Below are 72,089 nucleotides of genomic sequence, written 5' to 3'. Positions count from 1 at the left end.
GGTGAGAATATCAGCAACTTGTTCCTTAGAAGGAACATACTCCAACTTAACCTTCTGTTCAAGCACTTGTTCCAGGAGAAAATGGTACTTGATTGGTATGGGCTTGGTTTTTGAATGCATAACAGGATTCTTTGAGATGCTGATTGCACTTGTGTTATCACATAAGATGGGGATTGGTGGTGTACAAGTGATTTGAAAATCCTACAAAGTCTGCATCATCCAAAGGAGTTGGGTGCAACAAGATGCAGCAGCAACATATTCCGCTTCAGCTGTAGACAAGGCAATTGAACTATGTTTCTTGCTGAACCAAGATACGAGTCTGGAACCCATAAAGAACGCACCATCACTTGTGCTTTTCCTGTCATCCACGCTTCCGGCCCAATCTGCATCTGTATAAGCATGAAGTGTAAGATCTGTATCTCTAGGATACCATAAGCCATAATTTTTAGTCCCTTGAAGATATTTGAAAATTCTCTTCACTGCCTTAAGATGAGTCTCCTTCGGATTTGCCTGAAATCTTCCAACTATTCCAACTGCATGCATGATGTCCGGTCGGGTACCTGTCAAATAAAGTAAACTTCCAATCATATATCTGTAGGTTGGTTGATGTACTGCTGTAGATTCATCATTTGCACTGAGGCTACATCCTGTGACCATGGGTGTACATACTAGTTTTGCATCTTCCATACCATATTTCTTCAAAATCTGTTTGAGATACTTGGTTTGAGATAAAAAGATTCCTCCTTCTTTTTGTTGGATTTGCAAACCAATGAAATATGTCAGTTCTCCTAGCAAGGACATTTCAAATTCTTTCTGCATGACCAAGGCAAAACTTTGACTCATAGCTTCTTCATTGCTCCCAAAAATAATGTCATCTACATACACAACAAGTATTAGCAATTTGTCATTTTCAACTTTTATATAAAGATTGCTATCTGTTGATCCTTTTGAAAAACCTTGTTGATGAAGATATTTGTCCAAACGGTAGTACCAAGCCCTTGGAGCTTGTCTGAGACCATAGAGAGCCTTTTTCAATATGCATACAAGATTTGGATAATTTCCAAGAATGAACCCATCTGGCTGTTCAATGTATACTTCTTCTTCCAAGTCTCCATTCAGAAAGGATGATTTCACGTCCATTTGAAATACTTTGAAGTTTTGAAAACTTGAGAGAGCAAGGAACATTCGGATGGCCTCAAGTCTTGCAACAGGAGCAAAGGTTTCTTCAAAGTGTATTCCTTCTTGCTGCGCATACCCTTTACAAACAAGTCTGGCTTTGTTTCTAATTACTTCTCCATTTTCATTCAATTTATTTTTTAAGACCCATTTTGTTCCGATAACATTCTTATCCTTTGGTCTAGGAACCAGCTCCCAAGTGTTGTTCTTTTCGATCTGCTCAAGTTCTTCATCGATTGCTTTCACCCAACATTCATCTTTGCATGCCTCTTTCACATTTTGTAGTTCAGTAGAGGAGAGTAATGCCAAATAGCTTGAAGCTTCCACAACTGTTCTTCTTGTTTGTACACCTACTTCTTTCTGCCCCATAATCTGAGATTCTGGATGATTCTTCTGAAAATATCTGGATGGAGTCTTTTCTTCTATTCTTGTTTGCTCCTCTAGTTCTTCTTGAGGTTCTTCTTCTTCATCATTCTGTCATTGGGGGTAGCCTTCATCTTCTTCGATGTCTTCATGATGTACTTGCCTAGGAATGTATCCCTTCTCATCAACCACTACATCAATGCTGTCAACAATTCTGCCTAGTCTTTTATTGTAGCATTTGTATGCTTTGCTATGTGGAGAGTAACCAAGAAGAATGCCTTCATCTGCTCTAGGTTCAAATTTGCCAAGCTGCTCATCAGTATTCTTGATATAGCATTTGCTCCCAAAGATTTTGAAGTGCTTTACCGAAGGAGTCCTACCACTCCAGAGCTCATGAGGAGTTTGAGTGCTGTTCACCCGGACATTTGTTTTGTTGAGAATAACAACCGCAGCATGTGCAGCTTCACCCCAGAAAGTTGCGGGAGTTCCTGACTCATCAAGCATAGCACGAGCCATTTGTTGGACTGTTCTGTTCATTCTTTCCACAACTCCATTTTGCTGAGGGGTTCTTGCTGTAGAGAATTCTCTTCTTATCCCATGTTCTTCACAGAAATCGAAAAATTCATTTGAAGTAAATTCCCCACCTCTGTCGGATCTGAGGCACTTAATTTTGTGACCCGATTCATTTTCAACCAAGGCTTTGAAGGATTTGAATTTTTCGAATGCTTCATCTTTGTGCTTCATAAGTCCTAACTAGAAAAACCTGGAGAAATCGTCAATGAATAATATCAAGTATTCTTCTCCTCGAGGTGTTCTTTTCCTGAAAGGACCGCATGTATCTGTATGTACTAGCTCAAGAGGCATGCTAGCTGAACCTTCTTTCTCTGGAAAGTTAGTTCTGGTTTGTTTTCCAAACTGACATGATTTGCATATGGTGTTGTCAGGAATTTTGATATCTGGAAGATCGCGAACTGCCTGATATTTGCATGCTTTCCTTATTTGTGAAAAGCTTAGATGTCCCAACCTCCGATGCCATAACCAGTGCTCATCATCCTTGCTCAGATAGCATTGTTGTTGTCCTTCTTCAAATATGTACAGATTATTTGGAGTTCTTTTGCCTTTGATCACTGTTTTACCTGTATCAAGATCACGAACAAGACATCCATTTGATCTGAATATAACCTCGGTTCTTTGATCACACATCTGGCTGACACTTAGAAGATTATGCTTCAATCCATCAACATACAAAACATTTCCAGCCTTGACCTTTTCTTTTAACTGAGCAATGCCTTTTCCTTTTATAGTTGCAGGAGTATCATTTCCAAAAGAGACTTTCTTTCCTTTTTCTAGAGCAGAATATGACTCAAGTTTTTCTTTATCACCTGTCATATGCTTCGAACATCCACTGTCAATGTACCATAGATTTTCCTGTCCCTCTGCATAAAATGCTATCCCACATCTTTCTGTTTGTGGTTCCTTTATTCTCCATGTTTTGGTGCTTGAGGCTTGTTCCTTTTTCTGCTGAAACCTGCTCCTGCATTCAGAGTCTTCATGACCAAAGTTATTGCAAATAGAACATTCAACTTCATTTTCAAGAACCGAAAAGTTGTTATAGGTCCTTTTTGTAATCCCGGTCATACTTCTTTGTTTTTGAGCTTCCCTAGTCATGATTGTTTTATATGCAACACATTGAGCTGCTTTGTGACCAAAGTTATGGCAAGAAAAGCATTGTCCATTGAAGAAACTTCTGCGGTTATCGAATCTACCAGCCAATTGATTGTAATTTCTATTGTCATCTATTCTTGAACCAAATTGAGAAGATTTTACCTGTGGCTAGTTGTAGCTTTTGTTCACCCTTAAGATGGATTGCCCCTGATAGTTTTTGTTTGTAATTCGTCCCTGCTTTACCTGATGATCTTCATTGTGCTTTTGCTCATTTCTTCTTGCTGCATCAAGATAACTTTTTGAGGTGGATGCTTGAGAAGTTTCTCCATTATAGCACAGACCTTTCTTGTTTAGTGGAGACCGCTGCACATTGATAATCTCATCCAAAGTTTCAGATCCTTTGACAAACTTGAGATTAATAGCTTTTTTTTTCTCAATCTCTTTTCTAAGACCAACAATTTCACCTTCTAATTTTTCAAGATGTTTTTCCTTTTCATCAATTTAAAATTGTAGAGTATCAATGATCATGTTCTTTTCTTCTATACATCTCTTGAGTGTAGTAATTTCATCATAAAGGTTATCCACATCTATAGCATCCATATAATCATCATCTTCAAATGCCATTAACAACTTATATTCATTACCTTGTTCATCTTCATCACTGTTTGATAGACCATCACTATCTTCATGAGTGTAGTAGCTTTTCTTATTTGCGTTCTGTTTCTTGTTCCATCTAGCAGGTTCCTTTCCTTTATCCTTATAAGGACATTTTGCAGCATAATGACCTACTCTTCCACAAGCAAAGCATTTAAAAGGTAACTTACCTCTGAACCTTCCAGAACCCCTTTGAAGATTTCTGACAAAATTTGATTCTTCTTCCTCTTCTTCTGGGACGTGGCTTGCTTCATAATAATCTCCTTTGCCTAAAGCCTTGAAAGCAGCTTCTCTTCTGTCTGATGGACCTCCCTTTCTCATTTCATAAGCAGTTAGAATTCCATGTAGCTGAGACATAGTAAGAATTCGTAGATTTCCCTTTTCTTCTATTGCAGATACTTTAGATTCAAACTTGGGGGACAATGATCTTAGAACCTTTTCAACCACAATAGCCTCTTTTATTTCTTCACCCAAATTTTTCATACAATTAACAACCTCATCTACCCGAAGAAAATAGTTAGCCACACTTTCATCATTATACATTTTGAGAGTCTCATACTGAATTCTGAGAGTTTGAAGTTTAGCACGCTTTACCTGTTCATCTCCTTCATAGCTCGTGACAATTTTGTCCCATATCTCTTTTGCGGATTTATAGTGCATTACCTTCATGAATTCTGATTGAGATATACATCCTAATAGAGTACTGACTACTTTCGCATTTGTTTCATACTTCTTTTTCTCGGTTGCATCTGTAGGAGTAGCTGAAGGAAAAGCGTAGCCTGTCTCTACGATGTCCCAAACATCTGTACCAAGAGATTGAAGATAGGCAGTAACTCTTACCTTCCAATAATTAAAGTTTGTCCCATCAAAAACTGGTGGCCTGATTGATGCTTCTCTCTCGTAGTTGCTCATGATGAACGACCTACCCTCAAGCGATCAAGCTTCTCTGAAGGACCTGCTCTGATACCAATTGTTGGAAATAATACTCAGAGGGGGGGTGAATCAATATTATCTAATTCTTTTAATAAATCTTCCTTATTTGTTCTTTGAATTAGTTTTGCATGTCAGTACCATAAAATAATGAGCATGAACAAAGAAAACAGATAGTCACACCAAAGAACACAAGATGTAAGGTGGAAACCCAATGTCGGTGAAAACCACCTGCTGCAATATGTCTCTATCTTCTTTCAAATTAGAAACTCCTTTTACAATGGTTTTGTACTGGTGCAGTCCTTTACCAGTGCGCAGGCTGCAACCTGCAGAGAGCTACAACTCTCTCTCGTTTTCCAGTCTCTCCTGGAAGGGAGCTACAACCCCCTACTTCTTTTCTTACAAGGACCACTTTTCATAAATTTTCAAACTGGATCCATAAGCATCAAATGATCATCAAGTATAAGAGAATCACCCAGTCAACTGTAGTAACCAGATCAACAATAATAGAACCAAACACAGAACACAGCGATGATAAACAGAGATTTTAAGAGAAGTAAGCAGCTTCACTCATGTACTGCCTGCTTACAGTAAGCACCCTGCTCAACTGCTCGCCTGCTTACGTACGCACCCTGCTCAACTGTTCGCCTACTTACGTACGCACCTTGCTCAACTGCTCGCCTGCTTACATACGCACTGTATCCATTGAACTTCCTGCGGACCTCCGCACCTGCAACCCTTCTGTGCCTGCGTACCGGCGCACCTGAAACGCTTCGTTCCCGCGTATGTACGCACTTTTCTTTCATTGTACCTGCGTACCTTTGGGCATAGATGATTTCAAGACTTCAGAAATAACCCAGACAGTCAGATCTACAGATCTGAACATGCGCCGATGAGATCTCAATCCATCAGTAGATTCGCCTTATTTAGATCTAGACATTACTCCAAGAGATCGTAATATTTCAGATCTATCCCTCATAAGATATTCAACACAAAACATGCACAAGCCAAATGCTCTCCTTTGCTTTATATAGGAAAGCTCTTCCTTAAATCATGGATCAATACCACGGGCCAACACCATAATAACGCAAAACCGTCGGCTAAATACCAAAGGTTAAACATAAGAAACCCCACGTGTGCTTTTCTCTGCCTTGAAATGTGTGCACTGGGGGTATGCACCTCCTGAACGGGATAACTGTGGGTATGTACACACTTTAGGTAACACCGACCTGCGTGTACGCACCTTATGTAAGGTGTACCTGCGTACCCCTTATTTTCTTCAATATTTGATAGCTGATCATCAATCTCTGCTGCTGACTTGAAGTACTGTGATCTATCACCTGAATGGGTTGCCATCAAGGACAACACTTTAGCCATAATGCCAACAAGATTTTCTTTCTAGACTGCAAAATCCAGGTGAGGTTGTTCCGGTTGAAGATTCTTTTCCAGATGAAAATTTATTTGCAATTTCCATAGTGAATCCTTGGTATGCTGATTTGGCCAATTATTTGTCTACAGGAAGGACGCCTCCACACTTTACTGCAAAGGAAAATAAGAGAATAGTCAAACAAAGTGCTAGATATTCATGGCTTAATGGCGATTTATTTTACACTAGTTATGATATGATTATTAGAAGATGTGTAAGAAATGATGAGATAATTTATATTTTAAAATCTTGCCATGATGAACCATGTGGTGGGCATTTTGCAGCTAAGAGAACAACATTCAAAGTTCTTAGTCTTGGATACTAATGGCCATCCATTTTTAAGGATTCCAAGAAGTATGTCAAGAGTTGTGACAGCTGCCAAAGAATGGGCGGGCCAACAGCTACAGACGAGATGCCACTTCAACCCCAAGTTCACCTAGAGCCATTTGAAAAATGGGCTCTAGACATTATAGGACCCATTAACCCAACCTCCAATGGTAAGAAGTACATCTTAGTATGTACTGATTACGTAACAAAATGGGCTGAAGCAAAAGCACTGGTTAGAGCCACCGAACAAACAGTGGTAAATTTCCTTTTTGAAGAGATTTTTGTAAGGTATGGAGTACCAAGGGAGATAGTGACTGATCAAGGTACTCAATTCACTTCAAAGTTAGTGAAGGACATCACAGACAAATACCAAATCAAGCACAGAAGAAGTACACCTTACCATCCACAGGCCAATGGGCAGGTGGAATCCACAAACAAAACATTGGAAGGGATCATTACTAAAATTGTGGCAATGAACAGGAAGAATTGGGAAGAGAAGCTCAAAGATGCACTCTGGGCTTACAAAATTACATGGAAGAATACTACAGGATTTACACCATATCAGTTGGTGTATGGCAAAGAGGTAATGCTTCCTATTGAGTTTCAAATACATACTTTTAAACTGGCTACAGATTTGCAAATTGACCTGGACCAAGCACAACAAGAAAGAATTCAGCAGTTGAAACAGCTGGATGAAATGAGGCAGCAACTAGAGGAAACCACAATCCTCATGCAAAAACAAAGGAAGCAGTGGCATGATGCACATATCAAGAAGAAGCAGTTCAAGGAAGGTGACTGGGCTTTACTTTTTGACTCTACATTCCGAGATCATAAAGCCAAGTTTACCACCCATTGGATGGGCCCATACCAAATTATTCAGGCTTACGACAATGGTTCAGTCAAGCTCAAAACTATTGATGGAGAAGGTCATTCCTTTATTGTCAACGGTCATCGCCTGAAACTATACACTAAGCCCATCAGCAAGCAAAATTTTCTCCAAACAGTATCTCAACAAAGAGAGGTTGAGATACTGCAGCCTTCAGCTGCAGTATCCCTGCCTTAGTTCATTTCATTTCAATTTAGAAATTCAAAAAGAAATTTTAAAAAAAAAAAAAAAAAAAAAACAAAACAAAATCTAAAAAAAAAAAAACAAACACAACAAAAAAAATAATAATAACAATGGGTTAGATGTGAAAACCAGACTCTGGCACACTCTAACCCCGAATTCTTACTTGAAAACCAATTCGTTGGCGGGTAAGAATTCCTTTTCTTTTGTTCCCTGTTTGATTTATCAACTGAATAATGACTTGAGGACAAGTCAAAACTTTAGTGGGGGAGAGAAGCATCAGCTTTTTGTTCTTTTATCTCTCCATTGTAAATTATTAAAGATTTCTTATCTCATCTCCTCACTGTAAATTTCCAAAGCAGTTTGTTTCAGCATTCCAGATTTCAATAAAGAAGTTGTTTTGTCATTGTTTTATCTCAGAGGGACCTAGTTATAAACATTATGCAGGGGGGCCTGTTCTGTCCAGAAGACCTTGTTACCAACACCAGCAGTAATGGGACCTGTTTAAGAGACATCAAAGGGACCTGTTAAGAGATTGTTACTTCAGGATTACTTCAACAAAGCTTCATCAAGTTTCTACAAGGATCCACAGGTTGCTGGGCACCAAGACTTCATCAAATACCAAAGATCAAGGAACCTGTATACATATAATTCTTTCTCCGTATTTCAAAGGAGCTGCATGAACATCTTCAAGATCTCAGAGGGACCTGTTGCATTCGAATCTATCTCAGGGGACCTGTTATGAACAGCAAAGAATAGTCAAAAGAGACTAGTCCTACTTAGCATGCCAATGCAACGCTTGAACAACCAACAAAAGTGTAATGTATTCCTTATTCTTAACATTTAATTTCTTAGATTAATTTTTAATGTTGAATTTAATAACTGTGACTGTTATGATCAATTTCAAAGACACTACATTTTCCATCATCCCTTATCTTACTGTTAATTCTTATCATCTTTCATACTCCAACCTATTTCATACCTCTAAATTCGTTACCCCCTTTTCATATCAACTTTGTTATGTCAATCGGATCTTACAGCCATACCAACATCTTCCATTTGGCCGAGTACCAATAGAAGCAGGACACGTGGTGAATTGTTCTTTAAAAAAGAAAGAAACAAATGTTAAGCGGGCTTATTCATTGTATCCCACACGGCCGAATTATGATTCCACCACCCGACGTAGCCAAATGATACAGAGGACTCCCTGAAATCATACCCCAGTACTGCATATACGCTTCCAGCGCTTCTATGATGGCATCCATACAAGCAGTACAGCCATTCCTCTGTTCCAAAAGATGAATACGCTATGAAGTAAGTGTAGTTGGTTATTTCACCATCATTCTTAGTTATTTCACATTGGCATTCGACTCCAGTGACTTCCACAGTAAGGATTGAAAGCAGTGAGTGCCACAAAAGGGAAATATAGCCATTCGGGTTCGACTTCCACCATAATCACAAGACAGTCAACCGAGCATCATATGGGTTACTAAGGGAGCGACACCACCAGGTCATCAATGTTGGCACGGAAGACAAAAAGGTAACAAATTGAAACTTCTTTGTTGAAATTGCAAAACATAAACAGAGAAGAGTTAGAGCACAACTCTCTGCCAAAATGACCAATAGGGTCGAGCCGAGCATGTTCGACAGTTCCCAGTATCATGAAGATTGCATTTCAATTCTCAAAGAGATACAGTGGCTGCCCTTTTTAGAGAAATTTCATGGAAGTAATGAAGAGGTTACCAAACAATTCGCTTTCACATTCAACGGAGAGAAAGCCCTGATAGGTAATTTTTCATTCAGGTTTTCGGAAGACACCATAGCCCTGTCAATAGGGGTCAGCCCAGAAGGGGAGAAGTACTTCAAGACAAAGCAATTTAAAGAGAAGTCATGGAATCAATTTATGTCCAGATCCAGAGTCTCATCAGTTAATTGGAAGAAAGGCGTCCCAAGGAGTTGGCTGGTGCATCCCTGGGACAAGATGGTCTATATCCTCCAAAAATTCGTAACTTGTGAAGTCCGTTACAGTATTGTTTATATGTACCATATTAAACTACTGCTACACTTGAAAGGCAGTGTGTTATTAGTCTACCATACTTCCTATTGCAAAGCCTAACCAAGATGTCGAAGACCATCCAAAAGCAGAAGGGAAATGAAGACAAGAGCTTATATCACTTTGGGCTAGTTAAAATTCTTGTTGAGCATGAGTTACAGAGAAGAGGGAAAACGTGGAAGGAATTCTTGGCCGCCAACCAAATTAAAGATGAAGAAGACAAAGAAGAACTGCAGGAGAACTCAGGATTCATGAAGGATATCGATGAAGAGATCCCAGTACCCAAAGCAAGCAAGGTACCTCCACCTGTGAGCAGCATAAGGACTAGGAAAATGAGAAAAGAGGATGCTCAGAAAGCAGAGCAAGATAAAATTTTCACCACCTATTCAAGAAGAACGAGGAGAGCATCAAAAGCCCAGTTACAAGAAGACCAGCTTGAATCCAATGCACCTATACCGATGGATATTGAGAGTAGTGCCCACTCACAACCAAGACTAGGAGCTGATATAGAGGTTGAAAGCAATAACAGGCAAGAAAAAGGTTCACCACCTCCCATTAAGAAACAGAAGAAACTGGAGAAACAAATTGAGAAATTAAAGGAAGAACTCATGGAAGCCAATATGCTGGAAAAAGTTATCAAGAAAGAAAATGAAATGCTCTGAGCATAGAGTAAAGAGACTCAACAGAAGAATGAAAAGTTAAGGGAGCGAATCAATGAACTTGAGGCTGAGCAAACAGATATCTGTAAATGGGCCACTAAGTGGTACAACCAGAAGAAGACCCTCAAAGAAAAATACAAAAGATTAAAGCAGGAGCTCCATGGTCAGAAAGATGCCCAGGTGAAAAAGAATGTGGATACATTGCTGAAGGCAGCAGAGGTACAGGCAGGGACAGAGTTCAAGGGAAGCACTTCGGGGTTAGCATGAGGTCATGCTAATTCATTAAGTCGGGGAGAGATGTTGGTACCATCCCATGACCTCCTTTTTCCTCCTAAAACATATCATTTGCTTACCTCTTTCCGTCATACATCTCTTAGATCCCTTGAAATTGATTAGTTAATAGTACTATAGTTATTAAAATGCATTAAAATTGATTTAGGAGTTTTATGTTAAAGAATTAGGAATTTTTGATAAAATGACTACAGGAAGTTACAACATCCTGTAATTGGTTTATTGTTTGGCATATGGCATGACAGCTAGGCTAGATTGAAGGGTAGGGATGAAAAGTAGAATGTCCAAGCATGGACGAATACCTATCCTACAGCAGAACCGATCCTCCTGCATGCGCGGTCAACGATGGTCAAAGCACAACATGTTGGCGACAAAGGCAGCAACAGCATAGCATTCTAAACTGATTTAGTTTTGTTCCTTTTTGAAATCAGTTCAGAATAGAAACATTTTAAAAAGTCATGACATGATAAAAGCGGCAACAGCCGCTTAATGAATGTACATTCCAAATGTATGCGGTGTTAGTTTTTAGCAAGACATATGTAAACACAGTGGTTATTGTTTTTCTGGAAAAATGTATCGTTATCGAAACAGAGCTTTGGTTGAAACGTAATACGAAAAACCCAGTTGCAGTCACGATTTCATATTGATTCTATAATTGGTTGATCACAGTCCAGTATACCTTTGAAAACGCGGACGGGCCCTGCGTTGAACTGGTATACTGTCATTTCTTTTTATTCGCAACTTAGGGTATTAAATGATATGCACAACAATTAGAATTGGTTTTTGATTTCACTAGAATGCGTATGAGTGATGTTTATGATAGTGCTTGAACAGTTCATCACTGAGATCGTGAATCGTATCCTGTAAGGGATTCGATCCTTTGTTGTCTTTTAAAGCAATGTCATGAACTCTGTTATCATTTTAAAGTATGCTTATGATTTCAGTATGTCTTTATCTTTCATGAATATTAGTTGAATGCTGAGTATTTGCTGAACAGGGGTTTTATGCACAGTGTCTCCGTAAGGAGATTGAAATCTTGGTTTAAAGTGATACACAGTGTTTTAATTTGGTAGATGAATTGAATGACAGTGTTTTAATTAGGTAGATGAACTGAGTGACCTAAGTGTTTGGGTGATAGGTAACACACCTCAATCTTCCGTAAAGAAGTCCTGTAACCTACCATCATAACCACTTAGCTAATAATCCTTTATGTCTATATATTGTAGAGGCATGCCTCTAAGTCTACGCATCCTGGTCGATAATAATTATAGCTTAATCTAGCACCCTAGATAGGACACTACACCAATCGAAGCTAAAGGTCAGGTAAGCTAGATGGTTGGCCACCCTAAGTGAGGTCGACTTTAAGATCAGATACATCAAAGGTAAAGAGAACTGAGTTGTAGATGCTATGAGTAGGAAGGTACAGGTAAATCATATAGCAGCTATGAGCTCTTATGGGACCAAGTTATAAGATAGGATCTTGCAGGCAGGACAATGGGATGACAAGTACATGGAGATCATGCATAGGTTACAACAAAGTACAGGTGCAGGTACCATCACAGGTGTAGGTACAGGTATAGGTACATGTGCAGCCACAGGTACATGTGACAAGGATGTAGACTATCACCTCACGACGGATGGTTTGGTGAGATTTAGGGACATGATCTATGAACCGAATTGTAGTGAGCTCAAGAAGCTTACCCTGAGGGACTTTCACATGAAGCCATACTAATTTCAGCGAAGATATCATAAGACATTGATGATAGTGAAGAAGTTATACTGTTGGTCGAATTTGAAGAAGGAAGTGGTAGAGTTCATGGCTATATGTTTAGATTGTCAACAAGTAAAGGAAAAATGTAGCATCCAGGTGGTCTACTATAGCCTATAGTGATTCTGAAATGGAAATGGGAGGTCATTTCCATGTATTTCATTACAGGTCTTCCGAGGACAGTGAGACATCGTGATTCTATTATGGTCATGGTCGACAGGTTGAGCAAGGTAGCTCACTTCATTCTAGTGAAGACTACATATTATCCATTGAGGTAGAACATGTTTTCATTGTAGAGATAGTGAGATTAAATGGTGTTCCTAAGAAGATTGTGTTGGATAGGGATGCAAAGTTCACTTCCAAATTGTAAAAGCATCTATTTTTAGCTTTGGGTACAAATTTGGCCTTCAGTAAAGCTTATCATCCACATGTATATGGATAGACAGAGAGGGTCAACAGGATCTTGTAGGATATGCTAAGGATGTGTGTGATTCACAAGTAGAGGAGATGGGAGGACCATATTCCATTGGCTGAGTTCACATACAACAATGGTTATCAGGAGCCGTTGTGTATGAGTCCCTTCAAGGCATCGTATGGGCGGAGTTGTAATACTCCCATCAGCTGGAGTGATTCGGTGAACAAGGTACTTATTGGACCGGATATTTTTCCAGACATCGAGTAGGAAATGATGGTGATAAAGAAGAATATAAAGGAAGCACATGATAGACAAAAGAGTTATGTGGATAAGCACAGGGTGTTCAAGGATTTTTAGGTTGGGGAGCATGTGTATTTGCGCATCAAGCGCAAGAAGAGCTATCTTAGGATTGGTTCCTATGCCAAGTTGGCACCACAGTATTATGGGCCTTTTGAGATCCTTGAGAGGATTGGACCAGTGGCCTATCAACTTTCACATCCTCCAATAGTGAAATTGCTTGATTTTTTCCATATTTCATTGATGTTGATCATGTTATTGATTGGTTTGTATTACAGGTGGAGCAAGAAGGAGAGTTTCAACCAGAGCCTCAGTGCATATTGTAGTAGAAGCATCTTGTGCTCAAGAACATAGCCATAGAGAAAGTTAAAGTGCAGTGGAAGCACTTTGGGCTTGAAGAAGATAAATGGGAGATGGTGGATCAGATGCGGGTCCTGTATCCTTCATTGTTTGTCGATTCAAGCAAAGCAGTTTTGGTGTGGTTTTTTGTCATATGTCTTGGTATATGTTTTGGTATATATTTTGGCGACGTTTCTATATGTACATATGTATATGGATGTAAATATCTCCATGAGCTATGTTATAAAGATCCAATAAGTGGTATGGTTGTTATCTTGTCATGTTGTCATGATGTTTTTCTTTTGACCAGGTCTTTCATTCTAAATACTGCAACGAGATAAGTTATAAAGCTCCATGGGAAGTATGTTTTATTTTTAGTAGTTTTTCTAAGGTCTTAGTGTGGTTTAACACCGAGGACAAAGTTCCCCAAGGGGGATGGTTCTATAACAGCCATAGTGAAAAGTTCATGTAATAAAATTTAATAAAGGAAAAGTAAGACCATAGTTAAGGGGCACTTATTCTAGGTTGAATGTTGGGAAAAGCTATCATAGTGGGAATCATTGGATGTGTTTTTGGCTAAGTAAATTGGCAAAGGCTAAGGAAAAGGCATTAAAAGGAAAAAAGGCATTTTTGGCACATTTATTTATGAAAATAAAGGAAATTAGGAGAAAAGTAAGGTGAAAGGTCATAGGTTGCATGTGACGAAGAAAATGGAGAAAAATAATGGAAAATGAAGAAAACAGAGGCCTCATTAATAAAAAGGCCTCTGAGGATCAGTTGGTAACCTTTTGTTAGTTCAAATTTTATATCTCTCTCATTATTCTCTCTCTCTCACTCTTGATCACCTAGAGTTTTCTTGGAGCATTCTAGATTTGGATCAAGGAAGGAAAAGCAAGCAAAAGGGAAAGGAAAGAAAGCAAGGATCAAGGAAGGAAGAGAAAGATCAGGAAGCATCAGCATGAATACTTGTAGGTAACGTATTGCATGTATTATTTCCTCACTAGTTTTGACATGCATAGCTTTGCATGTCTATGTGTGGTTCTGTTGTTTTTGGTGGCATGGTTTTGGTGGGTTATGACAGTGGTTTTCATCCTAGCCTAGCCTTTTCCAGATGCCATGGTATGTTGGGATTTTTATATTGGTTTTGAGGTTTGTTTTGCCGGATGGATTTCAGAATCTAGGGCAGAGGTGGTCTCAAGGTTGATTCCCAAAGGCCTAAGAATCCCTTGAACGATTTTTGCAGGATACACGGTAAAGCTGGAGGGAGAAGTATCGCCTTAGGGCCTTGTGATTTGGGTTTGGATTGTGGTAAATGAGAGATTGCTCTCGTTTCAGGCCCTAGTGATCTGGAATTGGATTCCGGTAAATCCTGAGAGACAAGGAGACAACAAATTCCTCAAGGATAGTGATGGATTCCATATGGAATTCCAAGTTCGGTTTGGTTTTGTGATCGGAGCACTGCTTTTGGTGTGATCACGGTTTGCTAAGTGTGGAGGTGGTTTAGCCTCTAGATTCCCTTGGTTTTTTTTAGACTAGTTGATCCATGAGAGACCACATTCATGCTTATAATATCGCAGAGTGGGTGACTGGCTGAAGGAAATATTTGGTTCAGCCATGTCTATTGGGTGGTACATGGAAGTCCTGAACCTCATTGGATTTTATTATCATTAATGAAAGATACGTTCTCTTTCTTTTGCACTTGATTATATGTGGATTTAATGGTTGTTATATCTCTATTATTTACATGGTTTTATGTTTGTTATAAGCTTGATTAATTGACTGGTTCATGTCATGGTTATCTCATGTATTTAATTGTAAATGTTAACTTTATGGATGCAAGACACAATTGATGTTATAACAGTTCAATTGAGAAGGTGGTGATCCTTCCTGTCATGTTTCATAAGTGTTTTTTGTTATTCATGCTCTGTCTTGTATCTTAAACTTGTAGATTGGATTGATGCTAAGTGTTTGACAGAATACCAGTCCAAGTTGGGGATGGTTAGACCTAGTCCTGAGATTGACTTTTGCCTTAGTAGTCTTGTCATCATGTCTTTGATGGATTAGGAAATTTATAACAAGTTCTGTCGAGTGGCTAGAATTCTAGCTTAGAAAAGTGCCTTGAATTCTGCATACGCTAGCACAGGTCTGTGGGAAAAGTCCATGGACGCTGGCTTATAGGCCTGTGAGAACGTCCAGAGGTTCCTAGATAATGGCATTCTTATGCCATGATAGTGCTCATAGGTCAAGAGGCATAAAATATCAGTGGGACCTAGGGGTAGGATGTCTAAGTGGTTGAGATGTTTACTGAGATTGTTGTTGTTGATGTGTAAGTTCAGGTTGACATGTTCTGTCGATTCCATTTCCTCAAGGTCACCAAGGAGGTTGAATCCCTTATAGTGGCCTCTCTCGTCGTATGTTTACCTCGGTTGGACGGTTACTTGGTAGATGTGGGAGGAGGGTGGTTACAATATAAATGGTCAAAAAAATATTTTAAGATATTAAAGTAAAAATAAAATTTAAAAGAAGTCTAGTGAGTGGTCCCAATATGAAATTTTAACACAAAACTAAGATAATTAATTAATTAAAATATATTCCATTAAAATCATTGGATTTTATTTGCAAAGATTAATAAGTAACTAATTATGCATAACATCTTTTATAACATAATAAATTAAAATTAAAATAAAATATTAACAAATCTGAACATGACCTTTATTCTATTTTGTTGAGATGAAAACAAAAATTATTTGAAAATCTTTAAAAACGTTCATAAATAAAGTGTATTAATGATGGGTTGGGATGTATTTATTTAAAAGATAGAATCCTTAGAAACCTAAGGATTGAAATTTAAGAGAAATTTCCTACCGAGGAGGTATCTCCCATGATGATAAGAAAATATTTTTGTATTATCACCTCAAAATCAAGGAAAGTAGTAGTCTCAAATGGAATATTGTTGCTAATTGGATCTATTTACATTCCATAATTTGACATGACTATATAGTTATTTCCAGAAAACTCTATCATCATTTTATAATTGATTCATAAGAAATGAAGGTTCAATAAAAAAGATGGGTTATGAATGGAATTCCTTTGCACTATAGTTTCCATTATGATGCTTGGACTCAAGTGATCTTAGAACTTTGTTTCTTTATATTTATTAAATCATACTTGGCTCCATATGAAGTGTTGTGTCACTTTTATTTTGATTTCAGATTAGGGATTTGGTAGAGGCATGAGTCATGCATGAGAAAGTGGAAAATATTCAGAGAAAGATGTGATATATGATATCGAGGCCTAAGTTGTCGCTTTGGATGCGGGTGTTGTGTTCCCCTCTAGTTAATTTAACAGAATGTTTGTGAAGTCAATATGTTCTTGAATTTAACATTATGAATAAATGTCTTAATCTTGTATGCACTAGAGACATGAACAAAGTGAGTGGGGTTTTTATTGAGGTTTTGACCAGCTGTAGTCAATTTTATCAGTGAGGATGAGGTCACAACTTCACAGATATTAACCTTATATTTCAAGAAACATACTAGGACTATTTTCATTTTATATGCAATGTGGAGTTTATTATTTTGGACACAAAGAATTCCCATCAGGATCAAAACTAACTTAGAGATTCTTCACTCTAGTAGGAGTAACCCTTGAGTTAGAAGTGTACTTTGTTATTATAAAATGATGTGTTGGAAAGTATTTGTTTCAAATATTTGCAAAAACTACGTGACAAATGAAATAAGGAAAAAAAGGAATATTAGATTCCTGAGACATTTGTGAGGATCAATTTATGTGGTTTCACATAGACTTCTCATAGGAGAATGGCTAAATTTAACTGAATCTTGGTATCGAAAAGAAGAAAAGAGGAAACAATTTCAAATTCAGAACATGACCTTTATTCTATTTTGTTTAGATTGAAAGAAAAATTATTTGAAATTTTTTAAAAAACAATCATAAACAAACTATGTGACATTGGGTAGGGGTAACCCTTGCGTTAGGAGTGTACTATGATGTTAAACATCGATGGGTTGGGATGTGTTTGTTTCAAATATACAATCCTTATAAACCTAAGGACTAACATTCAAGATAAACTTCTTACTAAGTAGGTATCTCCCGTGACAATAAGAAAAAAAAATGTATTCTCTACGAATAAATGTATTCTTCCACATTGCAGGAACTTTGAAACCACATTGAACAAAGCTCACTAAGGGGACTGGAAGAAATTAAGAAAAGATAATAGGAGTTAAGTTCACTCTAAGCTGGAAATCACAACTCATGAACCTTGCAGAGGATGACAAAGAGGTTGAGGTCCTTGTAAATGAAATATTCTTTGATGGGTTTCTTACTTTCCATATTTCCTGCAACATTGTCGAGGTCTATTGGGCACCTATCATTATATCATACTAAATTTCTTTGTGCATTGTTCGATGAAAACTCCTTGTATAATTACCCAAAATTTTGAGTATCATCCAACTCTTCTCTGCTACTCTTACCTATGCTACTGTCTTACAACATTTCCTTTGCAACTTCAGGTGCAATTGCTAGTTTGATAACATTTTAATAATGTATCTTAATATCATTAAAACACACACACACACACACACATATATATATATATATATATATATATATATATATATATATATATATATATATATATATATATATATATATATATATATATCTTACTTTTTTATAATTTCAAAAATATTATAACTCTAACGAAATTTGGTTAGTAATTCACTATGTTGATTCCAACACTCTTTTACTCCAATGTCTCTTAAAGTTAAGCACTTAGTAAAGCTAGCCCTATAATTTTAATTATTGTGTTTATTTCCTTGGTTGGTTAATTTTGCTATATTTTGGACTTGGTTTGGGATCTTTATTTTGTTTGACTCTTCCTCACTGTATTGGGCTGCTGAAAAAATGTCTAATTATGGAAATATTTTGAAAATACACCGACAATAGTTAGGTCGACACTCTTCCTCATTTTATTTTGATATTGAACATACTTTCATATTGTGGAATTATTTTAAAGTATGAAAGATAATTGCTAGGTCAAGCAATTGGCCTGATTACTATTAGTAGGATTATATCAATCGAGATAATCAATAATACTCTACAAATATACCCCATACAAGTTAGCTATCAACTAAGACACTTAAGGTGGTTGATATTCATCAATCCAATAAATTTTCCACTTTTTATATATCAATAAATATATGAAAATCACGTGGATAAATATATATAAGCCACACTTACTAATATATTTGTGCTAATTTTTAATATTCTTATAATTATTATTATCAATATTCTTATAAAAAATTATTATTAAAAATCTCACATTATCACAATATCAACCAATAACGAAATTCCATACAATACTTTATTGAGTCGAGAGGCTCATTCTACAACCTAGTGTGAATGCTATGTGTAAGTATGTGCATGCTGAACTTGGAGTTGACATGTGTCACTGTTAAAATAGAAATAAAATATTCTCTAAATAGAAAATAAATGTCATTTATAATAAAAATAAAAAGGAATATGCTACGCATGTTTAATTAGTTGCCTCAAAAATACAATTTAAACAATGAAAAATTACACATTGTTTTTTGCACTTTAAAATAAGTTTTCACTTGAGGAAATTTGATCTCTCTCTACTCATATAAGATCATTTCTTAAGATGGATCTATGTTGGTATCATAATCACGCCACTTACTCATTCACCCCTCTTTTATTCATATCAACTCCCTATTTATCACATATATAAAAACTATTTATTCCATTGGATTAACCAATGATCCAATTTTGATTACTAGGCCACCGACGAACACGTTGATCAAATTAACAACCACCATGGTTTGAATTTCAAAATAGATCCATCTGTCAAATTTTCCAATTTTCACACCTCCCCAACTTGTCTTCACAAGTTTAAGCAAGGATCTTGACGACCTCATAAATTTTAAAACTATATTTAACAAGAAAATCACCTCGTCATGGACAATTTTCCCGTCAAATTCCACCCCTAACAACCACCACAGAGCATCTAACATTACAATAATCAACATATTATGATAGGTTCTAGTCCATAAACATGAGAGAAACCAACCGCCTTACGATGATACCATTATGGATTTGAGACTTTTGCGACTTGCATTCTGTGTGGTTGCATCTTTCGGATTCATCGCATCTGTTGTTTTAGTGCATCGACGTTTCGAACCAGCCACTGTGGTTCATCATCAGGATGAGAATAAGAAAACACCCTGATAACCTAAATCGCGATGACGGTTGGAAGATAAGCGATAACTGGATTCCCACTATAATAGAGGATTCTGCTTCTTCCTAGCCCCGTTCCCTCTTCATCCCTTTGTCTGATCCATTTCCCTCACCTGCACATTACAATATACCCTTCACCATATCAAATTAATTTAACTCCCTAATAAAATTCCACATATAAATATATATATATATATATATATATATATATATATATATATATATATATATATATATAATAACAACCTAATTCAATATATATATATACGAAAACATATTAAATCAAATATCTCAAATAATGCAAAACATAATATATTAAAATAAAATAAATACATACAAAATCAATAAATTTATTAATACATATTAAATCTATAAACTTATTTAATTAATAAAAATAGATTAATACATATTAAACCAACAAATTTACATCTCAAATAAATACACAACATAATATATATCAAATCAACAAATAAATCAACACATAATAGATAAATCAATATATAAATCAAAACACAATATACATCAAATCATAAAAAACACAATATACATCAAATCAAAATTCACATATATATGTCATAATATAATAAATCAATATATACACATCTTAACACATTAATGTATATTAAATCAATAAAACATAATACACATTAAAACAATAGATTTATTAATACATATCTTGAAACATAATATATTAAATCAGTAAATTTATTAATACATATTGAATCAATAAATTCATTTAATCAATAAATATATTAAGTCATATTAAATCAATAAATTTATATCACAAATAATACAAAAAACATATAAATCAAAACATGACATATATTGAATTAATATATAAATCAAAACATAATATATCAATACATACATATTAAATCAATAAAACAGAATATATATTACATCAATAAATTTGTGAATATATAATTCATAAACATGATATATATTAAATCAATAAATTTATTAATACATATTAAATCAATAAATTTATTCAAAACAAATAAAAACATATTAACACATATTATATCAATAAATTTATATCTTAAATAATACAAAAACATAAAACATATATCAAATCATCATATAAATCAAAACATAATACATATATTTAATCAAAACATAATACATATATTTAATCATTATATGAATCAAAAACATAATATACATCAAAACAAAATACACACATATATCATAATATATGAAATCATTAAATACATATCTTAGCTTATTAATATCAAACAAAAAGAACATATAAAAGTATAAAAGAAATAAACATAACACATATTAAATCAATACATAATATATATTAAAATCAATATATAATATATATTAAAATCAATCAATACATATTAAAAACAAATCATTAAATCAAATATATATGAAGCAACATATACATTTCTCAATACATTAACCTGGATGCTGTCGGCTCTGCTCTCTCCCTTACCTTTACCTATTTATTCACCATCACCCATCACTGACTTCTTCAATTATTCTCATCCTGATGATGAACCACAGTGGCTGGTTCGAAACGTCGATGCACTAAAACAACAGATGCGATGAATCCGGAAGATGCAACCACACAGATGATACCATTTATATATATTTGTAGTAATGTGACCAAGACGATTTTGTATGCTTTGTTGTTTCCTTCTCTATGCTTTGCAAAATAATTCTTTCATCCATCAATACACCAAATTGGGCTACAACGCTTCAGCTGGTTTTTCCATATTACATATTTTGTTTAAGAACCTTTGAATTCATACAACTCCTTATATCTATGCAGAGTAGTAACTGTCACTAAAGTACATCTCTCCCACCTACACTGGTTTTCAGAAGATGGAGAATGTAAGTAAGTCTCTTTGCATTTACTACGCAAATCAAAGTTATTAAATTAATTGGATTCTTGTGGCTTTTCATTTGTTTTTGGTCGTGATCTTTCTAAATTTAGTGGTGTACTCCTCTACACTCTATCCTTGCTTCTACCTAAAGTAATACCACTAGATCCACTAGTCATTTACATTCTTGTTAGGGTTAAATTACGACCTTATGAGGGTTTTGCAATCCTCCCAATTAGTCACTTAAGGATCGCCCTCCAACCTCAAGGTCTCTATATAGATTTTGTACCAATTCAAGAAATGGGCCTCTGATTTACCTGAACAAATGAAATATCATTTTCTTCCTCTATATGATGAATGCTAAAGTAAATTTCTAAGTTTTACAACCAGTGATTTAGCATTCAAGTATCAAAGTCACCTTGATACAAATTGATGTCAAACTTTCTATTTATTTTAATTAGGGACTGTGAGTAATTCAAAAAACTTAAACAGTGTTGATAATTTTTGGGTTTATTATTAGATCCCCTCTCTAGTTCTTCTTGATCTATCGATTTCCCCTCTGATCCAAGTTTCATGTTAAAGCCTCCATCTTCTCAAAATTTCCTGAGCTCAGTGCTCAGGGTTTCCATAAGGATGATCACATTACAATTTATATATATGACTTGTGCTTTCGGCCACACAAACCTCTCCTTTGCAGGATCATGAGGGATATTCATAGATTCATCAACCATGACTAGGTTTTTGTGACTTTTGGTTTAATCGATCTTGATCCCTTCCCATTCTTGGCTACTCTTCTCATCTATGGAAATAAATACACTTGAATATAATGAGAATATTTTTCCTCCTAGTGGTTTGGCAATAATATAACCAAATAAACTACTAGTGGTTATGTTTGACTCCTTGAAGTCTTAACTAGAGTTACAATTGATGGGCCTCTAAATTAGACATAAATTAAGGCCCATGCCTTTAAATTAAACATAAATTAAGGTCCATCTAACCATCCTTCAACATATTAAACCTCTCTTTTTGCATTAGATAATGTATTTTTAACTTTAATATATTTCTTTAGGAAGGCTTATGAATAATTTCATGTTTGTGCCTAATATTATTTATTTTGTAGAATATTATGAGAATATTGGGAAAATTATAAAAATTTGGAGGAGGAGACAATTTAGGGACTTTATCCCTACTATATGAGGATCACTATTAAATAATAAATCAACAATATATTATGGAATTATGGCATAGATTGTGGAACTCCAATGATTGAGAAAATCTAGGAATGTGTTCCCTCCTATTTAATGCAAATTCCTAGTATTGGGAACCAGATCCACTAATCAAGGGATTTTGGTGGGGAAAGCTTCCTCCATTCATGGCGAATGATTCCTAATCATTTTTTATAATTACCAAGTTGAATTTTTTTCTAGGGATGGATTTTCATTAGTGTTCTTGTGGAGAGAACTCGTATTTTTGTAGCTCCATTGTATTTTCTTGTATGGATGTAATTGTATTGATGAAAATAATGAATATTGGTGTCATGTTTAGCTTCTAAATCTTGTTCTCCTCCATAGGTATCTGATCTCCCTTGTGCTTGGCCATCCCAGGAGCCTCAGAGCCCTTTTGTATCATTTTATTTCCTTATTTTCACTCCTTATTCACAAGCATCATTTGTTCTTGTTTCTTTCTATTTCTGCATTTAGTATTAATAATTTCTTATTGTAGGATTGGGTTAAATCGTTGATGTAAGTTCTTTTGTAGGATCACAAGCATCATTTCATCCTTGGAAAATATTTGGAAGGTCATAGTAGTCATTGAGCTACTTGGATTAGCTTTCTTATTCCCAAATCTAGATTTATGGAACTTCTTTGTGGCAAAGAATAGTAAAATTCTGCTATTTTTTTTAGCATGATAATGAGCTTCAATCAAGTTAGTTTGAATTTAATTAGATCACAAAAACATTCTAGTTCATAAAAAAAATTACCCCATTGCATTTTCACTTGATTAGGTTATACATTTTATAGATTTATTAGTTCACTAGTTCTCGAATTTCTAGATTTTTGACTAGTAATTTTCTGCTATTTTTTAGCATGGGTTAACAGGGGTCTTTTTGAGTGATTCCACTTGGAATGGGGACCTAATACATCCTAGTCAATAAAAAAAAATTCCCATCCAATTTGGATTTTATTTTCTTGGTCATTCGATGAATTATAATTTTGTATAGTAAATTTGTAACATCGTGTAGTAAAACAGGGGATCCTGTAGAACAACTAGGGGATCCTATAGGAGAACTAGTACATCTTCTAGGAAATCATGTAGCGGCTTGTTTGGAGCCCAAATTGAGAAAAATCATCATTGAATCTAGGATTAGGCCCCTACTTGACCTAGAAGCCATCAAAATCATTGTACCCCTCTTCCTACACACCTGTCTTCCCTGCCAAAGATCAAGGAAATATTAGCATTTGCGTTTATAAAGCAAAAATATTTAAAAAATGAGTTCTTTTATATTTACACATAAACACAATAGATAGAAGTCTCTGGATCATATTTCATTCTTAGATTAGTTAAAACATCACATGTGACAAATAGGGTTAAAATAGGGTTCTTTTGCAAGCAAAGTGTGTTAATAAGTAGATAGAGGATTTCATGTTACTTTACAAGCATTTTTAAATTCAGTCTTTCATTCCTACAAATAGGCAACATTTATTTTCTCTCATGACAGCAAAGGAAGGACACATTGTATGTTGCACATATAGTGTTGATACCTCTTAAGTTTGTATGAACCCCAGGTTGATAATTAAAGTCAGTAGCCTTGGGAGTTGTAGCATTCTTGTTGCAATACCGAGGCTCATCAATTTTTGGCGCCGTTTCTGGGGAGGTGTCAAAGTATGCATTGTTTTCTTCCCTAGTTGATTCATTTTTTTTTTACTTTTTGCAAAAACAAAAAAATATTTGCATTAGGCGTATTTAATTTCAAAAGTAGAAAATTTCATTGCATTATAGTTTTCATTCAATCATAAAAACAAAAACAAAAAATTTCTCCAACACCAACCCACCCCTCGATTTCATCACATGGTGCAGTAAGAGCCATATCACCATCCACTTTTGTAGGTAGAAGAATAAGAAGAGATGGCAAATAATGTAGAAGGAATGGATGGAGAAGATAACAATGAGGAAGATCCTCTAGGATTTCCCATTCAAGATACTGATGGTAGTGTGCACGTGATGAACATACCTCCATATTTTGTTCCAAAATTTCATGGTATAAGGTCAGAGGATCTAGAAACCTTTCTCTTTGAATTTGAAATTGTTTGTAGATCTTATGTTACTTAGTAAAAACTCAAAAACTGAGATTTCTTCCGCCAACATTGAAGGATAGAGCTCTTAAATGGTCCATGAATTTAGGGATTAATTCAATAAGATCATGGAATGATATGCAAAATATATTTATAGAAAAATATAAAGATCATGATCTTAAAGAAGAAATCTTTAGAATGAATAAAAAAGAAGATGAGAATCTAAAGGATCTAATAGAAAGGTTTATGTATAATGTTAAGAGGGCAAAACTACATCATTTAGGATCCAACACACTAAAAACCCTCTTACTTAGAACAATCAGGGGTGAATGGATTGATCTCCTTGATCTCATCAGTAGAGGTGATGAATACCAATTATCATTTGATGGAATTTGTGAAACATGCAAACACATATCAAGAGTAAGGGCAAGAGTAAGTCAATCAACATCAATATTGGTAAGTCAAGATAAACTTGGGAATTTGCTTAAATTTAAATCAAAAATTATTATAAATCTAACAGGACAAGTACAAATGTTAAGAATACAAAATGAGCAAAAAGAAGACACTGATATTTGTGTTGTCCATGCAGAATCACATGATGTTAAATGTTGCTCCTCATTACCAAGGTTGAAGGAAGTTCACCAAGAGGACAATGGAGCAAGTCAATTGCCAATGCAGTTATGTTACGTAGCTCCAAGAGGACCATAGAAGCCTATTCAAGCTGACATGATGCAAGAGACTAATTCACAATTTCAAGCTTATGCACATCCATCTCAAAGTAATTGGAACACACCCTTTCCTTGGAAACCTTGGCCATCTCAACCCAAAAACCAATCTTCGCAACAAGGTTGGAAAGAAAATTATGGGAGTCATCCAAAATATCCTCAATATTTTCCTCAATATCATCCATACCCAACTCCATGTTATCCCTACCATCCACCTCCACCACAACCACAACCCCAACCACATCCATCTCAAATATCTACTCCAACTCAACTACCTGTACCACCATTTCCAAACCCACACATTGAAGTAGCTCAACCCACTTGCAAAGCTGAGGTACAACACTTCCAAACATCTCCTCTTGAGCTAAATGGTATTCACCATAGCTCAGGGAGAGTATTGTAGAAAATATACTCTCTTGATATCATTGAAGGGCTACATCCCCAATAACAAGATTCAAAAGAGAAGATCAAAGAATCATGTGTTGCACTTAATGAAGAGAAAAAATTAAAATCAAAAATTGAGAAAGCTCGCTCATGGTTATGCTAACGGGAAAAGTGTCCATTCAGAACAACCCTATCCCACTAAGGTGTGACAGTGACCTTAGAAACAAAGAGAGAAAACTACTTTCGTATTCTTCTTTATGAACTATAAACGAAGAGGAATAGGATGAACCAACCTGTGTCTTGCGCTAGTCCTTTGATCCAATCTCTCTCCTCTTTGACAGCATCCAGCTACCTGCTCCCTTACTTGCCTAGCTTCACCAAGTTCCTGTAAGATCACAGAAGAAGAAAACTACACAAAGACATGGATTTATATTCATAAATAACTTAGGATCAGATTTAAGCTAAACATACAAATGTAACAAACATCAATGATACCCAAGCATGTAGGAGAAACTCAAATAGTTTTATTGATATAACAAGAAGATCCAAGAGGAGTTACAACCGATGATTCCTGATCCAGCATCAACCTCCCAGCAAAGAAGCCCCTCTTCACCTCCAACAAAGCATAAATCACCCAATACTATGATATCTATCTCAAAACCAACAGCAATTCTCTGCAATGTACAAAATTCCAGCCCCTGGATCTCTGGGATGAGGGATCCATATATAGATGTATGCAAGGAGGATGAGTCAGCTTATGATTTGACTAGTGGCTTCTCTCTGTCAGTTCTTGCTTCCACTTGGAGACTGAGAGCCTCTTACTCATCCTTGGTCGAACTCATTGAGGCAAGTGTCATTGGAGAAGATTCTTGAAGCTTCCATTGTCTTTCCACCTCCCGGAATGACACTGCCATTTGTCATTTCCCGCTCAACGCACCCTGGTAGTGAATTTAGGTGCGTTGCAACGCACCTAGCTAGTGTATTTGGGTGCTATGCAACGCAGCTGGCCAGTGGAGCAGCTGAATGATCCTGATTTGACTGATTCTGAGCAGTTTCTGGTGGAGAACTTTTGGGAGAAGCTGTAATTTGTTGACCGTATTCCTTTAGGGGTTGGAACAACACTTTTAGGGACTTAGGATCCATTGGTTTATGGAAATTTCATGCTTAGAGTTGTAAGGCACAAAAATGTCTATAACAGTTTCCCCCTAAAGTATGAGGCCGTTTATCGGGTGAAATGCTTTATTAGGAGGATCCAAAGTTCTTTCAATGCTAGGAGGAGACCTGTAATAAGATACAATACAATACATTATCTTGATACTGTTTTCATGATCTAACAGAGGCGGGCATTCCCATGCTCAGCTTTATAAATTCATTTTCATGTACATAGGACAGACAATCGTCTGATGGTAGACTGATGATTCCGATAGAGCCATCATCCTTTTGGTAGGATGATTATCTGCGCTGCAATGCTGTACATTATAATGTCTTTATTTTCCTGAATATATATCACAGCCCGGATGGATGAAACTAGATCCGGGGTCTTCAATCTTGTCCGATCTTCACTCGAAGTACAAGTCGATCCATGTGAGAAATGTTTTGAAGTCGAACATGGAAAGACATCGCTTGATTACCAGTCAATGATGTAAACTGTTAACAAGCACGAGAGGAATCACCGATAATGATGATGACCCTCAAGGTACTGCAGTACAATTCACGTGGTGTGAATAAAGGACTTGGTGTCAAACACCACGCAAAATCTTTCGGTCGAAGGTCATTGATGTATACCTGTCGTCGGAAGTGAGAAACTTGCCATTGAGGCATGCAAGCTTCAAAGTACTGAATGGGGTGTTCCTAGATCAACTTCTTGGATAATGAGCTGATGTCGACAAGAAGCGATCCGTCAAAGGAGGGCCTTAATGAATCCCACATCAATGACATGGAATGGAGCAAATGATTTTGATGGAGGTGAAAACAATCTGATGATATACGGTTCAGGATGGCGGTCATGAAAGAATGAAGTATAATGTATGGTAGTGGATGGGACACAGGTGACTTCTCTGGATGACTTCTCTTGAACATGTCGGCGAAACTTATGTGATGGATTGGTAGCATTTACCCCAAATGTGGATGGTATGGCGTGACCATGGTGATGTGACCGGTGAATGAAACAACCCAACCTGACTCGGACACGGAGTGGAAGTGTCATGTTCAAGAGCGACTTGCTACCAATAAAGATTCTTTGAGTTTTCTTCCCAATTTTTCCCCAATCATTGCTGACCAGTACCTCTTTATTTTTGTCAAGCTTGAGGAGGATAACATATGCTTGTTCTATAATTTTCCCTTCAGGCAAACCCATCGCTATGTTTTAACGAGCCTAGCGATAGTGAAACTCGTTCTCGTCTAAAGACAAGTTTGTCGCTATTAATCTTTTTAACGAGTTTAACGACAAAGATAACTCGGTCCTTTTCATCTTTAGAGAGTCTGAAAAGGTACATAAAGGTAACTCCAAAATTCCTTTTTCATCATCTAATCCCTTAAGTCCGAAAAAGTATAAAACAATACAGAAGGGATGAATTTTCGATAGTTTTAACGAGCCGAACAAAACAAGCGCTCGATCTTTTTGTGCAATAATCCCCCAGGTCGAAAAAGATTAAAATCTAGAGGAGGGATAACACTTCCGGTCGCTTTAACGAGCTGGAAGGCCAAAACTAGGCAATCTTTTCATATTTTACGAGTCAGTTGAAAAGAGCTTAAAGAAGACTCATCTTTTGAGGAACGAGTGATAAAATGGGTAGCAACTGATTCCAGGTAAGGTTTGGAATTTTCCAATCACGGCAGTGTCACAAGGATGTCTAGTGAAATCACTCTTCGCAGCTGTTCCTCAAAATGGGTAAACAATCAAATGGAGGTGAATGATCGGCCAATGGAAAAGTGGAGGTGATGGTGCAAACACGACCAAGGCTTTAATGGCTGAAATGCTACATTCACGGTGGTTATTTACCGGGGAATACTTCATTTTTTAACGTGCTTAAACGCGGGTGGAAACATTTGCTCATGTCTTATGTTTATTTTTTAACAAGCTTGAACTATGTGCTAAAACTTCTCGATTAGATGGTCTTGTTTTGAGTTTTTACCATAAATAGCTTTGTCCTTCCAAAGATAGTACTGTATTTTCAATTGCTTCATCAAACTAGTCAGAAATGAACAATATTTGCTTGAAAATGAGATTAAAACGCTAATATTTTACTTTGAACTACGTAAAAGTAATTAAAAAGTGTTTTTACCTCTCATTTTACCATTTCATTTGAACTTGGTTTGTTGGAGCTTTGGAGGTGCTTTTCCCCCTCGATTTTCATCAGTTGATTTCGGGAGATCCTGTGGACGATTCTCGGCGCCGTCTGGACCAGGTAGGAGCTAAACCTGAGCTCTTTCATTTCATGGTTTCCATTTTTCTTTTTGACCCTGATTCCCTGCTTTTCTGAGTCCCTGGGGTTTGAGGGATTCGTTCTGCCATCAATGCACCCCCAGTGTATCGAAACCTGTGTTGAATGCTGGCTTGTATGAAGGCAGTTTGATATTCAACGCACCTAGAACACTGCTGCAGGTGCGTTGGGCGCAGAAAGGGAATTTTTTGCACAATTTTTGATGGAATTTTTGCCTGTTTCTCACCAAAATCAAGATCTAACTCCTCTCTTGTTTGTTTTTTCAAAGATTTGGGAGCAAGATGACCCTTACATGGCGAGAACGTGAGCATGAAGAGGAGGACATGATTGCCCTACATGATCCAGTTACAGTGAACGCGCTGCAGAATTGTGGCTTGCTGAAGTTCTTCCGCATTTCTAGCATGAGACAGCATATCAACCTACTGCAGTATTTACTCGATGCTTGGGATCCTATCAATCAAGTTTTCCAGATTAGGGGAAAATCTATCCCCTTGACTGCAGTAGACATCTACTTATTAACTGGCTTGTCGAGGCGGGGTGCCCCCATCTCTTTGTCAGGTTCGACCCGAGGAGGCAATTCTGTGAGAGATTATGTCCGCCGGTATTGCAGGGAAGGATCTCAACCGAGTAATGACGGCAAGATCATCATCCGTGATGTCACTGACAGGTCCCTTAGGACTATCCTGTTTACTTTTGGTAGGATGGACGGTAGTGCGTCTCTTCATGTAGCCAACAGATCCTATATGCAGCATGCCTTGGAATGCCTCCAACCGAAGGTGTTCAACTGGTGTGATGCAGTACTTCTTGTGATGAAAGAACAGTTGACCAAGATAAAGAACGGGAGGTTGAAGAACTTTGGGTTCGGTTCTATTTTGACTGCCTTTGCCTTGGAGAAGATACCACTGATGCAGCCGCAGCACATTGCACTTGATTTACCTTCTCCTACTAAACCATGTATGCAGAGATGGGTTGACCATATGTCTAGGCATGCTAGCTAGTCTCAGATTTCATTTTCTGATACCTTCTTCAGGTGGTTTGATCGTCAGGAGATGGTTTGTTCCGAGTATCCATATGCTGGCATGGACTTCCGGGGTGATCCAGATTTAGTACTGCCGGATGGCGAGCAGTGGGGTGCTATTGGTAAAATCTTTGACCATATTGCTGTTTATTGTTTTTGTTTATAATGTCCTTGTGCTTTATTCTATCAAGACTTTAATCAAACTCATGTGTACATGCAGATGTTGGTCCTGTTCGTCCAGTAGTTCGCCTGAGAGTACCAGCTGTTGCCCCAGCAGGAGAGGCCGCCGGAAGAGCTATTCTTCGCGACCTCGATGTGGCCGAGACTCTCTCAGCTTTACAGGAGCAGATTGAGGGCCTCACTCTCGGTATACCAGATGTGAGGACTGACGAGCTACCTTTGCAGTTACAACGACATACTACTGGTGTGCCCAGACGATGGACTCGTCTCTTACGCATGATCGCACAGGCTGTGACTTGCTATCACGAGCATCATTAGACTAGGGTGCCCCCTAGCATTTTGAGTTTTGGGTCGTGTGACCAATTTTGTCTTGGTTACAGAACATTATGTGTAAACCATAAACAGCTATATATATTTTTGATTTTCGGGGTTTTATTTTGGTTGAGCTATATGATCCACATGTAAAACATTGATGATGTGTTTCTTTTTATAAATGTTGCAAATGTCTATCTAACACATAGTTTTCTAATGAGTTGGTTAATGTGTTTAAGTTTCTGGAAATATGTTGGTATTGAATAAGATCAAATTGTCTTTCCAAAATCTTAACCCTTAGGAACATGCGATAAATAGCTGGGTTTCGGACGGAATATATACCATTGAGTTGTAGTATTACGAGTTGTGAGTCTAGCCTGACAATTAGTCGGCGTATACCATGGGTGATGGCATCAGAGAGAAGTTCTATCAACGCGCTATACTCAGCGATGTTATTCGTTGATTGACCAATACATACACCTCTGAAACTTACTAACTTGCCGCTTGGATCAAAAATGGCCCAGGCTATAGAGGACAGGTTCCGCGAACTACGACTCGCTCCGTCGGCATATCCAACACATGGCTCCAATAGGTTTGACATCTGCAATAAGTGTAAAAAGTGGATCACTCGACCAAAACAAACACTTTAGCGAAAACAAAAATATAACAAAAGCATATTGGTTACTATTTATGCATAGTAACGCTTGAGGTACAACCCATTATGAGGTTGCGCCAGTGGAATTCTGTCATAATCCATTAACTCGTAGGCTCCTTTCGCTAACACTCGTTTAACAATATAGGGGCCCATCCATAAAGACTTAAATTTACCTGATCCCAATTTATCGGATTCTTGGTCGTAAAGCAAGACCAAGTCACCTTCCGAGAAGACACGGGGTTTGACATTTTTGTCGAACTGCACCTTGACTCGTTTCTTATGGGCTTCGTTAGCCAAAGCGGCGTCACGACGGGTTTCATCCAATTGGATTAATTCCAAGAAACGAGCTTCTTCTTCTGAAGTTCCGGGGAGGAGATCAATTGCGAGTTTGAGAGACGAGATTTCACACTGGACTGGTAAGACTGCTTCCAGGCCATATACCAGTTGGAAGGGTGTGAACCCGGTTGCATTCCTTACCGATGTTCGGTAAGCCCACAAGGCTGAGTACAGGATTAGGTGCCACCTTCTTTTGTGAACTCCGATCATCCTTTGCAACATGCGCTTCAGGACCTTGTTGATTGTTTCAACTTGTCCGTTGGCTTGCGGATAATACAAAGTAGAGCTGTCGTGAGACAACCCTAGTTTGGCAGCTAATTCGACCATCATGTGATTGCGAAAATGCGATCCATGATCTGTGACTATAGCCTGTGGTACGCCGAATCTTGCGACTACATGATTGAAAAAGAAGAGGGCAGCTGTTTCACCAGTGTTATCTAATGTAGGCATCGCCTCGGCCCATTTGGTAAAATAGTCAACTGCGACTATGATATACCCATGCCCCCCGGTCGAGGTGGGGTTAGAAATCGATGCACCATTTGGCGAACGGCCCAACAACAACTATTGGCTGTAGAGGTGTGGGTGGTCTTCTGGTTTTGCTATAAAAAATTTGACAAGCATGGCAACTTCTGACTGCGGTTATGCAATCTTTGAACATTGCTAGCTAGAAGTATCCTGCTCGTAAGATTTTTTGTGCTGTAGCATATCCAGATTGATGCCCCCCACATGCTCCTGAATGACACTCATTCAGGGCTTTTTCGGCCTCCTCATTGGTGAGGCACCTTCTCAGAACTGTATCGATACCGCGACGGTGAAGTGTATCACCGACGATCATGTAGTCTTTTGCTTGGTATCGAATACGTTTTTGTTCAGAGTGTGAGGTGTTTGGCCTAAATTTTTGGGTTTGGAGATAAATGATTATATCTCCATATCACTCATTGCTTTTAGATATCAGAAACAAATTCTCATCCACGATTGATTCTTCGGATGTTTCATCGTTGGACGACGATGGGAGATCGCATAATAATTCTGCAAAAACTAGAGCTTTCTTTGACTTGGATTTTACAAATTCCAGATCAAACTCTTGAAGGATCGCTATCCATTTTGAATATTTGCCCCCCAGCAACTGTCGCGACAATATATAAGTCATGGGGTTGCAATCTGACAGAATGGTAGTTTTCCAAAAGAGGACATAGTGTCGAAATCTTTGTATCGCTTGAACAACTGCAAGCGCTAGTTTTTCAACATAAGAATATTTGCTTTCTGTATCATTTAAGTTCTTACTTAAATAATATATAGGATTTTCAATTCCATCGACTTCTTGAACTAAAACCATTGAGATGGTCGTATCTGTTGCAGCCAGATACAGGTTAAAATCTCTTTGATAATCGGGGGCATATATTAATGATGCTTTCATTAGGGAATCTTTTAAAGCATCAAAGGAAGCTTGCGCAACCTAATCCCAGACAAAGGGTACCTCCTTTTTCAAAAGATGTGTATAACCTTTAGCAAGTTCGGCGTAATTTGGAATGAACCTCCGCAGAAAATTTGCTTTCCCTTGGAGTTTTTGAATCTGAAGCAAATTTGAAGGTGGAGGCAAATTTATGATTCCCTGTACGTTACATGGGTCGAGACGAATCCCATCCTTGGAGACTACAAAGCCAAGTAAACGACCAGAACTGACGCAAAATACACATTTGTGTGGATTGAGTCGTATCTTGTAGTGTCAGCAACGTAGAAATATCGCTCTTAAATGCTACAGATGATCAGTCCTCTTTCGCGAATGAGCCGGAAGGTCGTCGAGGTATGGTTGAACGATGTTTTTGATGTCATGGAAGGCATAATTCATTGCCCTCTGAAACGTCACCCTGCGTTCTTTAAGCCAAAGGGTAATTTTCGATATGCGAATGTGCCCCACGGACAAATGAATGCAGTCTTTGACTGGTCCTGTGGGCGGATATTTATTTGATTATACCCGGAGAATCCATCCATGAATGAAAAGATTTCGCATCTGGCGCATTCATCAATTATCTGGTCAATGAAGGGTGTGGGGTAGTTGTCTTTTGGACAAGCTTGATTTACATCCCTATAATCGACGCACACTCTAATTGTCCCTTGTTTTTTCATAACAGGGACAATGTTTGATACCCAATCGGTTAGAGGAACCGGGTAGATGAAACCAGCATGGAGAAGTTTTTCAACTTCTGCATTAATGGCAGCAGCTTTCTTGGGGTGCACCTGCCTTAGCCGTTGTCGTACTGGTTTGACATCTGGATACATCTTAATTTCGTGTTCAACGATACTCGAGTCGATGCCTGGCATTTCACTGTATGACCAAGCAAAGACATCTCTGAATTTGCGAAAAATAGCGTTATATATTTCCAGTTCTGAAGGAGAACAACATTTGCCAACATAAATATTCTCTACAACATCTGTTTTGGTCGAGATATTTATGGCTATAGTCTCTTCAATGTTGGATAAGTTTCGCTCGGAATCCACCGTATTTACAGTATTTGACAGAAAATCAACTACTGAAGGATGATAAAGGTAATTCTGAGTCTCTTCTTCACAATCCGGAAGACGGGAACGATGGTGGGAATCATTCCATGGTGTTCCTTCAATTACCATAGCTTGGAGAATTCCTTCGTCTGTGACATGCACTCGCAACCAAGGATCTGAAGGAGTACCATATTCTCTAGACCTATCTATCCAAACGCTTGATGAGCGTTGATTTGGGTTTGCCTCCCATGCTAGAAACATTGATTGCTATAATATTTCCATTGGGCTTGGGGGTAAAACCATTGCATGATCCATGTTGATATCGTTTTCTGAGATCTTTGTAGAAGATATCATGTTGCAGGTTCCTATTGACGCTACTTCCGCCAGATTGATTGGAGGTGGAAGAGTGAAAGTTCCCATTAGTATAGGATCTTTTAGTAGGCCTACTCCGATATTCTGAAGCGAATGGGGGCTTCCATGGATCATGGGAATGCTTCCTGTAACTTGAGAACCATTGGGGAGGAAGTTTTGTTGATCGACGATTGTAATCCCTCCTTGAAAGGGAAATGCAATCTTTCTAAAATAGGTCGACACAACAGCTGCCATGGCATATATCCATGGTCTTCCTAGTAGGATGTTGTAATCAAGATTCCCATCGATGACTTCAACATCTATTTCTACCGTTTTTCCCCCTAGTTCAACTTTCAAGTTATTTAGGATACCATATGGGGTATATGTCCTTCCGTCGAATGCTTTTAACGTCGACGCAGACCGCGACAAGGTTAGAGATCCTAAAGTTTTCCAGCAACTCATCGACATAATGCATGTAGATTCCCCCTCATCAATAATTGTTCGATGAACAGTTTTGTTGAGGGCTTTCACTTGAATAAGGAAAGCTAGTTGAGCTGGAAACTGAGGATCGTATCCTTTATGGTCGAAGGATACAAGATTGGAATCCTTTGGGTCAATCCCAACAATGGCCGATAATAAAGCCTGCCTTTGGGACGGGCAATTTTGTAGTACTTCAAGAGTCGACATAGCGGATGGTGATTGGGCCAAATCTTCCACTATGTTATAATGCTACGCCGCTCTAGCGCAGGGATTAAATGTCGACTTGTGTACTACTCCCTTCGGCGGTTTTATCGTCAATTCAGGGAGGGTGGGTGGTACAACTTCTGTCGAAGTTGTTGTCGAACTACTTGGTTGATCTTTATCCTTGTTGTTCGACAGCTGCGGATTCCCATAATCTTTGTTTCTTGTCGAAATCAAAGCATCATTCTGCTGTTTTGAAACCGACAACATTAGCACTTGAGACGGGGAAGCATTTCCACTTTCAAGCAGATTTGCTCCTGGATTCGGAAATGGATCAGTTAACACTGCTGAGGTTTTCGAACTCTTAAAGAATTTCTTAAGCTCAGCTTTGTACGGACATTCTGAGGTCCAGTGATCCTCATCGCATATATGGCATGGAGTTTTTGGTTTCCTATTTCCAGGAGGGTTTGAAGAAGATTTTTCAGGTGATGATTCCTCCTTTTTCTTCTTCTTCCCTTTGCCATTCTTCTTGCTTCCTGGTTGCTTGGTTTCTTTGCCTTTATCGGTTGATACAGCATTTACTTCCGAAGCAAGAAGTTCGTCTTTTGCATTTTGACCTGAAATCTTACGGGCCTTCTTGGATGTAGCCTTTGTCGATTTTGTGTCTGTCGTGCCAATCATGCCATCGCCGGTGTGAGAGTCATTGTTTGATTTAGGAGGAGGAGGAATTGAGAATTCCGGTCTAGGGGCGTCAGGTATTTTGTCGTAGAGCGTGTCGGACTGAGTATAGATCAAGTCCAGATATTGTGCACGAGCTATAACTCACTCTTCCATTACGACTCCCCCCTTTGCCACATCTTCCGTGATGGAAGATAGTAATGACTTGATAAACCATTCAGATAATAGCTGATCGGGGACGTACGTTTTTACCATCCTACGCCGACGTCGCCACTCATTTATATGATCAGATATGTGAGTGGCCGTTGTCTGTTTGAAGTTGGTAAGAAGTTCTGTTCCCGTTTCATACCTTATTGGTAATTGAAAATAGGTTAAAAAGGTTGTGGCTAAGGTACTAAAGTTGTCGAACGAAGCTCTAGGCAATTCAATGTACCATTTTGCCGCTGGACCCGTTAACGTCCTCTGAAAGAGGCGAAGTCTTATCGAATCGTCATTTAGGGTGTTTGATGAACACCATAGATGAAAGGTCATCACGTGATTCGATGGATCTTCACCCGGATTTCCATTAAATTTAGGAATATTTGATGGACGTTTTTGTGGAATCGCCGGCCACCAAGGGGCGTAAGCAATTGGATCGTTTGTTAACCGGTTTAAATCAGGTAACTCTAAAGTTGCCACGAATGGTAACTGCTGATTTAGATTAGGTGAAGCATACCCAGGGTAAGATGGGATTGCCTGAGCAGTTGGTCTTTGCATGCCAGCATAATGCATTTGATGCTGGTATGACTGATAAGGTTGGTGGACATGACCATTGTAAAATGGTTGATTTTGACCATTTTGAATGTACGGCTGTCCACTGTTCGCAAAGATTTTCTACTCAGAACCTTGGTATACTTGTTGGAATTGTGGTTGTTGGTATTGCACCAGCCATGGTTGTGAAGCCATGTGCTGTTGCGCTATACTAACCGTTGGACCAAGGTGAGGGGTGATTGTACCCGTTTGGACCTGTGTCGCCCCACTAGTCAGTGATTGTGGTTGAGTCACAGGGTCAAGGGGCTGTTGCATTACAACCTGAGAAATCTGAGGTTGGCATACAACAGGCAATGTTTGAACTTGTGACACCGTCACAATAGCTGGTGTAGTTGAGATATTCGACATAGGTACACATTGTTGCATCGAATACACAACTCTTGGTTGTTGAGGTAGTATAGTTACCCAACCACTTGAAGTAATTCCAGTATAACCTGAATATTGTTGTGAACTCCCGTATGGATATCCTCCCCAGTGGAGTCGCCATTTTGTTAATGGGAAAAGTGTCCATTCAGAACGACCCTATCCCACTAAGGTGTGACAATGACCTTAGAAACAAACAGAGAAAACTACTTTCGTATTCTTCTTTATGAACTATAAATGAAGAGGAATAGGATGAACCAACCTGTGTCTTGCGCTAGTCCTTTGATCCAATCTCTCTCCTCTTTGACAGCTTCTAGCTACCTGCTCCCTTACTTGCCTAGCTTCACCAAGTTCCTGTAAGATCACAGAAGAAGAAAACTACACAAAGACATGGATTTATATTCATAAATAGCTTAGGATCATATTTAAGCTAAACATACAAATGTAACAAACATCAATGATACACAAGCATGTAGGAGAAACTCAAATAGTTTTATTGATATAACAAGAAGATCCAGGAGGAGTTACAACCGATGATTCCTGATCCAGCATCAACCTCCCAGCAAAGAAGCCCCTCTTCACATCCAACAAAGCATAAATCACCCAATACTCTGATATCTATCTCAAACCCAACAACAATTCTCTGCAATGTACAAAATTCCAGCCCCTGGATCTCTGGGATGAGGGATCCATATATAGATGTATACAAGGAGGATGAGTCAGCTTATGATTTGACTAGTGCCTTCTCTCTATCAGTTCTTGCTTCCACTTGGAGACTGAGAGCCTCTTACTCATCCTTGGTCGAACTCAGTGAGGCAAGTGTCATTGGAGAAGATTCTGGAAGCTTCTATTGTCTTTCCACCTCGCGGAATGACACTGCCATTTGTCATTTCCCGCTCAACGCACCCTGGTAGTGCATTTAGGTGTGTTGCAACGCACCTAGCTAGTGTATTTGGGTGCTATGCAACGGAGCTGGCTAGTGGAGCAGCTGAAATCATCCTGATTTGACTGATTCTGAGCAGTTTCTGGTAGAGAACTTCTGGGAGAAGCTGTAATTTGTTGACCTTGTTCCTTTAGGGGTTGGAGCAACACTTTTAGGGACTTAGGATCCCTTGGTTTATGGACATTTCATGCTTAGAGCTGTAAGGCACAAAAATGTCTATAACAGGTTACCATCAAAACCTCCATGTATTCAAGAGATCAATCAACAAAAAGAGGAAGACTTGAAGGTCATGGTAGAAGAAGACATCCAAGATGATACAAATTAGAAATTCGACTAGGGACATCACATCTATATTGAAATATGGTTCCAGACAGTCACTAAGTTGCAGCTGTAAGTTTTAAACCCATATAGAAATTACCTGCATACGAATTCTAAAACACAAAAAATAAATAATGCGATAGCATAACACATAAAACACATATGCACAGAGATTTCCCCTGGATCCCAAAACCGGGACTACCAGCCTGATTTTTCATTATGTTCCATTCAATGTTACAATACATATTTATACATGCCAAAGCATCCAATACCATGGACCGAAAACCATCGCGTCCAAAACCATGGACCGAAAACCATCGCATCCAAAAAACATTTGTGAAAATCATGCACAAAACCATTGATGGGTCCACCCAACCTAACATAGGGTCCAAAACCAAAATTTTCCAGGGTGCTGCCCCGGACCCCACAAATTGGGGTTACGAGTACACCTCAAACCCCCTGTGACACCCCCCCCACTACACAATCGACACAATGAAGGGGTGCCTCCACCCCCCGATTAACTACGTGGGCTAGTCGTGGAAAGAATATAACACAACCCAACATTCTCCCACTTGTTGTTTTCTTTCCACAAGGGGCCACAAGAGATCTTAGTCATTTTTCCAGCCCTGAAATGCCCATTGTCTCTCTACACCAAGAGAACTTCTTAGAGCTCACAAACTTTTTCAATGCATCTGCAGTATTCTTCAAAGTGTCCACCTTTACCAACAACACCTTTTTGTCTTCTATCATATCCCTCACAAAGTGATATTGAACATCAATGTGCTTTGTCTTTGAATGATATGCAGGGTTCTTTGCCAAGAAAATTGCACTTTGGTTGTCACAGTCTATCCTTATAGCTCCTTGTACTAACCCCATACTTGAACACAATCTCTACAACCAAACTGCTTCCTTGCTTGGCTGCCATGTATTCTGCCTCTGTAGTTGATAGTGCCACTATAGATTGTTTCTCACTCATCCAACTGACTGCACCTCCAAACAGGTTAAACACATACCCACTTGTAGATCTTCTCTGATCTAGATCTCCAGTCCAGTCTGCATCAACAAAGCCACAAATATCCAACATTCTGTCTAATCCTGGTCTTCCTTGGTAGCACAAAGGATAATCACTAGTGCCAGGCAAATACCTGAAAACCTGCTTCACTATTGTCCAGTGCTCCTTCCCTGGTTTTGACATAAACCTGCTCAATACTCCCACTGCATGTGCAATGTCTGGTCTAGTACAGACCATTGCATACATCAGGCTACCGAATGCACTTTCATATGGAACACAGGACATGTCCTCTTCCTCTTCTTGTGTCTTGGGACACTGTTCAGCAGATAAGTTCACACCTACAGGAATAAGAACCTTCACCTGTTTACTATCCTGCATATTAAACCTCTGTAGTATTGTCTCGACATAATTCCTTTGGTTTAACCAGAGCTTCCTCTTTGTCTGATCTCTTTAAATTTCCATGCCCAAAATATAGTTTGCAGCACCAAGATCTTTCATGTCGAATTTGGAGGACAATTGGGTCTTCAAATCTTGGATAATTTCTTTGTCATTTACAACCAACAACATATCATCCACATACAAGACCGGATAAACAAAACGGTCACTAATTAATCTAAAATACACACAGTGATCTGCTTTGCTTCTGGTGAAGCCAAGTCCTCGTATAAATGTATCAAATTTCTGATACCACATACTTGGTGACTGTTTTAACCCATACAAAGACTTCATTAACTTGCATACTAGTTCTTTCTTACCCTTCACTACAAAGCCTTCAGGTTGCTTCATGTAGATTTCCTCTTCCAGATCCCCGTGAAGAAATGTTGTCTTCACATCCATCTGTTCTACCTCAAAGTCAAAAGCAACAACAACAGATAAACGTAACCTAATAGAAGTTACCTTGGCAACAGGAGAAAAAATATCACCAAAATCAATTCGCGGCACCTGGGAATAACCTCTTTCTACCAGCCGAGCTTTGTATTTCTCCACCTTTCCTTCTGCATTTGTCTTCTTCTTTAACACCCATTTGCTGTCAATGGGTTTCCTTCTAGCCAGCAACTGCACCAAATCCCAAGCCTCATTTTTGTGCAAAGATGCCATTTCATCAACCATGGCCTCTCTCTAGAGTTTTCCATCCTTTGAATCTACTGCTTCCTTCACAGTTTTGGGATCATCATCAGTAATAGATAAAGCAAAATTTGAACAGAAATTAGATGGACAATACCTTTTTGGCTGCCTTCTTTCTTGAACTGATCTTATTACACCCATAGTTTGTGGCTCTTCATCTTTTGATTCCTCCTCTGTTGTAGAGTCTGATTCTTCCTCCTTTAGCTCAAATGCTATCTTCTCAAGTTCCTTTGGTTGGACTTCATGTTTAATAACATCTTTCACCTCTCTGAACACCACACCTCGGCTATACACAACCTTCATTGTTGCTGGGTTCCAAAGCTTATAACCCTTTAAACCATCCTTATACCCAATAAAGATGCACTTTTTAGATTTACTATCCAACTTGGTTTGTTTCTCCTTTGGAACATGTACATATGCATCACATCCAAATACCCTTAGATGTGATAGAGAGGGTTTCTTACCAGTCCATACCTCTTGTGGAGTCTTATCCTCCAACACTGATGAAGGTGATCTGTTAACCAGGTAACATGTTGTCTCCACTACTTCTGCCTAGAATTATTGTCCTAACCCGACACCACTGAGCATGCTTCTTGCCCTTTACATCAATGTCTTATTCATTCTTCCTACAACTCCATTTCGCTAAGGTGTATATGGAGTAGTCTTCTACCATGCTATACCACACTTCTTATAGAAGTTTTCAAATTCCTTACTGCAAAACTCTCCACCATTATCTGTCCTCAACACCTTTATCTTCTTCTCTGTCTAGTTTTCCACCAAAGCCTTAAATTCTTTAAACCTATCAAAGACTTTAGATTTATTCTTAAGGAAATATATCCATGTATTCCTTGAGAAGTCATCTATAAATGATACATTGTACATAGACTTACCCAGTGATGGAACCTTCACAGGTCCAAACACATCACTATGCACAAGATCTAATATATGTTTCGCCCTCTTACCACCAGAGGGGAAACTCACTCGATTTTGCTTCCCATTTACACAATTTTCACAAAAATCAAAATCCAGAGAGCTATTACTCATACCTTCTAACATACCTTTACCATGAAGTATTCAAAGGCCCTTCTCTCCAATATGTCCAAGCCTTTGATGCCACAGCATGGTCTTCTCTCCAGAGACCACTAGATTTTCTACTCCACTTTCAGGAACCACGGAACTGTTGCAGCCATCAACAACAGTGCTACCTTACAGCTTGTACAAAGTTCCAATCTGAACTCCGCACATCAATACCAGTGCTCCCCGAACTATTTTGCAGGTGTCCTTCTCCAACACTGTTTTTACACCTGCATCATCCAGCTTGCTAATAGAAATCATATTTCTAGCTAATGCAGGAATACGCAGAACACCCGGAAGTGTTCTAACCCTTCCACCTTGCAGCTTCAACTTTAATTCTCCACGACCAATGATTCTGGCCTTCCTGTCATCCCCCAAGAAGACATCACCACCATCATATTTCTCATACTCGCAAAAGCACTCTCTATGGGGAGTGAAGTGAAAGGATGCACCTGAGTCAGTCAACCATGCCTCGTGATCTACATGTGAAATTGAAGAAGCCAAGTACACATCCCCACCATCATTTGAGGTGGTTTTCCCCTCTATAGAAGGAGGATCATCAGATCCCTTTCCTTTATCAGGAGCTTTAGATTTACAGTCCCTTTTATAGTGGCCTTCCTTTCCACATTTGTAGCACACCACCTTTACAAGTTTTCCTGGAGATTTAGATCTCCCTCTAGATTTAGATATCCCACTCGATGACATATTTTTGTTTCTGTTATGGGTGTTGGCATTATAATTCAGGTGTTGTCCTTGATGGCAAACCCTTTCAGGTGATAAATCAAGAAGGACGCAGGAAATATTTTCAGCAAGTGCGTCCCCACAGGTATACCATACAGAACCCGCGTCCAGGGACGCAGGCCAGCCGTTCAGGAGGTGCGTCCGCCCAGTGCACACATTTCAAGGCAGAGAAAAGCACGTGGGGGTTTCTTGTGTGGTATCTAGCCGACGGTTTTGTGTTTCTATGGTGTCGGCTCGTGGTTTTGTTCCATGTTTTGGGGAGAAGCTTGCCTATATAAAGCAAAGGAGTTCATTTGGATTAGGCATCATCTTGGTTGAATATCTTTTGGTGAGATCTAGTCCAGATCTATGAAGGCGAATCTTCTAATGGACTGTGATCTCTATGGCGCATGATCAGATCTGTGGATCTGAGTGTTTGGGTTGGTTCTGAAGTCCTCATATCTTTTATATCTGAAGGGACGCAGGTTCAGTGAAGGGAAAGTGCGCCGGGACGCAGTACAGTAAAGGCTCAGGTGCGTCTCTGAGGCAAAGGACGCGGCGCGACTGTGTTATTGGGTGCGTCTCTGAAGCAAAAGACGCGGCGCGATAGTGTTTCTGGGTGCGCCGGCTGCAGCAAAGCATAGAGGAACAGTGCGTCGGCACGCAGAACAGTGGAAGGTAGACTGCGTCCAGTCGCAGGTCACAGAAAGAAAATATGCGTCCCTGTCTTAAGATGATCTGTTGACTATATATTTCTGTTCATAAGGTGTTCTGGGTTATTTCTGTAATTACTGATCTGATATCTGTAGTGGACTGTATCTGTTGATCATTTGATTCTTCATGAAAAGAAGTAGGGGGTTGTAGCTCCCTTCCAGGAGAGACTGGAAAACGAGAGAGAGTTGTAGCTCTCTGCAGGTTGCAGCCTGCGTACTGGTAAAGGACTGCACCAGTACAAAATCATTGTAAAAAGAATTTCTTGAAAGAAGATAGAGACATATTGCAGCAGGTGGTTTTCTCCCGCATTGGGTTTCCACCTTACATCTTGTGTTCTTTGGTGTGACTGTCTATTTTCTTTATTCATGCTCATTATTTTATGGTACTGATATGCAAGAATAATTCAAAAGATCAAATAAGGAAGATTTGGTAAATTGCTTGATAATACTGATTCACCCCCCCTCTCAGTATTATTTCCAACAATTGGTATCAGAGCAGGTCCTTCAGAAAAGCTTGATCGCTTGAAGGTAGATCGTTCATCATGAGCAACTACGAGAGAGAAGCATCAATCAGGCCACCAGTTTTTGATGGGACAAACTTCAATTATTGGAAGGTAAGAGTTACTGCATATCTTCAATCTCTTGGTACTGAAGTTTGGGACATTGTAGAAACAGGCTATGCTTTTCCTTCAGCTACTCCTACAGATCCAGCTGAGAAAAAGAAGTATGAAACAAATGCAAAAGCAGTCAGTACTCTATTAGGAAGTATATCCCAAACAGAATTCATGAAGGTAATGCACTTCAAATCAGCAAAAGAAATATGGGACAAAATGATCACAAGCTATGAAGGAGATGAACAGGTAAAACAAGCCAAACTTCAAACTCTCAGAATTCAATATGAGACTCTCAAGATGTATAATGATGAAAGTGTGGCTAATTATTTTCTTCGGGTAGATGAGATTGTAAATTGTATGAAAAATTTGGGTGAAGAAGTAAAGGAGTCTCTAGTAGTTCAAAAGATTCTAAGATCATTATCCCCCAAGTTTGAATCCAAAGTATCTGCAATAGAAGAAAAAGAAAATCTCCGTGTTCTTACTATGTCTCAGCTACATGGAATTCTAACTGCTTATGAAATGAGAAAGGGAGGACCATCAGACAGAAGGGAGGCTGCTTTTAAAGCATCAGGCAAAGAAGATTACTATGAAGCAAGCCATGATCCAGAAGAAGAGGAAGAAGAATCAAATTTTGTCAGAAATCTTCAAAGAGGTTCTGGAAGGTTCAGAGGTAAGCTACCTTTCAAATGCTTTGCTTGTGGAAGAGTAGGTCATTATGCTGCAAAATGCTCTTATAAGGATAAAGGAAAGGAACCAGTTAGATGGAACAAGAAACAAAGCGCAAATAAGAAAAGCTACTACACCCATGAAGATAGTGATGGCTTATCAAACAGTGATGAAGATGAACAAGGTAATAAATATAGGTTGTTAATGGCATTTGAAGATGATGATTATGAGGATGCTGTAGATGTGGATAACCTTTATGATGAAATTACTAGACTCAAGAGATGCATAGAAGAAAAGAACATGATTATTGATACTCTACAATTCCAAATTGATGAAAAGGAAAAACATCTTGAAAAATTAGAAGGTGAAATTGTTGGTCTTAGAAAAGAAATTGAGAAAACAAAAACTATTAATCTCAAGTTTGTCAAAGGATCTGAAACTTTGGATGAGATTATCAGTGTGCAGCGGTCTCCACTAAATAAGACAGGTTTGGGCTATAATGGAGAAACTTCTCAAGCATCCACTTCAAAAAGTTATCTTGATGCAGCAAGAAGAAATGAGCAAGAGCACAAGGAAGATCATCAGGTAAAGCAGGGACAAATGTCAAGCAGAAACTATCAGGGGCAATCCAGCTTAAGGGTGAACAAAAGCCACAACCAGCCACAGGTAAAATCTTCTCAATTTGGTTCAAGAATAGATGAAAATAGAAATTACAATCAGTTGGCTGGTAGATCCAATAATCGCAGAAGCTTCTTCAATGGACAATGCTTTTCTTGCCATAACTTTGGTCACAAAGCAGCTCAATGTGTTGCGTATAAAACAATCATGACTAGGGAAGCTCAAAAACAAAGAAGTATGACAGGGATTACAAAAAGGACCTATAACAACTTTTCAGCTCTTGAAAATGAAGTTGAATGTTCTATTTGCAATAATTTTGGACATAAAGACTTTGAATGCAGAAGCAGGTTTCCGGAAAGAAAGGTACAAGAGCAGAAAAAGGAACAAGCCTCAGGCGCCAAAACATGGAGAATAAAGGAACCTCAAACAGAAAGATGTGGGATAGCATTTTATGCAGAAGGACAAGAAAATCTATGGTACATTGACAGTGGATGTTCGAAGCATATGACAGGTGATAAAGAAAAACTTGAGTCTTATTCTAATTTAGAAAAGGGAAAGAAAGTCTCTTTTGGAAATGATACTCCTGCAACTATAAAAGGAAAAGGTATTGCTCCTTTAAAAGAAGATGTTAAGGCTGGAAATGTTTTGTTTGTTGATGGATTGAAGCATAATCTACTAAGTGTCAGCCAGATGTGTGATCAAAGAACCGAGGTTATATTCAGATCAAATGGATGCCTTGTTCGTGATCTTGATACAGGTAAAACAGTTCTCAAAGGAAAGAGAACTCCAAATAATCTATACATATTTGATGAAGGACAACAACAATGCTATCTAAGCAAGAATGAAGAGCACTGGTTATGGCATCGAAGGTTGGGACATCTAAGCTTCTCACAAATAAGGAAAGCTTGCAAATATCAGGCAGTTCGCGATCTTCCAGATATCAAAATTCCTGACAACACCATATGCAGATCATGTCAGTTTGGAAAACAAACCAGAACTAACTTTCCAGAGAAAGAAGGATCAGCCAGCATGCCTCTTGAGCTAGTACATACAGATGTATGTGGACCATTCAGAAAAAGAACACCTAGAGGAGAGGAATACTTGATATTATTTATTGACGATTTCTCCAGGTTTGTTTGGTTAGGTCTTATGAAGCACAAAGATGAAGCATTCGAAAAATTCAAAACCTTCAAAGCCTTGGCTGAAAATGAATCAGGTCACAAAATTAAGTGCCTCAGATCTGACAGAGGTGGGGAATTTACTTCAAATGAATTTTTCGATTTCTGTGATGAACATGGGATAAGGAGAGAATTCTCTACAGCTAGAACGCCTCAGCAAAATGGAGTTGTTGAAAGAATGAACAGAACAATCCAACAAATGGCTCGTGCTATGCTTGATGAATCAGGAACCCCCGCAACCTTCTGGGGTGAGGCTGCACATACTGCGGTTATTATTCTCAACAAGACAAATGTCCGGGTGAACAGCACTCAAACCCCTCATGAGCTCTGGAGTGGTAAAACTCCTTCGGTAAAGCACTTCAAAATATTTGGGAGCAAATGCTATATCAAGAATACTGAGGAGCAGCTTGGCAAACTTGATCCTAGAGCAGATGAAGGCATTCTTCTTGGCTATTCTCCACATAGCAAAGCATACAAATGCTACAATAAAAGACTTGGCAGAATTGTTGACAGCATTGATGTAGTGGTTGATGAAAAGGGATATATTCCTAGGCAAATACATCGTGAAGACATCGAAGAAGATGAGAGCTACCCTCAAAGACAGAATGATGAAGAAGAAGAACCTCAAGAAGAATCTCAAGAAGAACCTCACGAAGAAGCAGAAGAACGGACAAGAATAGAAGAAAAGACTCCATCCAGATATGTTCAGAAGAACCATCCAGAATCTCAGATCATGGGACAAAAAGAAGCAGGTATACAAACTAGAAGAACAGTTGCAGAAGCTTCAAGCTATTTGGCATTACTTTCCTCCACCGAACCACAAAATGTGAAAGAGGCATGCAAAGATGAATGTTGGGTGAAAGCAATGGATGAAGAACTTGAGCAAATCGAAAAGAACAACACTTGGGAGCTGGTTCCTAGACCAAAAGATAAGAATGTTATTGGAACAAAATGGGTCTTCAAAAATAAATTGAATGAAAATGGAGAAGTAATTAGAAACAAAGCCAGACTCGTCTGTAAAGGGTATGCGCAGCAAGAAGGAATAGACTTTGAAGAAACTTTTGCTCCTGTTGCAAGACTTGAGGCCATCCGAATGTTCCTTGCTCTCTCAAGTTTTCAGAACTTCAAAGTATTTCAAATGGATGTGAAATCAGCCTTTTTGAATGGAGACTTGGAAGAAGAAGTGTACATTGAACAGCCAGATGGGTTCATTCTTGGAAATGATCCAAATCTTGTATGCCGATTGAAAAAGGCTCTCTATGGTCTCAAACAAGCTCCAAGGGCTTGGTACTACCGGTTGGACAAATATCTTCATCAACAAGGTTTCTTAAAAGGTTCAGCAGATAGCAATCTGTATATAAAAGTTGAAAATGACAAATTGCTAATACTTGTTGTGTATGTAGATGACATTATTTTTGGCAGCAATGAAGAAGCTATGAGTCAAAGCTTTGCCTCAGTCATGCAGAAAGAATTTGAAATGTCCTTGCTAGGAGAACTGACATATTTCCTTGGTTTGCAAATCCAACAGAAGGAAGGAGGAATCTTTTTATCTCAAACCAAGTATCTCAAGCAGATTTTGAAGAAATATGGCATGGAAGATGCAAAACCAGTATGTACACCCATGGTCACAGGATGTAGTCTCAGTGCAAATGATGAATCTGCAGCAGTACATCAACCAACCTACAGATCTATGATTGGAAGTTTACTATATTTGACAGGTACCCGACCAGACATCATGCATGCAGTTGGAATAGTTGGAAGATTTCAGGCAAATCCGAAGGAGACTCATCTTCAAGCAGTAAAGAGAATTTTCAAATATCTTCAAGGGACTCAAAATTATGGCTTATGGTATCCTAGAGATACAGATCTTACTCTTCATGCCTATACAGATGCAGATTGGGCCGGAAGCGTGGATGACAGGAAAAGCACAAGTGGTGGTGCGTTCTTTATGGGTCCCAGACTGGTCTCTTGGTTCAGCAAGAAACAGAGTTCAATTGCCTTGTCTACAGCTGAAGCAGAATATGTTGCTGCTGCATCTTGTTGCACCCAACTCCTTTGGATGATGCAGAATTTGCAGGATTATCAAATCACTTGTACTCCTCCAATCCCTATCTTATGTGACAACACAAGTGCAATCAGCATCTCAAAGAATCCGGTTATGCATTCAAAAACCAAGCACATACCAATCAAGTACCATTTTCTCCGGGAACAAGTACTTGAACAGAAGGTCAAGTTGGAGTATGTTCCTTCTAAGGAACAAGTTGCTGATATTTTCACCAAACCGTTGCCCAGGGACACTTTTGAATACCTCAGGCAAAAGCTGGGGGTTGTTGATGCATCATCTTACTGTTGATCATCTTCCTATTGGTGGTATAGGCTCAGGGGGAGCACATAATGCATTATTGGCATTATGGAGAAGGAGATCTTGGAAATAGCTGCAATATGTCTCTATCTCCTTCATGATGGATTTCTAGTTACAGATCTGGAGATGCATGAGCATAGGGGGAGCATACCCTTTGCCCTTGATGTCAAAGGGGGAGAATGAAGCTGAAGATTATGTGGTTGCCATCAAGTCCAAAGGGGGAGATTGTTGGCATTATAATTCAGGTGTTGTCCTTGATGGCAAACCCTTTCAGGTGATAAATCAAGAAGGACGCAGGAAATATTTTCAGCAAGTGCGTCCCCACAGGTATACCATACAGAACCCGCGTCCAGGGACGCAGGCCAGCCGTTCAGGAGGTGCGTCCGCCCAGTGCACACATTTCAAGGCAGAGAAAAGCACGTGGGGGTTTCTTGTGTGGTATCTAGCCGACGGTTTTGTGTTTCTATGGTGTCGGCTCGTGGTTTTGTTCCATGTTTTGGGGAGAAGCTTGCCTATATAAAGCAAAGGAGTTCATTTGGATTAGGCATCATCTTGGTTGAATATCTTTTGGTGAGATCTAGTCCAGATCTATGAAGGCGAATCTTCTAATGGACTGTGATCTCTATGGCGCATGATCAGATCTGTGGATCTGAGTGTTTGGGTTGGTTCTGAAGTCCTCATATCTTTTATATCTGAAGGGACGCAGGTTCAGTGAAGGGAAAGTGCGCCGGGACGCAGTACAGTAAAGGCTCAGGTGCGTCTCTGAGGCAAAGGACGCAGCGCGACTGTGTTATTGGGTGCGTCTCTGAAGCAAAAGACGCGGCGCGATAGTGTTTCTGGGTGCGCCGGCCGCAGCAAAGCATAGAGGAACAGTGCGTCGGCACGCAGAACAGTGGAAGGTAGACTGCGTCCAGTCGCAGGTCACAGAAAGAAAATATGCGTCCCTGTCTTAAGATGATCTATTGACTATATATTTCTGTTCATAAGGTGTTCTGGGTTATTTCTGTAATTACTGATCTGATATCTGTAGTGGACTGTATCTGTTGATCATTTGATTCTTCATGAAAAGAAGTAGGGGGTTGTAGCTCCCTTCCAGGAGAGACTGGAAAACGAGAGAGAGTGGTAGCTCTCTGCAGGGTGCAGCCTGCGTACTGGTAAAGGACTGCACCAGTACAAAATCATTGTAAAAAGAATTTCTTGAAAGAAGATAGAGACATATTGCAGCAGGTGGTTTTCTCCCGCATTGGGTTTCCACCTTACATCTTGTGTTCTTTGGTGTGACTGTCTATTTTCTTTATTCATGCTCATTATTTTATGGTACTGATATGCAAGAATAATTCAAAAGATCAAATAAGGAAGATTTGGTAAATTGCTTGATAATACTGATTCACCCCCCCTCTCAGTATTATTTCCAACAATGGGACCATCTTCGTACAGAAAAGGCATCACCATTCTGGTTCTCCATATTTTTCCATCTCATCTCCTTCGTCAGCAAGGATGAGACTATTTCATCAAACTGCAAGGCAATTACATTGCTACCTATTGGAATAACTAGACTATCCCACGAATCTAGTAGAGAACACAACAAATTGATGCACTTATCTTCATCTGAAATTTTAATATCAACAGATGCTAACTGACTTACCACAGTATTAAATGCGTTCATATGCTCTGTCACCGAGTCTCCATCTTTCATCCTCAGGTTATACAGCTTTTTCCGTAGGAACAATTTATTCACCAGAGACTTAGATTGGTACAAAGTCCCTAACTTGTCCCACAAAGCCTTCGTCGTAGCTTCCCCTGATACATTCAACAATACTAAATATTAGACACACAATTGTATTGTGCTCTTTTCCTTCCGATCCAACTTCTTCCATTCTTCATCAGACACTCCCGTTGGTTTAGTACCCGGATCTACCACGATCCACTAATCTTTATCCACCAACAGATCCTCCATCTTGAGTTTCCACAACTCAAAACTCTAACCATTAAATTTCTCGATCTCTATCTTTCCACTACTCGCCATCTTCTTTCACCACCAAAATCGATCTCGCAGATCTCCCACTGAACAGGGTCTACCACAGGGCCGAGCGAAACCCCTTAGCAACAAAGGTGTCTGCTTGAAGCCAAAATTGCTCTAATACCAAATGTAGGTTTTAACCCCATACATAAATTACCTGCATACAAATTCTAAAGGACAAAAAATAAATAATACAAGAGCATAACACATAAAACACATATACACAAAGATTTTCCCTTGGATCCCAAAACCAGGACTACTAGCTTTATTTTTCATTATGCTCCTTTCAATGGTACAATACATATTTATACATGCTGAAGCATCCAATACCATGGACCGAAAACCATCGCATCCAAAACCATGGACCAAAAACCATCACGTCCAAAACCATGGACCAAAAACCATTGCGTCCAAAAAACATGTGGGAAAATCATGCACAAAACCATAGGTGGGTCCGCTAAACCTAACATAGGGTCCAAAGCCAAAATTTTCTAGGCCACTACCTCGGACCCCATAAAGTGGGGTTAAGGGTACACCTCAAACCCTCTGTGACCCACCCCCACTACACAATCGGTGCAATGAAAGGGGGGGCTCTACCCCCCCTCTAACCCCCCGGTTAACTACGTGGGCTAGTCATGGAAAGAATATAACACAACCCAACAGCAACAGCACTCTCTTCTTCAATTTTGCTTCATATCATCAAAGTCAAATCATTTGATCACTCAAATTCAGGTACATGTCAAAGCATACATTTCAAGCCTACACATCATTTTTTCTGTCATGTTGATGTGCACATGGCTCCATTGGAAGTAATCTTATACTTGAAAGTGATTTTGTTTTTCAAGTAGGGTAGAGTAGAAAAAAAAATGAAAACTAAGAGAAAAAAAAATATCAGGTGAAAACCTCCTTGGAGGCACCTCAGATTGGCTCATTGATTGAAAACCTCCATGTCGTAGTCAATGGGTTGGAAAAAGGAAAAAAGAGAAAAAGGAAAAGATCCTAAGTGAAAACCTCCTTTGAGATGCTTAGGCAGACCTACTAGTTCAAAACCTCATTGAGGTGGCTAGTAGGCCTAGAGAAAAAAATAAAGGACAAAATGAAAAAAATCCTTGCTCCATGTATCTCTTTGATGCGTGTAGGTGTTCACCAACATCTACCAGGAAAAAAAACAAGTTGCCACCAAAGAAAGAAAAAATAGGCCAAACCTATTCAAAAGAAGTCAAATTTTGACGTTCTCCTCCTTTTCTCAAGTGATCCAACAAGGCCAAGGCCATTCTAATCCATCACCCTCATCTATTTCCACCATCCACCCATAATTCTCAAGATTTTCCCCTTCAATTTGCTTATTGTCCTAGAAAACTACAAGAAGGCTCTCTTTACTATTGGAAACAAAAATACATAGAGCAGAAATTTCTTTTTGCCATAACTTGAAAACCATGTATCCATTTAAAAATATGTTTCATTGGGAGATGCATATGGATGATGGTAACATGCCCAATCAATTTTAGCAAATTCTAGTGCATGGTTTCCAAGAAATTGGCCTCCATCACCTTCAACCATTTTTTGTTTTTCTCGAGATTCATGCATCCATTGACTGATTTTTTTATGGGAAGGTGCATAATGATGATGGAAACATGCTCAAAAAGTTTCAGGTCAATCCATTCTACCGTTTGTGAGATATAGACAAAACAAGTCTACTACAAGAGGCTGTCCTAAATTACTACAGGAGTTTCCTGTAGTAGTACAGGAAGTTCTAAAAATCTACAGGAAAGGCAGTCCGATGGAAAAATTATGATGTAGGCCTATTTTGGGATAGGAAAAAAGGACATTGACTTCATCACATCTCAGCCAACACCCATCATGACCATGTCACTCTATGGCCACACCTTCCACTCATTCCAATACATATTAACCCTCCAACAGAGAAATGACACAAACATTTAAAAAAAAAAGGCTGCGACAACAGCCTATTTGGAAGTAATAGCAAGCTCCAAGTTCAACCTTCAACACCATGATTGAATGAGGAGAATCCTAACTACAACCACAATGAAACTCCTCCAGAGCTCAGCAGCAACAGAGGAAGCCCTCACCTACCCATCAATAAGAAGATAAACCATCAACAAAATAATATCAACAAAAAAGAAAAAGGAAGTCAAGAAGATGTACCTAAGTCATGAGAAGCACAACAACATCAACTCAGCAGCAGCATGCATGCCTCTCCAACAACCATCAGGTAGGTACATGTATGCAATATTCTTGACCTCTTCTCTTCAGCATATTATAGTTATAAATTTGTTGTCAATGCATGAGAGATGAGGCTTTATAATCTAAGGATGGCTCAACAGTCTCAGCCACCTTCAACTAGTTAATTGCAGCTCACTCCTTCACTCATGCAATGATGAAAAGTCAAATTATGAAGGGTGATGATTTCAAGGAATGAGGTTAGTAGTTAAAAGAATAATTTTTTGCAAAGGCCAAGTCACTACAACACTCCAACCCCTCCATCCACTTCATATTCATTATATATCCATCATTCATCCATCCCATTTCGTAATTTCAAGAACAAACCCTATCTCACCCTGAAATTTTCTTGAAAAAGAAAACAGAGCATCCTCTCCATTTTCACAAACCTACATCATTTCTCATCACTCCCATACAGTTAGAAGACTCTGAAGGAAGAAGGAATGGCTACTATAGGAAGGCAGAATGATGCTACAAGAACGAAGAAATGAAAAAATTATGCTAAAACTGAAAATGACAGTGCCTGAGAGACCTAATAAAAGAAAAGAACTCCAAGGCCATTACGCAATCATCTAGGCCACAAGGGAGAAGAAGAAGGAAACAAAGAGAAATGAGGCATCCAACATCAAAATAGAAATCAAAATGCAGTGATGAAAAGAGGCTTTCCAAGGGGTCTCTAATCTCTTTATATCTTTTTTCCAATGCCTAAAAGATGTTATAGAAATTAGAAAAAGGAATGGGAGTCAAGTTGAGGGCCTGCTCTAGGCTCAGTCTATTATTTATCCTCAAAAACGAGTTTCTTGTAGTTTTAACATGGTTTCCTATAGTTTTGATAGGAATTACTACAGGATGTCCTAGTTCTCATATAAAGGCATTTTGAAGGTGTTAGAGATGTCCAAATAGTGGAACAAGGTAGCAGAAGGCTTATAAGGATGAGGAAGACCTTGCTAAACTGAAAAATATTCAAGAACCCATCTTGAATAAGGGGAAGAAAGCAAGCTAATGGTTTCAAGAAACAATTATTTTTCTATGCAAAAATAGATTTTTGGGCTTCTCCTTGTAGATCTTATAGCCAAGATTCTTAATGCATAAGAGAGAGGCCACCAGGGCCATGAATGAGGCACAATGAGGTCACTAAGTTTCTTAGAGGATGAACAACACTTTCAGCAAGGGGGTATGATGGGCCTCTAAATTAGACATAAATTAAGGCCCATGCCCTTAAATTAAACATAAATTAAGGTCCATCTAACCATCCTTCAGCATATTAAACCTCTCTTTTTACATTAGATAATCTATTTTTAACTTTAATATATTCATTAGTAAGGTTTATGAATAATTGCATATTTGTGCCTAATATTATTTATTTTTGTGAAATATTATTAGAATATTGGGAAGATTATGAAGATTTCGAGGAGGAGATAATTTAGGGACTTGCTCTGTTAAGGTATAACCATAACCCCTTTATTTATGTAATAGGATCACGTCATAGTTATAGTTAGTTAAATAGTCAATAAAGCCCGTATTAATAATTGTAAGTGGTTGACCTGCATTTAAGGAAGGGACCACACTTAGTTGAAAATGGGCCATGGCATTAGATAGATGGTATTGAGAGAACCATGGTATTGTATGTATGAATCCTATATAAAGGATATAGACTCCCCATTGAGAAACATGGAGTCTTATTTTGTAATCGAGCTCTGCTCTACTGGAGGTTGCCCCCTTGAAGAGGCAAGTGAACATTGCTCTCGCCTATGAATAATAAAATACTTGTTGTTTTTCTCATTTGTTCTGTGTTTTGGGTTGTATTTCTTCACATATTTTTTATTCTGGAATTGTTCAAAGTTCAAGAGCATAACAAGTGGTAACAGAGCACTTTCCAGGGCCGGTGGTACCTCCATTTTTGAAAGAATTATTTTTAGGCTAGAGACGTGTTCCAACAGCTTTAAACCACGGGATCTGTCGTTGAGCGCATAAACCTGCGGATTTGGGGAGGCATGCATGCAAGAGGTGGTCATGCTTGTTGGACTCCCTTGTAACCCCTATGGGTACCCCTTCGAGGAGTAGCGCATTAGATAGAACCGTGCACAGACTGCCTTCCGCATACCCCTGGGTATATCAAAAACCCCCTAGGCTCACTTGAAACATCACCTTAGATAAACCGTCGGCTGTCTTACTTCTATAGTACTGATAAAAACACTCGAGGAGATTACTTGCGCGTATGATAGGGTAGTCAGGTAGTTCAACTAAGGGTATGGTTGATCCTCCTTAGTTATTTCCTTGAAATATTGGGTCGTGTATTATTGTTGGACCCTTATGTATATTGCGATTTGTAGCACATGACACTCCTTTGAGACCATAGTTCCCTCGACTCTCTGAAGATCGCCCATTATCTTATTTTCCAGATCAGATCTAGCAGTTGGGGTTTTGTTGCCGCCACAACAATCATATCCACCAGTTGAGGTTCTACCGTCACAATACCATTTAGATCTAGCAGTTGGGGTTCTTTCGCCACTGCAATCCAACTCACATTCAGTAGTTGGGGTTTTGCAAGTAGATCTGACCATTTGCGCAGTGAGTCTTGTGGCTTCTATATTCTGGGTCTTATTTTCGCAGGACACTGGGCAACATCAAGTTTTCTAGAATTTTGCCACTGCAGTACTGATCAGCGGGAACTTAGCCCATAAGATTTAGGACGATGATGTTATGAAACCAGCTCAAGAAAAAGATAGAAAAAAGAGATCAATGCCTTAGAATTTAGCCTCTTCGAGCCCCTCCTTTACATTACACAAATGAGCAATTCTTGGATGATACAAATGAAAAGACCTCCTTTCTATATATAGGAGTCTAAGGGGTCATAACATAATCAGAGCCAACATAACAATAATAATGTAAGGGCACAATAATAATAATAGTGGGCTTCTATGGGGCACAATAGTAACAATATGGGAACTACATGGGTACATTAATATAATAAGTGGGTTGTACTAATAACAATAAGGGGTTACACTAGTAGTATAGGGGCCTAACATGCCCCTCTCCTTCAAAAAGCGTTGTCCTCAATGCTTGAGTAGTTCTTGATGCTTCTGTATAAAATTCTTGTCCTCCCATGTGGAATCTTCAGCAGGTAAGTTCTTCCACTTGATGATATACTCTGAAATTGATCGATTTCGTAGCTGTCGGGTTCTTGTTTTTGTGACTGCTCTAGGTTCCAATATGATTTTTCCTTCTTCTTCAATTTTTGGCAATATTGTTTGAATTGGGATCTTTTGCAACTTTTGAATAAGTGGCCATACTTCTTCGTCCTTCTTCCATTCATCCCTTGCTTCGTTTATCCAATCTGGTTGGATAATAGAAATGGTGCACAACAATGCTTTCACATCCTCATCCTTTCTTGAGAGTGCATCTGCCACCACATTTTGCTTCCCTTTTTTGTAGATGATTTCAAGTCATAACCCAACATCTTTGTGACCCACTTTTGTTGCTCTTCAGAGGATAATCTTTGTTCTGAAAAGTATTTAAGGCTATCATGATCTGTTTTTACCTTGAAGTGTCTTCCCATTAGGTAGGGTCGCCATTTCTTAAGTTCATGGAGTATTGCCAACATTTCCTTCTCATAAATAGCTTTGTGTAAAAACTTTCCCTTGATTGGATGACTTTCAAAAGCAATGGGTCTTTTATCTTGCACTAAAACAACACCAATTCCATTTCCTAAAGCATCACATTCCACAATAAAGGTTTTTGTGAAGTCTGGTGTAGCTAAGACCAGTGCTTGGCACATTGCCTCTTTAAGATGTTCGAATGCCTTTGTTGCTTCTGGAGTCCATGAAAATGCATCTTTCTTCAATAATGTTGTTAGAGGTGCTGCTATTCTCCCATAATTCTTAACAAACTTGTGATAATACCCTGTCAACCCGAGAAATCCTCGCAAATGCTTTATGGATGTGGGAATTTTCCATTCCTTAATGGCTTTAATTTTGCTAGGGTCTACCTTAACTCCTTCATGAGATACAATATGACCCAGATATTCCACCTCTTGTACTCTAAAGAAACATTTGGATCTTTTTGCATATAATTGTTTCTCCTCCAATAGTTGTAGCACCCTGTCAACATGTTCAACATGATCCTTCCAAGACTTTCTGTAGATTAGTATATCATCAAAAAATACTAACACAAATTTTCTAAGAAATGGTTTGAAAATTGAATTCATCAAACCTTGAAATGTTGAAGGTGCATTGGTAAGGCCAAAAGGCATGACCAAAAATTCATAATGACCCTCATGAGTTCTAAATGTTGTTTTTGGAATGTCTTCAATCTTCATTCTGATTTGATGATATCCCGAATGAAGATCCAACTTGGTGAAGTAAATTGATCCATGCAATTCATCCAGTAATTCATCAATGACAGGAATGGGAAACTTATCTTTAATAGTGAGCTTGTTGAGCTCCCTATAATCCGAACACATGCACCATGATCCATCTTTCTTGTGCACCAATACTACTGGAGCAGAGAAAGAACTTTGACTTGGTTGAATTATACCAACCTCTAGCATTTCTGCAACCATACGTTCAATTTCACTCTTTTGGGCATAGGGATATCTGTATGGCCTGATGTTTGGAGGAACACTTCTTGGAATCAGATGAATAGCATGATCATGATCACGAATAGGTGGGAGACCTTTGGGAGTCTCAAATAACTTGGAATGATTGTCGAAGACTTTTTGGAGATCTGGAGAAATAGATGATTCCACTGTGGAAACATCTAGTGAACATAATTGTGCAATTACACCTCTTTGTTCCTTTTTTAGAAGCTTTGTCATACTGTTAGAGCTGATTATCTTTCCTGGTTTCCCTGCAATACCCCTTAATTCAACTTCCTTTCCTTCCACAGAAAATTTTATGAAAAGTTCTTGAAAATTAAAAGCTATTGTACCCAAGGATTGTAGCCATTGGACTCCTAGTACAACATCAGCACCTCCCATTGGAATGGAAAGCATTGGGCTAGTCAATACATATTCTCCCATGGATAGCTTGATATTATGGCACTTTCCCAAGCAATTTATTGTTCCTCCATTTGCAACCATCACTTGACACTCTGGTGCTGGATATAAGAAGCAATTCAATTCTTTTGCTACCTTACAATGAATAAAATTGTGGGTACTTCCTGAATCAATCAACACTATTACCTTTTTCTTCTTGATTTGTCCTTCTATCTTGATGGTTTGAGGAGTGGTAATTCCCGCCAATGCATTACAAGATATGGTCGGATTCATTTCTTCTTTATCTAGGCTTTGTTCCTGGATTATATCCTCTTCTTTTGACCTTTCTTGCTCCTTTTCTTCTTCCTCTTCACAATCTATGTAGAATAATTTCTTCTCAGCACACTTATGACCTTTAGTGTATTTGCTATCACAACTGTAACAAAGCCCTTTTGCTCTTTTTTCTTCCAATTGTTGTGGTGTCAACCTTATAGGTTGTGGAAGACTAGCGGCAACAACACTTCCGTCTTTATAGTTGTGAGTGGTATGCTTCCTGGTTGCCATAATTTTGCTTTCCATTTTTCTTGCTAACCTGAATGCCTTCTCTAATGAATCAGGTTCCCAAAGGCAAACATCATGTTGGATATTATCCTTTAAAAACCCTATGAACACATCAATCCTATGCTCCTCTGGAATATCTTTTACCCTTATGTTCAATTTTTGGAACTCCTCAATGTGCTCCATTATTGAACCCTTTTGTTTGAGACTTATCAATTGGCTAAAAAAAGTGTTGCTTTTTGTATCCTCATAATGTGCTATCAATTCTTCCGTAAAAATTGCCCAAGTGATAAATTGTTTACAAGAGCAAAGCCATTGATACCATACAAACTGATTTGGTTCCAAATATAAAGTTGCAATACGTACCTTTGTGTGTTTTGCACATTATTGAGATCGAAAAATTGCTCCATCTGTAATATCCATGTTGCGGGATCCTTGCCATCAAACTTCCTCATATCGATTTTTGGAATATGGTGGGTCTTTGATCCAACATTAGAGTCTATGGAATCATGATTAACATTTCTTTTTTTCTCATCATGAGTTTCCTTTACTACCCTTTCACCATTAGTGACCCTTTCTTGTAGCAACTTATTCATATTTATCTTCAATTCTTCCATGTCTGTCTTCAAATCTATCTTCAAATCATCCATCTTAGGTTCCACGTCATTCATCTTAGCTTCTACACCTTTCTTTAAACAATCCATCTTAGCTTCTACACCTTTCTTTAAACCATCCATCTTAGATTCTGTTCCTTTTTGTGCAAGGGACAGTTGTTGCACCTGGTCTTGTAATTTTGATATATCATGTTGCATTTCTTCCTCTTCTTCATGAGTTATGCTAGAGATTTCAGGTTCCTTACTAGGTGTTTGCATTTTCTTTCCTCGGGGCATCAGTTACCAATAATAATGCTCTATTATGCCCTTTGAATTCCTTCAAAATAAATTTTCAAACCAAGCTTAAGCAAAAATTTAAGAAAATCTACACACCTTTTTTCACTTTGTAGGAGCTCGATATTGCCTCTGATGTATCTCTGTACTTTCCAATCATCTAAATCTGAATTTGTGACCTACAGTAGCCCTCTGTGTTCGCTTTCCAATGCCACAATTCTGACCCAAATTGGATTCTCCAAGGAAGAGTTATGTGAAATCTCCCACAGTGACTTGATTATAGACTAGTTCAGTAGAGTGAACTTGTACGACTGGCCACAAGTCATTGTTTCAACCTTTGGATCTGAAAAATGCATACATGAAACTACAGTCCGTTCTCTTTCTATACCTTCTTATGAAATTTCAATTTGATCCCCAGAGAGAAAGTTATGATGCTTTTCCCCAGGTCACCTGTTTGGAATGTAATTCAGGAGTCTGCAAAAAGACCAACTTCCTCATATCATATCTCCGCAAATATAGTGCAAACAGCTCTGAAATTCAGATCCAAGGTTCAGCGCGATTTCTTTTCAAATGGGTTTTTTTTTTGTAACTTCTGAAACATCGTAGAAAAAAAGTTATAGCGAAAATGCCACGATGACCTGTTTGGAGCAGCGAAACCCTAGAATCCAAAGCTCTAATACCAAATGTTATGAAACCAGCTCAAGAAAAAGATAGAGAAAAGAGATCAACACCTTAAAATTCAGCCTCTTCGAGGGGGAAACCGCCTTTACATTACACAAATGAGCAATTCTTGGATGATACAAATGGAAAGACCTCCATTCTATATATAGGAGTCTAAGGGGTCATAACATAATTAGAGCCGACATAACAATAATAATGTAAGGGCACAATAATAACAATAGTGGGCTTCTATGGGGCACAATAGTAACAATATGGGCACTACATGGGTACATTAATATAATAAGTGGGTTGTACTAATAACAATAAGGGGTTACACTAGTAGTATAGGGGCATAACAGATGATTTGATCGCAGTGGTAATATTCACTTGTCAGCTTCAATTTTCAGGCGGTCCCAAATTTTTTCAAAGTGACGACAAGTGACCAACAGCTATGTATGATAGAAACTAGAGCTCAAGTCATGGCCAACGAGAAGATCGAGCACCTTGAACAAAAGTTGGATTCTCTCCAAGGTCTAGTGGAATAGATGCAACAATTCATGGCACAATTTAAAATGAGCATGTCGGGGTTGCATCTGGAGGCACATGGTATTAATGAAGACCTTGAAGGAGAATCTAGCCATCATATTCACTTCCATGGAAATCACCAACATTCCCGCCCTCGCCCACCCAAGCTGGATATGTATAAATTTGATAGCTCTAATCCGATAGTATGGGTAGCCAAAATGGAATAATATTTCATTCTGAATGATATTTGAGATGATCAAACTAAACTATGTGTGGGAACCATTTACTTGGACCGAGAGAGATGGAAATGGTGGCAGTGGCATTGGAAATGCTATCCTAGGAACAAGGAAAATTTTAAGGATGGAAATTTTTCTTGAAGTTTAAAAACATTGGCGAATCTCACTAATCCCTAATATGCAAACTATAAAAATTTTATTGATGTATTTGTAAAACCATTCAAATTTTTAATGATTTTATATATAGCCTCTATATAATTTTGGCGATTTTTAAGGTAAAATAATTTTATATTCTAAAATTTGGGCGAATCGTCTTTTATAAAATTGGAAATTGGCGAATCTTTTTTGTGGAAAAATCATGGAAAATTAGCCCACTGGGCGAACATTAGCCCCTAAAATTTTCCATGCCTAGGAACATAACTTGGTAGATGTTCTCAAAATCTCTTTGTGACTGCTTTGACAGAGAATCTAATTTTTTGGGTCATCTTACTAAGATCTGATAGAAAGCCATAGTAAAAGACTACATTGCAGCCTTTGATACATTGGCCATCCATACAGAAGGTCTGAGATGAATTCTACTTAGAATGTTTTATAAGTGGTCTCAAAGAAGCCATCCAAGCCCATGTCTGGATGCACCACTCACCTACATGGATCGACGCTTGCACAAACGCTATCGAAGTGGAACATGCTCTAGCTTCCCAATTGCCTCGTCCAAATTTCATAGCCAAGGGAGGCCCCACCGAAGCTCAAGGCCATACCCAAACACTTAAGGTTCAGAAGTTGTCTCCAATAGAAATGGATGAAAGAAGAAAACAATAATTGTGTTACTACTGTGATGACAAATACTCCCCTAGGCATATATGCAAGGAACCCAAATTCTTTCAAATTAATGTTATTGATTAGAGCTCATCTGAGGAAGCCCCACCGCTTGAGGGACTAGAGGACAAAGCTAAGGAAACCCAGTAGGACAATGAACTCTCAGCTACACCAGAGGAACGAGTTATGTCGCTACATGCTTTGGCTGGCATTTCTGCGTCCCAAACTCTCGAAATCAAAGGCTTTATTAAACATCGTCTTGTAGTAGTATTGATTGATAGTGGCAACACTCATAACTTTATCCATCAGCAAGTCGCCAAAGCTATTCATTGTTTTTACAGGGCAGTCCCTAATTTTCAAGTCCAGATTGTTGATGAGGGGACAAGGAAACGTGAATCCCGCTGTGAAAATATCAAACTTCATATGGGAGACTACCACCTAAAGACCAATATGTTTGCCATTAACATGGGTGGTTGTGACATTCTCTTGGGTGCTAAATGACTTCACACACTAGGCCAATCACCATGGATTTCCAAGAGTTATATATGAGCTTTAAGAAGAATGACCACATGCATACCCTCCGTGGACTCCAGGTAGGTGCTCCTTCTATCATCAGCTCGCATTGCATGGAAAAGTTGTAGAAAAAGGGCCATCATGGATTTATCACAAATTTTAATGCCATCCAGGCCATAGTACACACTACTCTTCATATTCATCCTGAGATGCAACAGGTCTTAAATCGTCACCAGTAGGTATTTGACAAACCTAAAGAGCTTCCACCCTCTAGAGGGGAACATGATCATAACATCACTTTGGTACCAGGGGCACAACTGCTGAATGTGCACCCATATCGATATCCTTTCGCCCAAAAGAATGAAATTGAAAAAATCATCAAGGAACTCCTTGAAGCTGGTGTTATTCATCCTAGCAACAATCCTTATTCATCACCAATGGTCAACGTGCTCAAGAAAGATGGGGAATGGCGCATGTGTCTAGATTTCAGGGCCCTCAACAAGCTCATTCTCAAAGAAAAAGTCACTATCCCAGTTGTTGATGATTTGCTTGATGAACTACATGGTGCTCAATTATTTACTAAGCTATATCTTTTCTCTGGCTATCACCAAATATGCATGAAAGAAGTAGACATTCGCAAGACTTCTTTCCGAACTCATGAAGGCCATTATGAATTCTTGTTCATGTCATTTGGTCTTTGTAATGCCCCATCCACTTTTCAAATCCTCATGAATCACCTACTGAAACCATATCTCCGAAAATTGTCCACGTTTTCTTTGATGACATTCTCATCTACAGCCTAACCTAGGAAAAACATCTTCAGCATGTAGACCTGCTCTTTCAACTACTTCGGAATGACAAATTATTTGTCAAATTGTCCAAGTGATCTTTTGGCATGGAATAAGTCAAGTATTTGGTCCACATTGTGGGTCGTGAAGGTGTCCAAGTGGATCTCAAAAAGATACAGGCAATGCAAGATTGGCCCCAACCAAAAGCCTTAAAGAGTTTGAGGGGATTCTTGGGTCTCACTAGTTACTATCACAAATTTGTCCACAATTATGGTCGCATTGCTAGACCACTCACTAGCCTTCTTAAGAAATATTCATTCCTCTAGACTGATGCAACACAATAGGCATTTATGGCTCTCAAACAAGCCATGTGTTCCACTCCCGTATTGGCATTACCCGACTTCACCAAATCTTTTTTGATTGATTGTGATGGTCTAGGTACTGGTATTGGTGTTGTCTTAATGCAGGAAGGTCGACCCTTGGCTTTCATTAGCCAACAACTGAGTGGGAAACATCTGGGACAATCTACATATGAGAAGGAGATGATGGCCATCTTACATGCAGTAAAAACCTGGCGACCATACTTATTGGGGCGGCGTTTCCAAATATGTATAGACCATCAAAGCCTCAATTGCTTTTTGGAGAAACGTATATCCTCGCCCCAGTAAAATAAATGGTTGGCCAAAATCTTGGGATATGATTATGAGATAATTTACAAGAAAGGATGTGACAATGTAGTAGTGGATGCTTTATCACGCCAATTTTAGGATGAAAGCACCCTGCTATCAATCTCTCTTCCCATACCCGATTGGATTGAAGAGGCCCACAAGGAATGGTTTTCACACCCCTCTCTCTCCCAACTCATTAATAACTTGAGAACATATCCTAATTCCTCAGTTGGATACTCTTGGAATGATGAGATTCTTCGCTACAAGGATAGCGTAGTTATATTACCGAAATCCACCCTCAAAACTCACATTTTGGCAGAGATGCACTCATCTCCCATTGCAGGCCATGCAGGCTTTCAAAAGGCTTATGCTCGCACTCGTCATTCTTTCTTTTGGATAGGAATGAAAACTGACATTCTTACTTTTGTAGTTGAATGTGAGGTGTGTCAATGCCACAAAGGAGAAACAGTCAAGTTACCAGGCACCTTACAGCCATTGCCAATCCCTGCCTTCGTTTGGATGGATGTTTCTATGGATTTCATTACTAGTCTCCCAAAGTCAGGTAACAAATCAGTCATCGTGGTGGTTGTGGATAGACTTTCTAAGTATGCTCATTTTTGCACTCTACCCCACCCATTTACGCCCACTTTGGTGGCTCAAGCTTTCATGGAGCAGATCTCCAAACTGCATGGCATGCCCACTTCCATTGTGTCTGATCATGATCCGACTTTCACCAGTAACTTTTGGCAAGAACTTTTCAAGCTACAAGGCACCTAACTCCAACTAAGTACTTCCTATCATCCCCAAACTGATGGTCAAACTGAAGCAGTCAACAAATGTTTGGAGACATACCTAAGGTGCTTCACTTCAAAAAAGTAACATCAATGGGTATAGTGGCTACCTTTAGATAAATTGTGGTATAATACTAACTATCATGCAGCCACCAAGATGAACCCATATGAAGCAGTGTATGGCCAACTCCCACCTTAACCTATTTCTTATATCCTTGGATGCTCTAAGGTGCAAGCAGTGGATCAACTCCTATAGAACCGTGTAGCCATGATATCCCATCTCAAATATAATCTCCATCAAGCTCAGAATCGAATGAAGAAACATGCAGACCAACATCGTTTAGAGCGCATATTTCAAGAAGGGGATCAGGTATTCCCGTGGCTACAACCATATAAGCAAACATTGCTCAAAGAAAAGGGCTGCCGAAACTTAGCTCCAAAATTCTATGGACCTTATCAAATACTTCAGTGGATTGGAGTAGTAGCCTACAAGCTGGCCTTGCCACCAACTTCAAAAATCCATCCAGTCTTCCATGTATCATGCCTCAAGAAAGTGGTGGGGAACAATTGTAGAATTCAAACTATTCTACCTGAATTGGATGAAGAAGGTTCACTCTGGCTCGAACCTAAATAAGGCCTCGATACGCAAGAATGATATATGCGTAGCCGCATGATCAAGGAAGTCCTCACCACGTGGAAAGACACCTCTCCAAAAGATTCGACCTAGGAACCAACCACTATTCTTTAGCAGTTTCTGCAACTTCAATCTTAAGGACAAGGCTGCTTTTGATGGGGAATGGCATGTTAGGGTCCAAATCTAACCCCTTTATTTATGTAAGAGGATCGCGTCATAGTTATAGTTAGTTAAAGAGTCAATAAAGCACATATTAATAATTGTAAGTCCTTGACCTACATTTAATAAAGCGACCATAGTTAGTTGAAAATGGGCCATGGTATTAGGTAGATGATATTAAGAGAACCATGGTAATGACCCATGGTATTGTATGTATGAATCCTATATAGAGGATAGAGACTCCCCATTAAGAAATATGGAATCTTATTCTGTAATCGAGCTCTGCTCTGCTATAGGTTGCCCCCTCGAAGAGGCAAGTGAACATTTCTTTCATATTTGAATGATAAAATACTCGTTGTTTTTCTCATTTTGTTCTATGTTCTGGGTGCTATTTCTTCGCATATTTTGTATTCTAGAATTTCTCACAGGTCAAGAGCATAACATGCTCCCTACTACAGGAGGATCACTATTAAATAATAAATCAGCAAGATATTATGGAATTACGGCATAGATTCTGGAACTCCAATGATTGAGAAAATCTAGGAATGTGTTCCCTGCCATTTAATGCAGATTCCTAGTATTGGGAACCAGATCCACTAATTAAGGTATTTTTGTGGGGAAAGATTCTTCCATTCATGGGGAATGATTACTAATCATTTTTTATAAGTTTCAAGTCAAATTTTCCTCTAGGGATAGATTCTTATTACTGTTCTTGTGGAGAGAATTTGTATTTCTGCAGCTCCATTGTATTTCCTTGCAGGGATGTAATTGTATTGATTAAAATAATGAAGATTGGTGTCATATTCAACTTCCAAATCTTTTTTTCCTCCATAGGTATCTGAGTTTCCTTGGGCTTGGCCATCCCAGGAGCCTTAGATCCCTTTTGTATCATTTTATTTCCTTCTTTTCACTTTTTATTCACATGCATCTTTTGTTCTTGTTTCTTTCTATTTCCACATTTAGTATTAATGATTTCTTGTTGTAGGATTGGTTTAAATGGTTGATGTATGTTATCTAGAAGGATAAAAATTATTATTTCATCATTGGAAAAGATTTGGAAGGTAATAGTAATCATTGAGCTACTTGGATTAGCTTTCTTATTCCCAAATCTAGATTTCTGGAACTCCTTTGTGGCAAAGAATAGTAAATTTCCGCTATTTTTCTGAGCATTCTAACGAACTTCAATCAATTTGGTTTGACTTTAATTAGATCACAGAAACATTCTAGTCCATAAAAAAAATTACCCTATTTCATTTTCACTTGATTAGGTTAGGCATTTTATAGATTTACTAGCTCACTAGTTCTCTAATTTCTAGATTTTCGACTAGTAATTTTATGCTATTTTTTAGCATGGGTTAAGAGGGGTATTTTTGAGTGATTCCACTTGGAATGGGGACCTAAGACATCCTAGTCAATAAAAAAATTCCCATCCAATTTGGATTTGATTTTCTTGGTCATTCGATGAATTATAATTTTGTATATTAAACCTGTAACATCCTGTAGTAAAACATGGGATCCTCTAGGAGAACTAGGGGATCCCGTAGGAGAACTAATACATCCTGTAGGAAATCCTGTAGTGGTCTGTTTTGAGCCCAAATTGAGAAAAATCATCATTGAATCTAGGATTAGGCCCGTACTTTACCTACAAGCCATCAAAATCATTGTACCCCTCTTCCTCCACACCTGTCTCCCCTGTCAAAGATCAAGGAAATATTAGCATTTGCATTTATAAAGAAAAAAGATTTAAAAATTGAGTTCTTTTATATTTACACATGAAGGAAACATATAGTACTCTCTAGATTAGATTTCATGCTTATATTAGTTAAAACATCACATGTGACAAATAGGGTTAAAATAGGGTTCTTTTGCAAGCAAAGTGTGTTAATAAGTAGATAGAGGATTTCATGTTGCTTTACAAGAATTTTTAAATTCAGTCTTTCATTCCTACACATAGACAACATTTATTTTCTCTCATGACAACAAAGGAATGACACATTGTATGTTGCACAAATAGTTCCGATATCTCTTAAGTTTGTACGAACCCCGGGTTGATAATTAAAGCAGTAGCCTTGGGAGTTGCACCATTCTTGTTGCAATATCGAGGCTCATCAACAATGTGGAATATTCTAGACTATTCTTCATCAAGATCATGTAGTTGTCCCCTTATCTATGAATAATGGAGGATGATTTATTATCCTCTCAAATTATGGTGTTTAAAATAGAGCGGTGAACTTCCGAGTGGCACAACTTTTGCATACAGACTTTGATTGAGGCGATTCTTACACCGTCAGAAATGTATCTATGTGTATAATGGCATGAAAGGACATAGTTATTATTTTAATGTTTTAATCCCCAAAAAACTTCATTTAATTCCTCAAATTGTTTCTAGAAGCTTTAAGACTTGGCCTTTCCAAAATGGGTTCGTAGGAAAATATGGCCGTGTGAGCTGATTCTACTGATTTTTCCACTCTAAAAGCATCGAGATGGATGAAAAATAATATAATTATCTAATAGATAAATATAGTTTCAATGATCACCAATAAATAATAAAATTGACACTATTATAAATGTTGATTACTATTAGTTTTATTATTCATTTATTTATTAATAGTATTTAATTATTTAACCCTTAGTATCATTAACCCTATATCATATTCCTTCCACTTATGATATTTTTATTTGTTAATAATATTTTATTTATTATTATTTAATATAACATGTAATACCCTTATTATAATTATTTATTTTTATTATATTTATTATATTTCTGAACGACTATTTTCTGTGACCATTTACCTAATATCTTAATTCGCCCTCTTTTTATACCCTTGTTGGATCAGATTCTCCTCATCTAAGCATCCTGAAGATGAATCACATTGGCTGGTGTGAAATCTGTCAGAAATTAAAACATTTATGTCATTGATTTGGAAGACAAATCCCTATATTAATGTTCTATTGATGATAACAGATTAATAGTTAAGGTGACTACTTGTTTTATTGCAAACACACTTGTTGTGTCCAGAGATGCTCTCCAACTCAGTATGGAAGATATGTTGTAATGTCATATCATGTTATGTTATATGAACATTTGGACTCGGTCAAATTACATAAAAATAAAATAAAATAAAATACTTCTTGATCGGAAAACATATTTTAGAGTGAAAAGGGATTTGATCCCTCTTGGTGCTTGGTAGATTCACAGTTAAGATGGACTTTATATGCAGCTTCTAAGAACTTGATTTATTTCCATTTGTTTTATTCTATTGAAAGGTTCTCTAACCTAGTACAGAGGAGATATTGTAATGTTATGTTATGTAAACATTTTGACTCGGTGAAAAACAAAATAAAATTAAAATAATAAAATAAGAGATGCTCTCCAACCCAATATTGAAAATATGTTGCAATATTATGTTATGTAAACATAAAATAAAATTGAAATTAAAAAATAAATAAAAATTAATTATTAATTATTAATGTTGGCTCGGTAATTAAAGTTAAAGATTAAAAAATAAAATTGAAGAGGCCAAATTATTTAAAATTAAATTAAATACTATTCAAATTAAGATATTATAGAAAACTAATGCTTATAAATATTGTTACGGTAATCAAGTAAAAGTTAGCTCATAGAGTCAATTTAATGCGCACAATTTTTCCTCTAGGTTTTAACTACCAATCATTTTGCTGATGGTATTCTCATGTAATATAGTCTATTTAAAAGTGTGAAGACTGCTTTATAATTTTTCTTTGGGTCATGAAGGATCACTAAAATAAAATGGTTTCAGTGACAAGAATATATATATATATATATAGTTTCATCTTAACTTCGGAAGTATCAAGTGCCGAGAGATCAAATATCTCGAGATGTTTCACTTTCCTTAAGTTTTACATTTAAAAAAAAGTTGACATATCTAGAAATTTTATCCCTCTCCAGAATTAATAAATATGGAGTTGAGTACATCTACGTTTATTTAAAGTGGTGTTAATTTTTTTTTTAATAAGTGATCATATTTGTTATTAAAATGTTTACATTTCCATTTTTTTCAAAATAGGTCTTGAGGATGGCTTTTCAAGGACAAACTTCCTGGTTAATTAAATTTTATTTGTCCAAATAAATTGTTTGGGAGATTACTCGTATGTTTCTCTTTCCAAATTTTTTATTTTTAAATTATATTTTATTTAATCACATTTATTTGATAATATTTTAATAATATATTATCAAAAGTAATAGGTATTGTTGTGTCTAGAGGCCCAGTTCTAATTTACCTTTTAGTGTGAGGAATAAATGTAGTTTTTTCACTACGTAATATGGAGATTAGTAAAAAAAAAAAAAAAAAAATTACTACAAGGAAGAAATGTAATTTCTTCACTGCTTAATATGGAGATAACACGAAATAGTATTGTTTATATTACATGATGTGTGATTCATTCTATGTTCATTTTACTTGTGATATTTAAAATAAAAATATATTAATAAAAAAAATGTATTTCATAAAAATGTCCATATTAAATAACATAATTTTATATCTACTTCATATAGTGAAAAAAATAAGTAATTTAAATTAAAAAATATCTTATATTAAGTAATTTAAATTAAAAAATCTCTTGTATTTTCATCACTAGGGAGATGTGTAATTTCTTTTATTTTTAATATGGAGTTGATATACAAGATTTTGAAAATATCAATAACAAATAAAAATTTAAATATTTCAACAGGCGGGTTGAGTAAAAGATTTTAACATGAAACAAATATAGAGAGGAAGATTAAGAGAATTATTATTACATTAATAGCTCTTTATAATTCAATGTATGAGGGATAATTCTACTTCTTTCAATGCTTAATATGGATTAGATATCTAATATTTTAGAAAATGTTAATAATAAAAATATTTAACTGCATGCATACAGGAAAAAAAATATATATAAGGGGGCATGTTTTAACATTTTAATGTGGAGAAAATGATTATAAATACAACATTTTAATGTCAACAACATATATATTATAGCACCCTAGATCCATCTTAACTTTTGATCTACAAAGTGCCGAGAGAAATAAAATCTATTTTTATTCTAAAATATGTTTGGATGTCAAGAGATTTGATCCCTCTGAACCCTTGGTAGATTCAAAGAGAGGGGGAGGAAAAGGGAGGGAGATATAGATAAATATGAAGAAAGAGTGTATATATTTTGGGGGTGATATAGGGAGAAAAAAGAGAGACACAGATAGATATATATATATATATATATATATATATATATATATATATATATATATATATATATATATATATATATATATAGATTGAAGGTGAAGAGAGGGAAGAAGAGAGAGATAGATAGATATGGAGGGAGAAAGCATGTGTGTTTTGGGGGGAATGTTATGGTGACATATAGAAGGAGAGATGGATTGAGATATAGATATAGATGAAGGGGGGAAAGAGGGAAGAAGAATTCTTGCAGTAGATGCATCGATTTCAATGTAGATGGTGATTTCTAATCCTATTTGATTTCTTGCATTGAAGGAGATAAATTGAAGGACATGAGAGAGGAGGAATGAAGAGAGAGAGAAGGAGATGAGTGAGAGAGGGAGAGAATGGAAAGAGAGAGAGAGGGAGACACAAAGATGGAGGGGGGGGGGGGGGGGAGAGAGAGAAGGAGAGAGGGAGGGAGATAGATGAGAGAGAGAGAGAGAGAGAGAGAGAGAGAGAGAGAGAGAGAGAGAGAGAGAGAGAGAGAGAGAGAGAGAGAGAGAGAGAGAGAGAGAGAGAGAGAGAGAGAGAGAGAGAGAGAGAGAGAGAGAGACGACTTGAGAGAGAGGAGGAGAGAGGGACGGAAGAAAAAAAACACATAGAGAGAAAAGTGGAGTGAGAGAGTAAAAAGGGGAGTGAAAAGGAAGAGATGGAGAGAGGGTGTATATGTTTGGGGGTGATATAGAGAGAGACAAAGGAGAGATGGAGGGAGATATAGATATAGATGGACGAGGGAGAGAGGGAAGAATATTTCTTGCACTAAATGCATTAAATTCATTGTAGATGGTGATTTCTAATCCTATTTGATTGCTTGCACTAGATGCATTAATTTTAGTGTAGATTTTTATTTCTAATGATATTTGATTGCTTGCACTAGATGCATTGATTCCAGTGTAGATGTTGATTTCTAATCCTATATGATTGCTTACACTAGATGCATTGATTTCAGTATAGATGTTTTCTACTTCTATTTGATTACTTGCACTGAACACATTGATTTCACTGTAGAAGTTGATTTCTAATTCTAATTTATTTCTTTCGCTATATGAATTGATTTTGGTGTAGATGGTGATTTCTAATTCGATTTGATTTCTTGCACTAAATGCATTGATTTCGGTGTAGATTGTGATTTATAATCCTAAATGATTGCTTACACTAGATGCATTGATTTCAGTGTAGATGATGATTTCTAATCCTATTTGATTTCTTGCACTAGATGCATTGATTTTAGTGTATATGTTGATTTCGAATCATATTTTTTTGGCATTGATTTCAGTGTAGATGCTGATTTCTAATCTCATTACACTAGGTGCATTGATTTTAGTATAGATGTTGTTTTCTAATATTATTTGATTGCTTGCATTAAATTCATTGATTTCAGTGTAGATGTTTTCTAATCTTATTTAATTGTGTACATTAGATGAATGGATTTGAGTGTAAACAATGATTTCTAACTTTATGTAACTCAGTTTATGTTGGTACATTAACTCAAAGTGATTGGATTGACAATGTGCATTGATTTAAGTGTAAGCACAAAAAAATGATTGATAATTTATATTTATTTTTGTGTTATAGTAATTCAACCTATTAATATTGGAAAGAAAGAGAGACAAGGTATGATGTTTACTACAATATTCTGAGTTAAAGAATTGAATGGTTTACAATCTCAACTATTATTTTCATATAATCAATATGAAAAGATGGAAAACTAACAAATAATGTAAATATTTTGTAAATATGACCACTCATTAAGAAAAAATCAAAATT

Source organism: Pinus tabuliformis, chromosome 8, assembly GCF_031772625.1.
Source record: "Pinus tabuliformis cultivar Carrire ecotype Pingquan chromosome 8, CPIR1, whole genome shotgun sequence".
NCBI classification, from domain to species: domain Eukaryota; kingdom Viridiplantae; phylum Streptophyta; class Pinopsida; order Pinales; family Pinaceae; genus Pinus; species Pinus tabuliformis.
This window is presented reverse-complemented; position numbering follows the sequence as displayed.